Here is a 72,089-nt window from a genome sequence, read left to right on the forward strand (position 1 = left end):
TTTATTTATTTAGTTAGTTAGCTATATTTTTGAGTGCTCTATTTGTATGTATGCCTGTGTGCTGAAGAGTTATCTTAAGAGAACATCGGATCTCATTGTAGATGGTTGTGAGCCACCATGTGGGTGCTGGTAATTGAACTCAGGATCTCTGGAAGAGCAGCCAGTGCTCTGAAATAATGAGCCATCTCTCCAGCCTTCTATAAGTGGATCTTAACTCTATGTCTATATCATAATATCCATGGAAATTGTGGAACATGTGTATGCTCAAATCAGACTTTGTGGGTTAGTTACATAGTAGTTTCATGGTAAAGACCAAGTCACTCACAATATAAAGTACTAATATCTGGGCTTTAATGTAACCAAGGCTCAATGTCAAAATAACTATTATAGTGCCAATTTACTGAAAAAGCATAAATTAATAGTGGGTATGTTCTTGATATTACAGTCTATTCCTTTTCAAATATTTCATGGAATCACAAAACTCAGAAAGTTAAAGTTTATCCAATGTAAAATTATATTTTAATTATCTGTAATAGCTATTTATTCAAGCTACTTATTGAGTTGACACATTCTAAGATAGTGGTGATAAAGTGTTTTATAATTATATGCTATATCAACTATGCTTATGGTTCATTGGATAGTAGGAGATGCCATACAGACTCACAGAGTTTGGATAACAACTTTACATGATGAGATATGCAAAAGGAGAGACTAACAAGCAGCCTCTTAAGAACAAGATAACAGCACACTAGGTCTGGAGTCAGTTGCTCATGTGTGGCAAGAGTAGTTCATTTAGTTATTTAGTGGTTCATTAGCAGTTATTTAGGCTTCCTGAATTTTATAAGGGTTGAGTGCTTTTACTGATGCCACTTTCCAGGAAATAAAAAGCCTTACATATAAGGTATGTGGGGTTTTGCACACATGAATGAATATTTTGTAACTCAGAAGTATCAGACCTCATAAAAGAGTTATACGAAATAGAGGATTGGTTTAGAAACTTACTTCAGGAGAGTTGGGAGTTATTAGCCAGGTTTACCAAACCAAATCTGGACAGCACATATGAAATATATTATACCATTTTAAATTTCTCTTAAGTGATCTATCAAAGCAACAATAGTGTCATTGTCTGATTTTTCAGTTGATTTTTAGTTATCTCCCAAAGCAGATATTGCCATATTGGATGCTCCTTTTGTGGGCAGTTTCAGGAAAAGAAAATCTAGCCTTTTTTATTCAAAAAGCAAAGTCCAGCCGGGCAGTGGTGGCACATGCCTTTAATCCCAGCACTAGGGAGGCAGAGGCAGGAGGATCTCTGTGAGTTCGATGCCAGCCTGGGCTACAGAGTGAGTTCCAGGACAGGCTCCAAAGCTACACAGAGGAAACCCTGTCTCGAAAAACAAAAACAAAAACAAAAACAAAAATCAAAAACAAAAACAAACAAACAAAAAAAAAGCAAAATTCAGGTCCTCATTTTTGTCTGCTCTTTGACATCAGAGACATGGGCACATAGCTGAATCTGGATCAAAAGATTTGTCATAGAAATTTAAATCTGGCTATCATACACAAAAAGTCTCAACAAAAAAGAGCGTTGTACAGTGACAATCGATAATCAGCTTCCCGAGTGAGAATGTCAAGTTCCCAGCGAGCTTCCAGCAGTGTCAGCAGCTGATGGCTCCCACAGTGGAGATTTGGTTATGGTTGCTGTGGCCACTGAACCTTTAGTTCGTATCTAGTCTCTTGGTTCAGTTATCCTAGCTTTCTATAACTCTGAATTAATAACTGTCTTTCGTAATTTCCCTTTCTACTTGAATCCACCAGAATTGATTTTTATTGCTCACAAGTAAGAAATCTGACAGATAAAACCCCATTAAAATATGAAAAATGGAATGATCAGTAAATTCAATTAATTTACCAGGACCGTATACCCTGTCAGTGGCTAGCTGTTAGAAGCCAGTGCAATTAAAACTTGGTCTCAGAATATTTAATGCCAAAGACTGTCTCCACTCACTATATTCTGCTGTCAAAAGTGAGTAACTATTTCTAAATGAGAAGTTATTATGATCAAAGTAACCTATTTCTATTTATAAAATGAGGAAAAATAAACCTTAATTCTACATCATAGCCCCTGTATCTACCAACCAATGTCATAAAGAGTACTTCACGTAATTTACATGACAGTCAACCAATCATCTTGAGTTAACACATCTTGTGTCAAATCCTTATGTGAATCATATGTTTCAGAAGGAACAATTAAATGCTATTTGGGAAACCTGTACAAACAAGCAATGAAAAGTACCTACTTATTCACAGGTTATAAATATAATGAACTAACAATGTAATGTGCTATGAATTCAATCAGCCAATATGGGAAAGCTCAATGGGAAATATTACAACTTTATGTACACTTGTGAGATTATCAAACAAATTCTTTATATAAGTTACATGAAAAGTCACCAAAAGGCTTCTTATTTCATCCTCTTTTAGAGTCACTCAGCAAACATATGGATTGAGTTTTGGCCAATGAAATAAGAGCAGAAATGTTATAATCTACATTCAGTCCTGGTTCATTAAAATATGTGTTCTTCCATTTCACTTCTACAATAGTGAGTAAGGCTGTGTCTCAAGATGGCAGACACCAGAAACTCAAAGGACTTGTGTGCGGAAAAACCTTGGCTGAGAATCATCTCATATGAACTAAATCTTTTGTGTGAAATGAATAAACCTTTGTGAAGTTGAGCCTTCAAGACTTAGGAGCTGTATTACTGGAGCTGGATGTAAACAAAGTTTTTTTTTATATACATTTCTTTTTTTTTTTTTTTTCAAGACAGAGTTTCTCTGTGTAGCTTTGCACCTTTCCTGGAACTCGCTTTGGAGACCAGGCTGGCCTTGAACTCACAGAGATCCACCTGCCTCTGCCTCCCGAGTGCTGAGATTAAAGGCGTGCGCCACCACCGCCCAGCTTTATATACATTTCTATCCTCTCTTCCTCTCTCTCTCTCCCTCTCTCTCTCTCTCTCTCTCTCTCATATGATTGTGTTTGTGTGTGTGTGTGTGTGTGTGCGTGTGCGTGTGCGTGTGTGCGTGCGTGCGTGTGCGTGTGCGTGTGTGTGTGTGTGTGTGTGTGGTGAGAATACACAAGCACATGCCGGTGTTTATTTTATACTTGGAGAAAGTTAGAGAAAATTCCATGAATAAGATAACCCTTGTAGTTTCAAGTACCCAGGAGAGACTGCTATTGTCAGGATAGTCAAAGTATTTAGATTCTGTACTGGGTTTGTCAAAGTTGCAAATGCGTAGATTTGAATTTTTATAAATTAGGAGTTAAATAAATTAAAGTTAGTAGAGAAAAACCACTGCCTTATTCAAATTATAGTGTTGCTAGAATTTATACTATGTTAGAACCCCAAGTTTCAGAGACACCATCTAGATACCAGAGGTTATGAGGTTATAAACATCATAAATTGAAGACACAGTGATAAGGTGAATATAGTCATCGCATAAGACACACATAGTAAGTCAAAATGTCCTATATTTTTTCACACAAAAATGTGTGGTTATGGTACCTATAATCCAGATTTCTTTGATTAATATCATCAACCTTTAAAATAATAAATCTATTTTCTTTGCTGAGATTTTGACACCAATTTTCTGCAAATGAAAGAGCATATGATCAAGCCATTCATTTATGGTCATTTTGTTTACTTAAATAAACATTAGTTTCAAAGCATAGCACAAATTATCCATTTAATATTAAACAATATTCTATATCCTAATTATCTTACCCTTTTCTTATAGTTGATATAATATATAAGAGAAATAGAAAAAAAAAACTACTGTTTTAATTTTTCTAGTTTTCATTAATAGGAAAATCCATTTAACAATTATTATTTTAGATCACATCTACTGATTTTTGCATTAGTCTATTGTATAGAAGTTTCCAGATTGTATTTTCAATACAATCTGAGAAATAACACTGTCATAGCTATTAGCTTGTTAGTTTTTAAGCAACATAATTCACATATTAAGAACATTGATACTGATGTATCTTTTTATTTTTTCATTCACCACTCCTCATTCTGTTTTATTCAGTTTGCAACTGTGCTTTTGCAGCCTGAGACATTGCTATCTGTTACTGATGCATCTGTATATAAGCCTTCCAGGAACTGGAAACACTGCATGAAAACTTAGAGAGTGGGTGCTTTAGAGCAGAGCTTATTCAAGTTGAAATATAGATTTTTATCTATTGTATTTTTTGTATAAGCAAAGACATTTGTGTGGTATTGATACCATGTCAAGAATGTAGCCTTTCTTTCCCTAAAAGTCAGAGTGATACAACAGAATTTAAAACATCTTTTATTCAATGAAAAATATTCATAGGTAGAAATATTACCTAGAAACTGAAATCTCTCTCTAGTCATGTGTTTGGTGCTGCAGCTTAATTTTAACCATCGTGGCATCTGTATAGGTGTAGAATATTGCCCTGTAACTAGAGATCCAAAATACTGGCAATGTATTTAACCTGAATGTTGCAATTCTTTTTAAACAATCAACGTTAATGTACAATATATAATTTAACACAAAGATATAATTGTACATTTAATAAGTAATATATAGCCAGGTGGTGGTGGCACACGTCTTTAATCCCAGCACTTGGGAGGCAGAGCCAGGCAGATCTCTGTGAGTTCGAGGCCAATCTGGTCTACAGAGCGAGATCCAGAACAGGTACCAAAACTACACAGAGAAACTCTGTCTTGGAAAACCAAAATAAATGAATAAATAAATAAATAAAATATAGATAAGGGTATATACATACATATATATATATATATATGAATATTCTCATATATACATATACATAACACATTTGTAATATACATCTACATTATAAATGTATGAATTATGTATCTTCTGATTGGTACCACAGCATGACACTGTGTAGGAATAATGCTCAAAAATATTTCCTCCTCAAGGGATATGAAAGGCTCACCAAGATTCAAGAAATAAAACTCACAATTCTCTGGATTTCCTGAAACTTACAAGATTCATCTGGCCTCTCTTCATAGATTTATAAGCAATAATAGCTGCTATGAAGAAGCAAATGTCACTGATCTAGCTGCAAGTTGGTAAGCCCGCTTTATAGAGAGAGTTCTTATATCAGCATCAGTTCTAGGATGGGCATTTGGTTATAGAGCTAGCTGCACGTCAGTGATCCTTGTTCTTGCAACTAACAACAGTCAGGGAAATCACCCTACTAAACTCACTGGTTCACTAACCTAGACTTGAATCGGATCATTCCCTTCTGCTGTCATCAAGGTACTATCTAGGGTTAAAAAGACATTTATTTCTGTCTTCCCAGACATGTCTTACAACACAGGAACCCAAACAATACTAAGAATACAGACAATATAGAAAAACTCCTAGAATATTAGAGTAGTTTCAAAATGCAAATATTACAGTGAGAAAAACCCCTTGAATCAAATAGCTAGCAAAAGTTTAAGCAAAGGTCCTGTTCTCACACTCATGGCACTGATGGTAGAGGACTAAACACCGCAGGAAAGCCAGGGCAGTATCAGGAAAGGGCAGCATGAATAAGGAAATCTCCTTCAACCCAGGGACAGGGATGAACAGCAAGCAATACTACTCACAGATGAGAAAAACTCTTTCCAAAATGTCTATCCTTTACCTTTATGATTTTGTCAGCAATAATTAAGACAACATGCTGCAACACTACACTTGAAGTGTCAGTGGATACTTTCTTTCTTGTGTCTGACTTTAACCTGTGCCATGAGATAAGGAACAACTAGGAGAAAGTAGCATGTATGTTCCATTTTGGAAATTCCCTAGTTTTCCAGTCAGTCAGTCTTAGAGTTAAGCTCCTTGTTGCAGCCTATGTGGATGGAAGGATTTTAATAACGTCCAGAAAATGGAGCCAGTTCACATTAGGAGGTTTTCACAGACTTGGTCCATGAATTCCAAACTGTGGACCTTGGAAAACTATAACTTGGCACCACAGAACTGAAGCCCTGGGCTCTAGAACAAATCCTTTGACTAAAGGCCTTTGTCCAGGACTGAACTTGGACCAACTAGGACTTCCCTTATTTGCATGATCCATAGCCCCTATTTGCATGACTGCAATTTACATGGCAGAGATTTCCAACCAGGCAATTTTGTGTACAGTAACTCCTGCTAACCTCCCAGAACTTTTCACTGGCCTTTCAAACCTATCTACCTTGTTCTGGCACCAGGTACGTGACAGGTGACAGGAAGGTGAACATGCACACAGGTAAATTCACCCTAACAAGACAAGGATTTCTTCCTAATGGCGACACCCTTCCACCATGAACCCTTGGTTCCCCTGTAACATACTTAATGAGCTGTGCTTCACTGAGCTCAGTAGAACAATGCATTCATCCTCAGCATACATTTCTGTTCCTCAAAATAGCAGTGACCAGTCTACTGCACCCTAACATATCCTTTGCATTTCACTCTTATAAGTCATTGTTTTTAATAAGCATTGCATAGAGCTCATGATGTTACTTTAGCCCACACTGTGATTTGAGTCCTGTTTCCAGTAACCGGAACAATAATATCACTTCTAGACTTTTACTCTGCATTTAAGGTACAAAGTAAAAGTTATTCTTCCCTCTGTTAATGCAATGTGGGGAAGTATCTTGCCTTTTCCTAATTTCTTCTCCTTTTGATTCAATAATAAGATATATCTTTGGAGAATCAAAGTCAAACCTTTGAATTATGCATTGATTACTTATTTCACGAAAGTCTATTCAAATAGTTAACTTATTCATTTTCATTTGACTATGGTGGCCAATCTCATTGGACAACTGGATTGTCTCTGGAATCAGGGAGATAACATACTAAGCACACATACAAGGACTGTTTTTTTTTTTTAATTTGATTATTTAAAGTGGGAAGATACAATCTAAATATGAATGGTATATTACACTGAGCAAGAAGAAAGGTCAGAATGAAAACATTTTGCTTTTTGCTTGCTTGCCTTCATTCAGCCTTTCTGTCATCTTGGAAAGTTCACCCTCCCTAGATGCAGCCACCACTGCTTCTGACAGATTTTTCTAACACCAGAACCTAGCTTCTTAAGGTCTCCAAGGTGGACTGCAGTCCAGATGTTCTCCAGGACTCCTTGGGCCTTCAGCACCAGACTGGGACTGCTAAGAGATCCAGACTTGTGGAATGAGCAGTCACTCTGTCCTCATCCTCTCTAGTGTGAAGACAGCTAGTGCTGGACAGCACAAATGTGTTAGGGAAACAAATCTAATAAAAACCCTTTACCATACCAATTCTATAGTTTCTACTCCTCCCAAGAGCTCCTACTAATACACCTACATGTATATCATCATGATAAAATATAAATTGCAAATTGAATGGACTTGATGAAATATGTTATAAACTAACATGCAAATGGTGGTCTACACATACTTTCCCACCTGTTCACTCTCTTTCCCTCTTCCCTGAGTCCTTCCCCACCAATGTACCTCACTCCTCGGTACCTACACATGCATCATGAGCTCTTATGCTTGATGATAGGACATGACTTTATGCCTTAAACTTGGCAGAGAATTCCAAACCTACTGTAATGTTTACTAAATATGTGATATAAGCTGGTCATTTTTCCCTTTCACCTTAGTTAATGTATGTATCTAAGACAAAATAATAAAAATGAATATATGACTTTAAAGCATGCTTTTCACTTAATGTGTTGCTGTCCCTTTGTTTCATAATGCTAATTATCACTGTGATGAGTGCTTATTATTTCATCAAGCTGATGTTCCATACTTTTATGACCTCTCAAATATTATTGAATACTCAGGCTGCATCTTATTTTTCACTATTAAAATGACAGCATAATGAGGCTCTTCACACACTCATTCCTTTGTCTTCAAAATATTATTCATACTGTGTGCCATCAAGATATGCTGATGTGTGAAAGGAGGTGTGGCCATTCTTTTGGCTCTTAAAAGTTTATAAATGACTTTCAAAAAAATTTCCTCAGGCTTGCATTCCCCAGCGAGGAATGTGCATGTCCATTTTTTAAGTATCTAGTGAAACAGATATTCAATATTACAGTAGATACCTACCATTTTCACTGCCCAGAGTTTCTTTATTCTGAAGAAAGCCTTCTTCCTATACCCCAGCCACTATAGCTGCTGTCATCTTATTTCTCTTGCTTACTATAGCTCTATTTTCTTCAACCTAGAGTTGATTACTGTTAGCACAAGTAACATAGCTTTTTGTAAGTTTTCAAAATGGCAGGGAGCTAGGATGTCTATCGCTTTCTTACATGAAGAAGTAAAGGCTATCAATTTAAAGACTATAGCTCTCTTCTGGATAATTGCTGAATAGTGTTGGCTTCTCCCTGTGTCCTTTAATATATCACTTTTTAAGAGAGGTCTTGGTCTCCATTCATTAATACCCCATGCTTTCTTATTATTCTCTGTCTTATTAACATGTTTTATATAGATATACAGCATGTCTACATAGATAGAGCATGTATGAAAACAATCATTGATAAATTACATACCTTTTCTTTCCCCATGCTTTCATCACCGTTTTTGTGATATACTAACAAGTACATCACCAGGTATCCTTATGATATCTCTACAAGGACATATCATATTTGTATCACCTACTATTGGTGGAAGTATTAAGGCAACTCCACATAGTTAAAAGGGAGGTTTATTTGGGGGTTTTACTTACAACAAGTAAAGGGATAGGTTACAGGATCCGGGAGACGTGAAGTGCAGGCCAGCGGTGTTCTCTGGAGAACTCTGCTCTGTCTACCATGCAACATCCAGGATTACCAAGAACCAAGAGAAGCTGCACATCTGGATCTCAGGTCTTAAGGGCTCCCATCTTGACCCTGCCTCAGAGGCAGGCCATAGGTAGGGGTGACAGTTACCGGAAGCCTCACTGTGGGTAGTACTTCCAGGTCAAAGCTGGAATAGCTACCCACTACAACTTACTGTTACAGTATTAAAACTAAACAAGCACTTGCTGTAAGCCTGGACTAAAGTATCGTGTATAAAGGGATATTTAGTAAATATGAGACACATTAGTCTTTGAAATAAATATGAGCTGTGGTTAATTTCCACAAAGTATTCAGACTTGACTAACAGTGTCCTAAAATGAGTTTTGAATGGTGATGCATACTTCTCATCCTAGCACAGGCATCACTTCAAGTTTGAGGTCAGTTCTGTGCAACTCACTACAGAGTGAGTTCAATGCTAGCCTAGACAACATGGTGCAATTACTTAAAAAAAAAACATGAAGACTGGAATAAAAATTATTTCTTGTTGGGTGGTGGTGTCACATGGCTTTTTTTTTTTAAAAAAAAAACAGCATTTGGGAGGCAGAGGCAGGTGGATCACTGTGAGTTCAAGGCAATCCTGTCCTCCAGAGCAAGTTCCAGGACATGTATGGTTATATTCAGAGAAACCCTGTTCCCCAAAACAAAATCAAAAACAAAGAAAAAATATTTCTTTGTTCAAAGATTATATAAGCCTTAACTTTCCATGACTTTAAGAAGACAACTCAGGTAGTTTAAGAAGAGAGCTTCTTCGATTGAAGAATACGTAGAAAATTTTACATGAATAACAAACTCTCTGGTAATTCAGGCCACTCAACAGATTCTACTACCATCTGTCACAATTAAGTCTCTACTCAATTTCATAGGGAGTTAGAAGAATCTGTCTCTTTCTCTCTCTGTCTCTCTGTCTCTCTTTCTCTCTCTGCTTTGTTCTTATAAGTACTCATTTTAGAAATTAAAACTCAAACTGCTGTCCCCTGTTCATTTGCCTCATGACACAGGCTTCTGGTGACATTCAGCTAATGAATTTTCTTCATGATTAACTACCCGTTATATGTGGCCATTATTATAGATACATGCTCTGCCCATGCAATCCCCCTTACAAGCAAGGTGGCTATGCTAAGGCTCATTAATAAAAGTGAGCCAGGACAGTATCCTTTTATGAAGTCAGAGAAAAGTAGAGCATGAAAATATTATTCACAATCAAACAAATTGCTGAAACAAAAAGCATGCTCTGCTGGACTGTGATGGCTATTCTTTTACTAGAAATAGAAGTTATGAAAATTAGATAATGAATTCAGTATGGGCATTATTCACTTTTTGTATTCTTCTGAGATGATGGAGAGAAGGCAGAAAGAAACAAGGACAAAAATCAAAAGCATCCCACTTATTATTATTTTTAAAATTAATATTCTCATTCATTTGCTTAGCTTGTCAGAAGCCTCTGTAGAATTTACACACTGGGAAGTCTTTCACCATTGCTTAATCTTTAGTGACACCTGGTGGCCTAAATTACTTAAGTAGTTGCTGGAATGCTACAAACTCATTATAAACATGTTTTATGCTGTTTAGTGGATACCTGTTGTTACTTGACCACCATTGGGAAACAAATCAATTTTTTCTTGTATTTCAGTGTTAAGTGTGCATATATAACATGGGGTATAAGTTTATAAAAAAAGTATTAATATCTTATATTGGGACTCAAATGGTTTATAACTTTGCCCCCTTTAAAATAAGAATTGGTGTTATATGCACTATCATTAAGAATATTAAAGTAAATTATTTTTAATACTTGTTAATCATATGCTATGAGAATTTTATTTTCTTGAATATCAAAATTCATTCAAAAAATACCCTATAAATATGTATGCTATGTCAACATAATGTGAGGGCTTCATGTCACCAAGGATATTCCCAGCCGCCATGACACCTCAAGGGCACAAGGATAAGAAGGTCTCTCTCTCTCTCTCTATTTTCTCTCACTTTTTGGCTCTGAGGTGAGTGGTTTTCTTTGCCTCATGCTCACATCACAGTTCTTTTTCATCGAACGATGGACAGAAATCTCCAAATCCACAAGTCAACTTTTTTTCTCTTTGCAAGTAATTTCAAATATTGAAGGAAATCTGTCATAGCTTTGTAACTATCAGTGTCTTTTCTAAAGAAAATCTTACTAGGTCTCACACTAGATTCCTATCACTGTTAGGAAAAGAACAAATCCTTTCACCATACATAATCTTTACAAGATGTATACTCTTAGCCTTAGCCTACACATGAAGTTTCTTTGAACTCTTCAAATAAATCACAGTTTTCCAATCCCTTCACCTTCCCACGTGCCCTTTTCTCTCCTGAAGCACGTCTTCTAACTTTCTTAACCTAGAAACCTGTTTTCTTTTCACAATTCAGTGTGCATGTTACTTCTCCAGTAAAACCTAAACCGAGCACAGAGTTCATGGTAAATTTCTATAATACAACAGCAGGCAAATTTCATGTCGTACTTTGCAATAATGATCACATTTTTCCTTGATAATTTGCCATTACTTTCCTTTGGCTGACAGTGTAGTTTTGTAGAAAAGTATTTGTTTGGAGAACTCAAATACTTGTAAGGATAATTTGTACCTTGACAATTCATAATTATAAAACAGTGGATTTTCATATGAAAATAGAGATAATATTGATATCAGTCAGCTATCAAATGGGTTAGTGCCTGCAACATCCCTTAGTGAAGCCAGCCATATAAGCAAAGTTATTATAGCTGCTAATGTGGATACCAGTAGCATACCTCTTATTATGAGTACATATCTAAAATGACTTTCAATTGTCGTTGTTGTTTTAGAGAGTGTAAACAAGGCCCTCACTGAACTTTCTTGAAAACCAATTTCAGACAGCAATGTGATCCTAGAGACAGAAAACAATGGAAGAAAGGTGCTGGAGGAACAGAATTAGTGCTAGAAATTATAAAAGGTAAAATGGAAAAGCAGGAAAATACAATACCCACTGTACTATCATTTTCTCCATTCATCATCCTCTTTCTCCTTGATATGCCAAGAAGGCTTTAAGAGATATCAACTCTGGAAATGTAATTTTCTAAGGAACACAGATGTGCCCTTGCAAGACAGAAGCAGAATTCAGAAGGTCACTGGCAGAAGCGTTATAAGAGTATAAGCTGGGCTGACCCACTAAGGAAGAAATGAGAGAGCTTTACTAAAGAGAGGGATGTGTGACAAAGGACCAGGATGTACTTTCAGGTTTGAATTGTGAGTTATGGACTTGGCTCAAGGAAATCCTATCTGCTTCCATATGTGCATATACAAAGGAATGCATTATTTAGATGTAAACTCCCCTAAGACTTTGTTTTCTTTCCTTCTGTGTTATGTGATAACCATCATAAAGATCTATGCAATTTTACTACTTAGAAATATATTGCAAGGATACAAAGTCCATAAGTTAAATATTTCTAAAGGAAACAGTGTTTTAGAGTTTAAGTGCCACAGATATCTAAGCTCAATGCATTTGTTTCTAATCCTACACCCTTGTTTCTATCTTTTATCTTTTGATTTCTCCTAATGTATTCAAGCGTGCACTATAAAAACAGAGATGAGGGAACAAAGCTTAAGACATCTATGAAGGTATACCAGGGAGAAAACACAAAACACACTGGACAATGGACAAACTGTTATGTCTTTAGGGCAAGAGGGTACAACAAAAATCCATGTCAAAACCCCAACCTTATGGATGGAAATAAAATTCCAACTCAGGGGTATATCTGGGTGTGTGGATTTTCCTGAAGTTCTGTAGCAGTTATTGAAAACTTATTTTGTTTAAGAACATGGGCAGTATAAACCAGAGCTTTGAGTATAGGGGTTATTATTTCCCTACTGATATATTCTAAACTTCCCAAACAAATTGTAGGCATTCATTTCTATGTTGTTTATGCTTAAAGATCCCTCTGTACACAAACTAGTCTTCTTTACTTTTACCAAGGATTTTTAAAATACTCTTTGATACTCCTTTCTTATATTTCCCAGTCACAGTGAATTCTATATTCTCATACATTATTACTGATGATTTATTTATGTACTTTAAGATATGGTCTGATGTAGCCAAGGCAGACCTAAATCTTGCTGTGGAACTGAAGATGATTTTGAAATTCTGGTCTTCTTGCCTCTACCTTCAAGGTATAAGATTACAGGTATGTGACAACACACTATCAACTTGTGGTTCCATTATAACAATCACTTCACTTTGACCCACAATATGTACTAGTGAATATGACATTTGACTGTATTACTTTTCAGGTAAAGGGATTATTTAGCCCTACATACCAGTAGACCATTTTCTCAGTTTATGGGGCCCACAGAATGCACAATTAATACTGATTGCAAAGGAGAGATGGTGAACATGAGAATGAGTGGGGCTCTTGACTCCACACTATGCTTCATGAAAATGCAGCAACATCAAGAATAGCATTACTCTACACAGCATAGATAGTATATAATTTAGGTAGCAAGGTCAGATAAAGTGGAGGTTTGATCCCAGCTTGTGTGTCTATTTCATGCCTTAACAACTCAATTTCCTCATTTAGAAAATAAAAAATACAGACTTTTCTTATATAGAGCTGTCATAATATTAAATGTTATCATAGGTGAAATGTTTTTATATGGGCTCTTGTCATACAAAAAGCATTCTGTAAATGGTTGCTGTGGAATGTCATTCTGCATGCTGTGAATATGTGTTGCTCTGATTGGTTGATAAACAAAACACTGATTGGCCAGTAGCCAGGCAGGTAGTATAGGTGGGGCAAGCAGAAGAAGAGAATTCTGGGAAGATGAAGGGCTGAGTCAGGAGTCACCAGACAGACACAGAGGAAGCACGATGACAAAGCAGAACTGAGAAAAGATACTAAGCCATGTGGCTAAACATAGATAAGAATTATGCATTAATTTAAGTGTAAGACCTAGTCAGTAATAAACCTGAGCTAATGGCTGAGCAGTTACAAGTAATATAAGCCTCTCTGTGTTTACTTGGGGGACGTGAGTGGGAGAGATTTGTCCTGACCGCCAGCTGGCTGGGAATCAGAAAAACTTCCAACTACAATTTGATATACCAATGTGGGGCTCTCAAATTTCCATAAGGCCTAAAAGAGTTTTAAAATGGCTTCTAAACACACAATAATGGAGCCAAAAACAGCTTTCTACTTCATGTTTCATGCAGGTTGAGATGTAGAGATGCCAAGGTACAAAGACACCTTGGCATGTGGACTTGAGCTACACTATGGTGGGCTCATAGCGTATGTATGGACTTCAGTGCAGCATGGTGGATTCCTGCCACTGTACACAGTGGCATCTGCAAGCTGTGCAACATGGTGCATGGTGGATATAGCTTCTGCTAATACAGACAAAAACAACAACAACAAAAACAAAAACAAAAACAAAAAACACAACTTTTTTTGAGCTACATGCTGCTGGATAGAGACATGGACCCACTGCTTCCCAGAATAGATGGTGAGCATGGTTCCCCCAAAGCTGGCAGTAAATGTAGTTCTGCCATGTTGGAAAGCTGAGGTGGGTAGAGCCATCAGCGAAAGCTTCCATTTCAGTCCTAGTAATGCTGCAGTTTAAAGCAATAGATTCACAATAAGACAGATTCAGATGGATAAACCCTAAACAGTTTAAAGTGTGTGTAAAAATGTACATAGGCTTGGAAGAGAGAAGAAAATGAATATAGACAGTTACAGAAAGAAATAATTTTAAAAAATAAAGTCTTTAAAGAGAAAGTAAAAGTAATATAAAAATAAACCACGCAAAGATGGAAATCACACAGAAAATCTGGATTATATTGTCTTTAGGATTTTTAACTGCAGAGAGACATTTGATTATAAAAACTGCTGAGTTAAATCAATATGTATATTTTAAAGATATCTTGGTTTCAAAATTCATGTCTAAGGATACATTGCTTTGGAAAAGAGGTTCTGCTTTTGTTTCTACAGAAGATGAGAACCTATGGATTGCTTCCAGACTAATATGGTTTGATAAAGGAAGACCCCCCTCCCCGAGAGGTCTCCAGATGATCTAACATCCAGAACAGCTTCAAAGCAACTGGCCCAGAGAATATGGTGTCACAGACTATTCCAGCCAAGACTTGACCATAATTCTTGATTTTCTCAGGATCCCCATAAGAATAAAGCACCCCTATCAGCAGGAAGTAGCCTAGAAAATTATGTCCACATTCCCAAAAAATGGATTATGGATATTTGTCTTTGTTTAGAGATTGAGTACATATTGTTATTGGTCATAGCCAATATCTTTCTAAAGCAAAAATGGGGATAAGATATAGATATAATGGGATGAAAGTGTAGATTATTGAATCTACTTTTAAAGGGCAACAACTTGAGTAAAAGGTTTTACATTGCTATAGATTTTAGTTTATTACAAATTTAAAGTTAATTTTGTTATACTTTATATATATTTCTACTCTTGTTTAAGGTATTATGTTTAAGTGACTCATTTAAAATTGTAATGTATAGTTAAAAAATACAGATAATAGTTAGTCATCTATGATAAGCAAACTTATAGTCATGTTAGTTAAGTTTTCTAGGTATACATAAATATATTTCAATTAGGTAGGTGATCTTCAAACATTACAAAGACCTACAGAACATTACATTTAAAATGTTATAAAATTTAGACATTCCTAGACAATGACATATGGCTGCTCCTGGCAGCACCGATTTATTTCAAAGAGAAAGATGGGCATCGAAGATGCTTTAAATGAAGTTTATCTTCTTCTTGGCACAAAATGGTCATTTGGGCAAGAAATTGCTCTTGCCTAGACTGCTTGACAGGATGTTATATAAACTAGACATGCAAGACTCAGAGGAAGGTGACCACTAAATTTGCCAAAACAAGGTAAAAAGGTCCTTCAGGTTCCTGCTTTGTAGAGGAAGACTGCCAGACATTCTGCAGGACACAGGAAGAAGAGACTGAGAGACTTTAGGCCTATAGTCTGAAGAAGGATGCCCCCAAACTGCAAAGGAACTTTGGGTCTGAGCAGCTGCAGGACTGGGCAGGACACAGGAAAACTTCAGCTACAAATGGTAGTTTCATTGATTGGACTTCCAATCAGTGGAAACATTGTTCTTTTCTCTATCATAGTCAAAATGATTAAACATCATTTACTGTGTCTTCCTCACTTAAAATTACATTATAATAAAGTAAAATTCATTGAATTGATACAGACTCCTCTTAAGCAATTTAAGCACTTTCTAGAACTACATTCATTTAATAAATTCTGTGAAGCATCTTCATAATTAATATTTATTAAGCACCCAGCATGGAATAGACAGTATTCAAAAGAAAAGGAGAGAGCTTGAATCTGAGGAGACCTGCCTAATTTGATCCTTCATCTGCACTGTAATTTTAATCAGGAATTCTAACTGCTGTCTAGTGAGGATTTTAGCAATTCTAGAGGGTCTGTAAATGACAATAGACTCTTCCATGCACCTCAGATGATTTGAAATGAGGCTAAATATAGGGGAAAACTAAAGCCTAGGTTATGTAAACATCTTCCTGAGTTTAAAATCAAGATACAATGTTGGCTTTAACCAATGGGTACAATGGCACTCATCTACAATTTCTGTACTTAAGAGATAAGGTACCGGGGATGAGAAGTTTGAGATCATAATAAGCCTTGTAGTCTGACCTTATCTTAGCAAAAAGCAAAGGAAACATAAGGTTGCATATATGACTTTGGGAAAACTATTCAAGCAGTTGGGTCTTCAGTTATTTTCCCTTTCAAATTGAAATTATAGTATCTATGCAGCAGAGATATTAACTTACACAGATCATTATTGGTATTTATTTTAGCCATTTAAAGTGATTTTGAAGTATTATTATATTTCTAAGCTCATTCTAGTGTACCTACATTATTTGAATATTTTTATGGAAATTAATGTTTTGTGGAACCACAAATTTTCATATTGGTCTTAGCAAGAGTTGGTGCCCACACAGAAAAGTAATTCAAAGTGCTTTGAATTTGTAGCATAGAGCCTAGCTATGGGGTGAGGCTGATGTGTCCCCATCCATAATAAATGACCCACAGGACAAAGAAGAATAATCATCTTTGCAGTAACTGGCTTTGTAAGGTGATTCACCTTTCTGCTTGAGAGATTTCTTTGCCAATGCATATTTAGGGGAAAGAGAATGTACAGAGATGAAAGCACATCAAACATTTATCTCAAGAGTTTCATTTTCTAAGGAGGAGCAGGTGTGCCATACGATTTCTCAGAGGGGCAAATGCTTCACTAAAGCCTCTGTTGGTGCTTCTGGAGATGGAATGTGTGGAGGCGGTAGCCTTAGATGGATAGCTGAAGAAAAATATTCCATTTTTTTAAAAAAAAAACTGGGTCAGACAATATATTTCTTGCAAGACTAAATGCCACAGAATCAATCAGATTATTATGAACAAAATAAAAATCCTATAGGAAATAGTACTGAAAAATGACACAGACTCATTCTAAAATATCTTTAAATTATATTGTTAAAAATAACTGATTATTACTTATATCTTTGAATCACAGGTCTCTCATTTCCAAGCATGTACCACTGATATGTTCACACTATCTGTTTATAAACTCCAGAAACAGCTGCTGCTATAGTTTAGTTTTTGTTTTTTGTTATACCTGTATAGTACCCAAATAGCTAACAAAGATAATCGATAGGTACATAAAACCTCAAGTGCAAAGTGGGTGCTTTTCAATTATTATCTAACAAGGAAAACATCATTCCCCATATGAAGATAGTAATTTTCAAATTTATATTATGTGTGGATTTCCTTAAGAAAAACATGAGTTTAATAGGAATTCACTGTTCACAGAACCCCAATCTGGGGTATACTAACTGCTTTCCATGCATTAATTTATGACATCACTAGAATCATCACCAAGTTAGAATATTAGTAGATGTGTTAAAAAGTATAGATGAGCCGGGCGGTGGTGGCGCACGCCTTTAATCCCAGCACTCGGGAGGCAGAGCCAGGCGGATCTCTGTGAGTTCGAGGCCAACCTGGGCTACCAAGTGAGTTCCAGGAAAGGCTCAAAGCTACACAGAGAAACCCTGTCTCGAAAAACCAAAAAAAAAAAAAAAAGTATAGATGAAAACGAGGATCTGAATGTTTCAATAAACAAATTCAGTTACTATCAGACACTGGAGTTAAGAGTTAAACAAAGCCGATCTGTTTCAAGATCCTTTAGTACTAACATTCCCCATAATATTTGCAATATGAAAAGGTAACTTTTCAATACCCAACATTACTCAACATATTTTTAAAAGTAAAAGCCGACATGCTCATGGATATTTATTCATCCAATAATACTTAGTTACTACTAAAAGTCATGAGATGAGCTAATCACAAGGAATAGAGTGGAGGGTATGTCCTGTTCTTAGAAGGTTTACATTACAGTAGAAAACAAATGAAGAAACAATGAAGAATCTTAAAACAGATTCTTGGGCATTTTGATCATTGGCTCTGAATACTGTTTCAGACATACTATTTCCACATCCTGGTAGCCCCTAACACAACATATAATTCTAGAAGTCACTAAATTAGCTATTTAATCTTCAATTGGTGGGATTGCCTGTGACTCAAAAGTTTGAACTACTCTTGTTTTACGTCTCTACTTACATATTTCCAATGTGACACCCTGTCAGGACCTCTAGAACACCATCTCTTATGTAGATTATTCCCCCACCCACCCACACACTGCTTATTTTTAAATTTCTGCTTCCATTCCACTACCATTTCTCTCCACTGCAAATGGAACTTGAGCTTTTCTTAGTCTGTCCTTTGATGCACATGTTGTGCCTCCTCATTGCTCCTATAGTTGTGTCTTCAGCACCATGAGTTTTCCCAAGATGTGTCTCTCATGATAAACTGTCTGAAACTCTCCAACTATGAATACAACCAAGTACGAATAGGGAAAATGCATTCAATAATGTTCTTTCTTGAGAAACTATGGACCCTTGATTTAGACCTATTGACCATTAGACCTCAGTTTTAGGTTCTCAAACAGTATATATTTTCATCACTCCCAGCACCAACTCAGATATACAGGTTGGATCATATCAAGATGGTCTTTTTACTACTTAAGCATCAGAATTATTTAGGCTGTTTTGTTAAGTGATTTGATTTGATCTCTTACACTAGACTGTCATTCTTAGATGTTGCTACATTTGATCACTGTGGCTTTTTATATATAACATTAATCCTCATGAATACACATTTTGGTTATGTTTTGGTTGTCACATAAGTTTGTTATTTATCTTTCTGACACAAAATTTCAAGACAAGCTCAACTGATACTTCTGAGGAGTCTTTCCCCATCCTCCTTTGCGGAATCAATCAATCATCATATCAGACATGCTTATATAGTAATACTAAGAAAGTAGACTTTGAATTTGAAGTCATCTCTTCCATACCTTGAGTGAATGAGCTTTAAAATTGTAAAACATCACCAGATCCTAGCATATGTTCTGCTAAAATTGACAAGTTAATATTTGCTAGATAGAGAATGCCTGTATCTGTTATTTAAATTCAAAATGACAAAGTATATAAATTATAAAGTTTTAAGTATCTTGCTTGCATAATTTGAAAGCAAATAATATTTGTGAGCATTTTAACATCTTGAACTGTATTCATACTTAATAGGATAAACAGGTTCCTGTTTGGACTTGCTCTATGTTCAACGTTCTTCAATTTACTCTTTACAGAAGGTGATTGTACACTATGAAGTCACATTATTCCCTCTATTGCTTAAGACCTTCTAAGGACTATCCATGTTCTAAGTGATGTTGTTGGAACACCTTCCCACAGCTCACTAATACCTTGTTCTGGCCCCTACTAATAACATCACAATTTTATCTTGCTCCCCTATCAATTCTCTCCATGAAAATTCCACCAAAAACCTCTTTTACATTTAAGTCTCATTATAATTATTTGTCCTTATTGTCATATGGCATTTTGAAAACTGCCTATTTTATATTTGTTTAAAGATATATTTCCCTATCATACCATTTCAAATGTTTTATGCCTTTTAGGTTAAGGAGTGACTTAAGTGTCAAGAGCTTTTCTGACCAAGCCCATACTTCCCACTCTTGAAAAGCTATGTTGCTGTCCTTATTTTGGCTGCTATAATTCCCTGTTCTTGTCATTGTCATAAACTTTCTGGGTTTATTTTTTCTATTGTGCTTTCTTGCTTGTATACCTCACCAAACTTAATATGCTTAAGTTTTTCTTCTATTTTATTTAGAATAGTGTTTCCAAAACTTAACTTTGTCTATGGCACAAGGCACATATTAATTGATCAGTTGCTGAATAGATAGAATGAATTAGTGTTTAGATCTTGGATTCAGGCAAAAGATTAAGAGCAGCATGGAATCTAAGAACAATTAATCTCAAAGGGTTATCAAAATTTAAACAAGGAAGACAAGACAGAGGCAATTTTATGTACTTCACAGAGGGTGAATAAAACAGAAGAGAGAGAGAGACAGAGAGACAGATAGAGAGACAGAGAGATTTAAATCTGTGGTGAGAATGAGAAGCTCCTGGTGAAATAGACCTTGGTTTAGTAAGTCCCTATCATTTTAGAGACTTGCTGCTTCCCAAAATAACTGAGCAAACATATGTTGGCATTCATAAAGATGAAGACAGAATTGCTGAAAAAAATAAGACATATATGAATTGGGAGTCTAAACTTGAATGAGTGTTTATCCTCTTTTACATTGGTTTCATCAACAAAAATGAGAAGAAGTTAGATTTGTCTCCAAGAACTCTAATGAGTTACTTCTGTTTATAGATTCAAGAGGACTATCTTCCTATACTATTGACAAAACTCTATTGAACTTACCATTGTTTCTTCTGACACATTCCTTATACTACCAAATGTTCATTCATCAGTTAATAAAAAAAAAAAAACCAGTGACTATGTTTATAAACTCTACAATGTTATCTGTTTCTCCAACTCAAACACAGACCAACACCTAATTAATTAGATAATCACCCTCACTCCATAAAATTAGGCTTGGTTCATAACCACCAGCACAGAACTTTGGCTAGAATGATTAGAAGAGAGATATATACTTCCACTAGAAAAAAACTTGCTGGTAATATGTAAGTTTTAAAAACAGGCTAGTACAAATCATAAAATAACAACAATGTATGCTTAATGTATAAATTAAAAAGCTCATTTGAAAAGGAAAGTTTACTGTGTGGCTTAATTTGTTAGGACTTTATATCCTGCTAATTTGGAAAATTTATCTTGCTTAATGCATTTTTATTGATAATCATATTTACTCATCATAAGTATCCCATGACTCTCTCCACCAGCATAAGTATCTGCTCCAGTTTCTCTGAAATTCCATCCTTCTTTGGTATCATGGATCTGTATCTTTCTGATCTTTGCCCCTGCCATTTCTTCACTCTGACTCTTCTCTCTCATTACTATGGAGTACTATCATGACATTGGTATCACTAAAATAGTCCAGTATCATTGTCCCTATCTGAAGACCAACTGTTTGACCACATTTTCATACATTGCAATATTTTCATAGTTGCCCAGGTTTAGAATGTGGATCTCCTGCTTAGGAGGCATTATCCGCCCTACTATGTAACCTAACTGTTACAGAATAAAGTTATGATTACTATGAAGGTTATGTTTCACTTCCAGCAAAGTACACACTTATGCATTATGGTTCTCAACAGCAGACTCTTATCTATTGTCTGGGATATGGAGACATTGCTTTATAGCACACTCTACAAGGACATAAAAATACAGGAAAATTTAATGGGATATAGTCTATTGTCAGTCTTGTCTCACAAACAGTTTGGTCTCGCCTGCAGTCTTTCTCTCAGCTGTAAGCTGTAGAGAAGCGAATTGTTTCCTGGAAAAGTGTGTCTGTGTGCTTTCTCCAGGCACAGGAGATATTCATGTCCTTATGATTTACATTGTAGACAGATCTTGGCACCCAGTTAGTTTCCTGCTGGCAAAATGCTACTATAAGGTATACATCATTCTTATCTTAAATGTTTGTGAAAGTCAGTCAGTCAACAAGCTTTATCGAGAGCCTAAAAACGTGGTTCACATAACTCAATGTACTATAAGTGAGTAAGATAATCATTCAAATGTCACTAATAATGATAATAAAACAACTGTACTTCTTTAAGGAAAGTTTCCACAAATGTACAAATTGTGAAAGTATACACACACACACACACACACACACACACACACACACACACATGTGACTGCATGTCAAAATTACCACAAGGGATCTGGAACCTTAGAAATGACATTGGGTTGGTGACTCCGTGTCTATTTCCCTATCTGAATGTTCATTCTTTATCTATCCTCTTCCTGTCTTTCCCATTAAGACACATAAACATTTGCATAGATGTATAGAATATTTTCAATGAACCAACTTTTGATTTTTATATCACACACGGCAAAATGGTACAGACACAGTGAGCAAAAACAGCCTAACTAATTAGTACCTATAAAGAACTAGACTTCAAGGTAAGATGTCTCATTGTCTCATAATAGATATCTAAATATTCAAATGTATTTTTGAATGTCTTTCTCTTTATAAGAGCCCCTTGGCACAATATCCCATCTAACTAGCATGTTTCCAAACACTTTACTCAGTTAACTCATAACAGATGAAGATGGAGTCTGACAGAGTTTTCTGGTCTAAAGTTACTATTGACTCTTTTGAACTGATCCAAATCTTATGGGGTAATACTTGGAGACTACAGAAATATCTTGTTCCTTAGACTCTAAGGGAACACAAACTGAAGGAGGCTGAATCTATTACAGTTCTGGGCAGCTGAACTCACTTTTAATTAGATTAGATATTACTGGTTAAGGAAATTTGGAGTTTAACTACTTTGGTTTGTGTTTTGTGGAGTGTTTGTGCATGTGGAGGGAGTATTTAGTATCTAACCGCCAATTGTGGAAATGTAGAAACATGGGAAGTTTTATAAAGATGTTATCTTTATAACATGGACTATATAAGATGTAATTTTTCCCAGTGTAGGATTAGGTAGAAAAACTTAGGGTTAAGAAGAAAATACAAAAAGAAGAAGAAGAAGAAGAAGAAGAAGAAGAAGAAGAAGAAGAAGAAGAAGAAGAAGAATCCAATGTGCTACCAATACTAGGGAAAAAAAGAGAACAAATGTTGGAGCATAAAATGCAAGCAGAACTAATAGTTGTAGAATATTGAAAGATAGATGAAGTGGGGTGGGGGCTGCACACTGACAATGAGCTGCCTTTAATGATTTGTAGAAGAGTAAAATTTCATAGGAAATGACAGAGGAGTTTTTTTTTTTGAAAATGCTTTTTATAAAGTTGTTTTATAGTAGGACTCAATGTTGATTGTTGATTCTTCATATGTTCTAAAGTCTAGCTGTCTGATCTTGTTTCAGATATGGCCATTGCTATTTCTCATTAGAATGTATGGACACTCTTATAACTATGTAAAATTCCTTTAAGGAAATTTAAGAGTAACTTCATGAGAAAATCCCAAATTCTCTATTTATGATTTTGAAATCTTTCCATTTCAATTTTCTGTGACTTTCACTTTATATTGGATTCAAATTTGTGAAGCTGCTACAGGGACGATAGAGACCTGGGAGGCCCATGCTACCACCCATGGCCAAGGTATTGTCCAGTCCTCAAATGTGGCTGTGGGCCAAGTCTGGGTCTGTGGTCCTATTGCAACAGTGTTGGTGCTGATGTCAGTAGCTCCTGTTACCATTGCAGGGTGAGCAGATACCTGGGGGTGGGGGTGTGGTGGTGGTGCGGGCATGCTGGTAATTGGGAGCCATGCTGCTACTGGGGCCATGCTGCTGTAGGTGATCTGCAATGCTAATTAGGGCCACAGTGGCATCCAGGTCCAAGCTGTTGCCACCAAAGGCCACATTGATGCCCAGGATCTGGGCCTCCACTCGTGTGGCCTTCTTGGTGTCCAAGGCCTGTGCTGCTGCCACCCGGGGCCAGAGAATTATACGGGCCTGAGTTGTGGCCCTGCCACAGCCAGGGTCTGTGCTAATGTCCAAGTCTCCTGTTGTCATTAAAGGCTGTGTGGATGTCGTGGATCCAGGCCCACACCTGGGGTCGTGTGGGAATCTGAGGGCCATGCTGCCATTGGGTACACACTGATCTGAGTGACCTGCACTGTCAGCCAGGGCCATGATGACATCTGGGCCCAGACTGCTGCCAAGGAGCAGGTCTGGGATGATGGTCCCACCACAGCTGGGGTCTGTTTTGATTTCCATCACCCATAGTGTCACTAAGGGACACACATGGACATCAGGGGCCTGGGATGCTACCTAGGGCCAGGTTAGTGTCCAAGGGTTAAGCCTCTGCCAGTGCCATGCATATTTGAGTATCCTGCACTGCTACCCATGGCCATGGAGTTGTCTGAACCTGGGCTGCTGCCAGGGGCAATATCTGTGTCTACGGCCCTGCCAGTGAGGTCTATGTTAAAGTCCATGGTTCCTGTTACGACCCAAACCAGTAAGAATGTGGCTGTCCAGAGTTGGCCTGGCCTCTCATTGGCTGCAGCACTAAAGAGAACTGGCCTTGCCCCTCACCAACTGCATCACTCAGGAGAATGGGCTTTGCACCTCCCTAGGGCAGCCCAGTAGAGCTGTTCCTGCTAGCAGGGGTGCGGGTGAGCCAACCATGAAGATGCAAGAATGGGAGAGCTAGCCCCACTGTGTGTTACAGGGTGACATGGGCAAGGAGAGACACCCCATGCCCCTTTTCTTCACCCCTTGCCACCTACGGCAGGCAGGAAAAGTGGGTCCCAAAGTCATGAGAGTGGGAGAGCTGATCTTTTCCCTCACTGGCTGCTGTACTCGGGAGAGTGGGTCCTGCACCTAGCTTGGGTACAATAGAGCTGACCCTATTAGTTGGGATGCAGGTGAACTGGCCCAAATGGCATGAGAGCAGGGATATCTGTCACGTGCGAGCATGGATGTAGAAAATAATGCCCTCCCTCTCCTCACCCCTTACCACCTGTGGCAGGTGAGCGAGCTGGCCCTGCCCCTCAACAGCTACAGCACGTGGGACAACAGACATGGCACCTCACCGGAACAGCACAGTAGAGCTGACCCTGTTGGCGAGGTGCAGGTGAGACGGGCCTATGGGCATGAGAACAGGAGAGCTGCCCCTGCCCCGTTCTTAGTATACCATGGAGTGGCAATAGTAAGGGAAATATGCCCTCCTCCCTCTACCCTCGAGGACATGCGAACGGAAAAACTGGCCCTGGCCCTCACCAAGTGCAGAAATTCAGAGAGCAGGCTCTGCACCTATCCTAGGAATAAATACAGCTAACCCTGGCGTTAAGAATGCAAGTGAGCCAGACCCGAGGGTGTGAGAGCAGGAGAACTGGCCCCACTTCTCGTTGTCTGCTACATTTGGTGAGCTAGCCAGAGCAGTGCTGGTGACATCATCCAGGTGGTGATGATGAGGGGAAGCGGGCAGGCTGAAAAACCCAGCTACCACCCAGGCACAGAACAAGGATTATGAGGTAGTCCACCCCACCTTATCTATGAACTATAGGAGTGTGGTGATGGGGCTGGACCTGCATATCCAAAGCTACATGATCTTTATGACACAAGGCAACAACAGAATATTCAAGAGGAGTCCCAGTGAAGCCCAGTGTAGATAATGTAGCAGAAGCCAGAGACCTCAAACCAGACTAGTGACTCATAGCCATGAACACTTACAAGTAAAGATGTATGGACTAAGGTTAAATTGTGTGACTCACTGGGCTACACTACAGATTCCACACTGAAATTTGTTTTTTTTTTATTTGTTTGTTGGTTTTTTTTTTCAAATTTTGTTACTTTTAAATTTTGTTTGGAGGGGAGGTTGCAAGGGCAGAGGGCAGAAGTGAGAGGGTGGGAAGATGTGTGGGATCAGGATGTTAAATCCACAAAGAATCGATAAAAAGTTTTAAAAATTGTATATGTTACTATTTGTACATGGAAGACATTTCTAATGCCACACAACAATGATTCTTAATGACCACATGATGCTTATAGACATCTGTGGCCAGACCTTCTTTAAGCACATTGCAAGAATTCACCAATTTGGTACTTGGAGAAGATGCAATGTGACATAGCATTTCAAGTTCATATACCTATGGGAACTAGAATTTTCAATTAGAAATTATGGACCCAGTATCTTTGTTCCTTGCAACCAAGAAGAGGCTTGTGCATGTGATGAGTTCACAGTAATGATATCATGACATTGTTATTCACTAAGCATTATCATGTTTTAATTGTTTGGGAAATAGCTGCATACACATGGAAGTAAATGTGTTCTTTCATCCACTGACATGCAGTTCTGGAATCAAGTATGTCAACCTGTTTCTGATGTGCCTGCCCACAGAGTAATATCATATAAATTCTCTTATATTAACTTAAATTAAATACGGGAATAATAATACAAAAATTGTGAGTAGAGATTCAGAACCCAATTTCAAGACTGTTTTGTAGAACCAACTAAACATTAAATATCAATGTTTGTTCTTCCTTCCTATTATAGCTAATAAATGACTGGATTATACAAGATTATTATTCTTTAACTTTTAAAATTTTTCAAGATAAAATATAGTTAGAACTTTTCTCCCTTCCCTTCCCTCCCTCCCAAACCTCCTACATCTACTTCTCCACTCTCCTTCAAATTCATAGCTTCTTATTTCTTTACATGTCATTGCATGCATGTGTGTGTGTGTGTGTGTGTGTGTGTGTGTGTGTGTATTCCTGAATATATAACCTGTTCAGTCCACATAATATTATTTGTCCATGTGTTTTTATGGCTCACTATTTGGCACTGGAGAACCTGGTTGATGTGCTCTTCCTGGGAAAAGACCACCTCCCCAGCTCCCAGCTTTTCTTAGCTGACCATAGTTCTTTATGTTGGGTTGAGGCCTTATGGGCTTTCTCAGATCTACTTTGGCAAGTCCATCGGTGTTGTCCTTGGTCAGCTCTTGTTTGGGCAGTAATATTAGTAACATCTTACAGAATTAGCTTCAGACATTACTGGGAGATACAACCTCACAGAAAAATCCCTGATCCTTTGGTTCTTAGAAACTTTCCTCATCCTTTTTTGCAATGACCCTTAATGCTTTAATTTGGAAGTGTTTTATAGATATATCCATTGGTACTGGCCTTAAGAATAATTTTAAAGAGTCCTTTATGTCCTTCTGCAATATCATACATTGTAGTTCTTTATAATATGACTGCTAATTGAAAATGTCCAATTAAGGAAAAGAACACATATACCATACCAAGTTTACTAGGTAAAGATCATGGAACATGTCTTGTAGATTTTAAAGAAAATAATCATAAAATAGATGAAAGTATATTAAACTAGATGTTCTCAATTCCCACTTTACAAAGTGCTTTTTTAGGAACATGCCCCTGCTTGTACACACTGAATTGCTAGTCCAATATTTTTATAATCATTAATTTCATTCCATCATGTCCACTTTCCTTAATTCCAAAATTTCAAAATTTTCACAGACTATTTACAAAGCTCACAAACCATTTCTTTCAGCCTCTTCTCAACTGAATCTTATACTATGTAGTTTGGAATAGCTCAGAGTTATCATATTTACTTGGGGTCCTATCATATACTGTTCTTTCACAACTGAAGGTATAGGAGGAGTAATAAGGGAAAAAAGAAATACCATAGAATGGTAACAATCAGAGAAAGTGGGATGTAATCTGCTTTCCTCAACTAGCCCTAGAAGCAGTTCCTCTTTCACTACATGAAGTATCTTTAAATACATATTTTTCAAATGTTTTTCTAAAGAAAACAAATGGAAGAATTAATATACATAACCTTTTCTTAATCACCATGTTAAAAATACATAATCGCCCCTTCAATGACACTTCACATGCAGCATGTCAAAGATATCTTGCATTTAATAAACACTTCACCACTCAAAGCAGAGGCATGAACACCAAAAATGCCTCTTGTACAAACTACCTGGTACAATTCACTAAGTACAGAGTGAGATCTTTGTACTGTACACACTTGTAGCCCTGTTATTCAGATCCACAGGACCTTCCACGAAAGATCTAAATCATTCCTTAGGAAAGAAAGTCAATAACTCTTAACTTATGATAAATCTTTTGACTTTGCAATAATATATATTTCCACTTTCATAACTCATGAATAACAGAAAATACATGCTTCCCTTAACTTATTACATTAATTTCCCCAAATTCTGTATGCTTTTCAAATTAACTGTTAGACAAAATGAACAAGTTGTGGTAAAGTTACTTAAATATGTTTTTTTCATCATTTTTCAGAGTGGAAGGTTTAATTTTTTAAATATTATTTAGCTAACCTATAGGTGTGAAAAAGAGCAAAATATATCTTGGTTCCTTCACTTGATGATCATGTTGCTAGAATAACTGTAGAATATACATTGAAAAAAATATGAGCCAAACTGAGAAATGCAGTCACTTACCAGTCAGTGTTTATCTTAGCATTCATTTTCACGTAAAATTGACCCTAAAACAATAAAAATAAATAATTAATATATAAAAATAAAAACACAAAACATGAATCTCATATTAGAGTTCTGTTCATTTATTTAACTCATGGGTATCTGTCCTACCCTCCCTTAATTCTCATCACAGAATGGCAGCAGCTGAGTTCTGGCTCATGATAGCTGAATGATAGTTAATTTAGCTGCATATCTCCCAGGGACACTGATGGCTGGAGGTTAGAGAGAACACATGCTTTGGGTGAGGAAGGAGTAACTGACTGAGGTGGAAGGTTGAATGGGAAGGTTTATTTTAGATAGTAGTTTTCTATTTTAACATAAACTATACATGGGTCTGGAAAACAAAATTGAAATCTATGTGGTCAGAAGTCATACATCAGCCTTCTGGCACATTCCTAGCTCTTGGCTCAATTCCAGGGGCCAGATGTTGGAACTCCCATTAGCCATGAAACTGTCAGAGGGGAAGGCTGCTTCAGGAGATCTTGACAGTATGCTCATCATTTTAAAGAAAAAAATGTGTCTCTCCAACATTAATATGCTCCAAGACCCAAAGGAAGTGATTTGCAGATACTGAACTCATCACAAACTCACAATTGATATACCTAGGTTCACACTTTTCCCACCACTGAAATTATAGTGATGTAGAAAATTCATTGCTTTGCACCAAATGTTTAGTGGATGTGATTCAGGTTTATCTTTTGTTATTATTTTTTGTAATTACAATCACCATAAACTAAGCTGCTTGAATGAGATTAAATTGTATAAATGGGTGATGAACACCCATTCTGTATCTTGTAAGGTGTGGTGGTATTGTGTTCCCCAAAATATTGTGTACCCTAATAAACTTATCTGGTGTCAGAGAACAGAAAAGCCACTAGATATTTAGGATAGGCAGTGGTAGCACACGCCTTTAATCCTAGCATTCCCGAGGCAGAAATCCATCTGTTCAAGGATACAGCCAAGCATGGTGACTCATGCCTTTAATCCCAGGGAGTGATGGTAGAAAGGAGAAAGGTATATAAGGCATGAAGACCAGAAACTAGAAGCTTTTGGCTGGTTAAGCATTCAGGCTTTTGAGAAGCAGTTCAGCTGAGATTCATCCTGAATGAGGACTCAGAGGCCTCCAGTTTGAGGAAACAAGATCAGCTGAGAAGTTGGCCAGGTGATGTTAGCTGTGGCTTGTTCTGCTTCTCTGATCTTCCAGTTCACCCCAATACCTGAATCAGCTTTGATTTTATTAATAAGAACTTTTAAGATTCCTGCTACAGTAAGGTTCAAGTACTATTCAGATTTTTTTTATTTTTTCTTTTATTATTTATTTTATTTTTTGAGATCATCATATAATTAAATATTTCCCCTATTCCCTTTTCTTTCTCCAAACCCTTGCATATACTTCTTGCTCTCTCTCAAATTCATGACCTCTATTTCATTAATTTTTGTTATATACATATATATATGTATATCTAAATATGTGAAAACAATCCTGCTTAGTCTGAATAATGTTACTTATATGTTCCTTTTTAGGGTTAACCTTTTTGTACCAATAACCAATTGGTGTGGTATTCCTTATGGAAGGAATTTCTCTTGCTCTCAGCATTCCTTAGCTGCCTATAAGTCTTTGTATAGGCTTGAGATGTCCTGGACTCCCCACTCCCACAATACCCTATTCACTTTAGCATGTCTATTGTTATTTCTTTTGTTCAGTTCATGTTTAGGCAGCCATATGTGTGAGACTTTCTTAATGTGATTTCTGACAGCCATAGGTGACACAATCTTATAGCAAATCCTCTGTTCTTCTGTTTTTTTTTTTTTTTTTTTTACAATTTCCACCACGACCAGTATTGTATATGGATCTATTGGGACTAGGCTCTACAACTCTGGTTTTCTATAATGTTCTCCTAACCAACTTCCAGGGTTAGTAAGGTCATGAATCTCGGAGGATAACAAACACCACTTAACCAAACAAGCATAATCCATAACTACAGTCCAGATATTTGTCCTTATAACCACAGGTAAGTGCAGTCCTCACCCCTCATCAAAGAAACTCCTCTTTGCAATAGACAAAAATGATGTTTAAAAGGTAGAATGAAGAGATTGAGAGATGGTGTTAGAAGCTCAAGATGAGTGAATGGAAAAGAGTTTGCAATTTAGTTGAGTGTTTAAGGTAGACCCATTAATATATAATAATTTAGATAATGCTAGCAGACTGTTAGAAGAAATGAGAGAGGTGATTTTCATTGACTAAGTTTATAAGGAAGAGTATAAAGAGAGAATTCTGGAGCAATGACAAGGCCATAGCTTTCAAGGTAAGACTTTTATGATTATCTTAAAAAACAAAGGAAAAATTCTGCTGCAAATTGAATTGAATATATAATTGAATTTATAATTCTTCAATGCCAAAAAGATGTTCAGGGCTAAAGCACAAGTCTAATTTTTTAGCATGATTCACCACATTTTATAAAGTAATCTATGAGACATTTAACACCCCTGTCTTCAGTTACAAAATGTCCTTAAAGGTTTGGAAAATGATAGAAGGCTTCATATTGGGTTACAATCCCATATTAATAAGTGAAAATAATTGTTAGAGTTTGCTTTCTATTGTTGTGATTACCACCACGTGATAAACTCTACCCAGAGGAGAAACGGGTTGATTTCAGCTTACTCCCTCCAGTCCATCATAGAGGGAAGTCATGGAAGGAGCTCAAGCAGGACCTTGGAGGTGGGAACTGAAACAGAGGCAGTAGAGGAATGCTGCTTACTGACTTGTTCACCATGAGTTGCTCAGCCTGCTTTCCTTTACTTTTTCATTTTTCAGTTTTCTTTTGTATATAATCCAGGACCATCTGCTTAGAGGTGTTACTATCCACTGGGATTGGGCCCTCCCACATCACTCATTAATCAAGAAAATGCCCACATGCTTGACTACAGGCTAATGTGAGGGAGGCATTTGCTCAGTTGAGGTTACCTCTTCCCAAATGACCTTAGCTTGTATTGAAGGAAAAGAAGGAGGAGGAGGAACAAGAAGAAGAGGAGGAGGAACAGGAACAGAAGGAGGAGAAGGAGGAGGAGGAGGAGGAGGAGAAGACTATCACAATGATTACTTGACTATATGTATAAAGTTTTAATATAAATAAAATGAAATAAACTTGTTTTAGCAATTTTTCACATAAAATACATATAACTAGAGACAAAATATTCAATAGTTGAGACACTGAATTTCTGTCACTGAAGCTAGTTCTACTATGAAAATACTTAAAGTGAGATGCACACATTTTCACATAAATGTGTGTGTGCATGAGTGATCACAAGCTCACCTATATTTATATATTAGACTTATTCTTTAATGACACCATGTGTTTAAATTTGCATGCATATTGGCTAAAATTTAGTTGTAATCTCTAAGAATTCAATGTCTGTGGCATATTTATTTATCATCATCTATCATGTGTTTAGAGTGCTATGTGTGTGTGTGTGCGTGTGTGCGTGTGTGCGTGTGTGCGTGTGTGTGTGTGTGTGTGTGTGTGTGTGTTCCCAAATATCCATGCTTAGGATATGTGATGTGTGTCCCCAAATGGTTATTCTCAGAGTGTCTGGTGTCTGTGTCCTCACTATAGTGATGCTCAGCGTGCCTGGTTGCTCAGAATGTGTGGTATGTGTCCCCACAATAGTGATGCTTAGAGTGCCTAGTATGTGTGTCTCCACTATAGTGATGTTCAGACTGAATGCATCCTTATTCTAGTGATGCTCAGAGTGCCTAGTGTGTGTGCCCTCTATGGTGATGCTCTGTTGCAAGTTTTGATTCTCACTTCAGTATCATTTCAGTATTTATATAAATTATTTTTCATGTTTGATGTTGATTTTGTCTTTAAAATTTTCTGGGGGAATTTTGGTTCTGGGGTTTAGGCTAGTATTCCTGAACCCACAAAAAGCCTGTGATATGCTTTATAAGAAATATCCACATCAATATAAGTTTTATACAAGTATAGTGCTGCTTACTGTGGGTCAGAGTGAATAAATCTATAATACATATTAAATAGGTATTATACCTTAAACAGAATTTGTCATGATCCTTGACCCTGGGATGGCAAGAAAATAATCCAATGTTTTCTAGAGAAGTAGAAGCAATGGGCTTAGTATTTGTTAAATTATTGTTTGCAATATATTTAAGAAATATCCTACAGCAAACACGGTTACTTATTTGTGGGTACGTTTGCCTCTGTGCTTCTGTGTTTATTCGTGTGTGTGTGTGTGTGTGTGTGTGTGTGAGTGTGTGTGTGTTTGTGCACATGTATCATGTACATCTTAAATCTCCACTAGGTATGCCAACAGTTCCAATTGGCACTCAGTTCTTTGTCAAAAGTAGTCATTATTTTTTTTTAAGAAAACACTAGTTTCTCCCATGAGAAAATAAAGATGGACAATACATTAAATACTGTGTTATTTACAAATACTGGACATTACTAGCCATTTCATCTGTTCAATTTTATGGTTTTACTTTAATTTTTAAATAATTGGATTATTACATTGAGATTCAGTCTGAGACAAAATATGAAGGAGTGGCTTTTCAAGATTTACTTGCAGAATAGCTTTATCAAAAAAAGCAATTCTATCCCTGTAAAATGCTCAATTAAAATGAAGAGTATGGAAGGATTTAAAATGAAGTAGAGGAGTTTGGACCAAAATGCTGTTTATTCTCTGAATCCCTCTTCTTATTTTGAACTCACATCATCTTCCATATACCTAGTTACTATGTTTAAGTTCCATCAGGATGATATTTATGCAGTATATTTCTCTTACCTTTTAGCTCTTCATAGCCTTAGTATCTGACAAAACATCCCATTACACTTATCAAATGATAGTTAAAGAATGTATCATGCTACATTGTGGTGTCGTATGACTTTGAGATAGGTGTATAAATGTTTTTGTAACTTGTGATATTTACAGGATAACATTTTTCAATAAAACCTACCAAAAACTTCCTCAGAATTGCTTTTGAAAATTTCCAAATTTTACCTCAGTCTGCTCTGAGCTCAGTGGAGTATAACAATATGTAAACTTGGGTAAACAGGGTTTTTATATGCTGACTCTACCACCTACTAATTACAAAGCATCCAAAAAATTATGAAAATAATTCTAACTTTTAGCTTCTTTGAATATGAAGTATTAACTAGAATAGCATCCATGTAAAAGTTAAGCCCACAGAGCATGCATTTATACATGCCAATTTTCATTCTTTGGAGATAATATCTACGCACATGTCTTGAAATAGTTCCAATGATATGAAGTTCCCTATGAAGTTATCATTGTCTTAATTTAATAGTGTAGGAATCTAGATGCAGCTGGAGGGCTGTGAGTTATCAAAAATGTCTCTGCTATAGGCAATAATTTTAATGTTAATTAACTCCATCTGGAAGGAATAGCAGGTGTTGAAATTGATCACTTAAGTACAGAAAGCAAAAGCTGTTTACTAAACTCTCCCTAAATTAATTTGAGCTTGTGGTTAAATTGCTTTCAAGTCACTTTTCTATGAATGCCTTATACCAAATGCTAAAATTGGAAAAAGAAGTAGACCAAGCAGATTCTAATGAAATGTAACAAATTGTTCAGAAAGGTCACCTAAAAATAAAATTACATTTTAAAAATGGAAAAAAAATGCAATATTCATTTTTGCTTCAATAGCAGGTAGAATTTGGGCAAAAAATTATCTTCCTCATGTGGTGCACAAATCATTCACCTGCATCAAATTAATGTGAGTGCACTAGAAAGGGTAGAAATCTGGGCTTTCAGCCAAACATATGGAATTAGATTCAGCAGCAAGGCCTAGGAATCTGTATTTTTACAAATACCTAGGGAGCTTTTCATCTTGCTCAAATGCAACTGTTTTCCTCAGACCAGAGATGTAGCCAATCTCATTGACATGACTCAAGGGCCTGAAAGAGGATGAATGAAGATAGTGATTTTCTCTGAGAGAAAAACCAAGACAATTAGGATGTATCATGGTGACTAAGATGCCAGAATCAAAACTACCTGTACTGTTTTAAAAAATAAACTGTTACAGTGGTAGCAGAGAGTTAGTTCATTTGCCCCCTGTCACTATCTAGTTCCTGTACAGAAAGCTGGGATATCTTCATCTTCTATTCAGGTCCTTCCTTAGGGGTCTGATTTGGTTGTCTTTTTGTCTTTCAAAGTGAGGCTCCATAACACTGGTATTGCCCCATCGCACACAAACAGAGGCTTGGGGGCATGAAGTCTAGAAATCTGCCTTTTAGCAATGTCTCCAGGTATAAGGAGACATATAAGTCTATGCACCATTGTGTGTCCTTTATGAATCAATAATTTTTTAACTAGTCAACTGCTCTGGACACATCATGTGGGAGAGAGAGTAACAAATGAAATCCAATACCACGTCTCTGTTCCCCTTCTAGACAGAAAATTGACTGCTGCAATCACTAAGGTCTCAAACACAGAGAATCAGATTACTCTTCTGAGAGCTTTATGTTTATGACCAAACTTATCTTCACACTAAATAATGATATGGGTTTGGATATTATCACCATTCTTCCTAGTAAAACACAAGGCATGAAAGTCAAATGGCAAAGTTAGTTACTCAACATCTGCTGCAGAAACCAAGATTCAAACTGTGAGCATCTGGCACAACACTAAGCTCAGGTTACTTTCCACTCACCCCATTGTCTTCAGAAATGTTTTCGCCTCTCAGGCACCATACTAGGAAGTTTTGAACTTCAACAAGTCAGACCATGCCCAGATTAAAGACTGGGAGGATAAATTGGCTTATTTTCTTTCCAAGACCAAGATAAAGACACATTGGCATTTAGAAGGCTGTGTTTCTAACATTCTTGTTTGATGTATTCAAAGTCTGTTTATGCCCCTGCTTCCATGATGGCATCCTTTATTAGCAAAGCCTCCTGTTGAATGAATGTGGAAATGTCCACAGCAAAACCTGCTAGGCTTCTTTACTATAGATTAAATATAGCACTGTTGTTTGTTAAAGTGAACAAAATATCATGAAATGAGAAGATATCTGTGAAAGTGTGTTTAAGTTCAAACTATTATATGCTCGTAATATGTTAAAAGTATTTTTTCATGTAGAGGTTATTGAGTAATTATCAATACATGAAAGTCTTTTATATTTTATACCAGAATCAATACTATCTTCATACACTATCTATGTAAAGTTTTTTTTTGGGGTGTTTATTGTAAAGATTTATTTTGTTTTGAATTATGAGTATGTGTATGTATGTGTACAGGACTGTGCACATATGTGAATTGGCCCTCAGAGTTCAGAAGGTAGTGTTGGATCTCCTGGAGCTGGAGTTAGAGCTGCCTTATGTGAGCACTGGGAAGAGAACTTGGGTCCTCGTAGGAGCAATATGTGTTCTTAACCATTGACTCACCTCTCCAGCCTATGTGCAATGTGGCTGTGTATGTACATCAGTATGTGTATGTATGTATGTGTGTGTGTGTGTGTGTGTGTGTTTATGTTAGCTATATATTTAACAAATTTCAAACATAAGCCTATATTGTTGCAAGAGGAAGGATGATTTTCAAACTTTCCTGATTATATAATTACCCTCAGATGATTTATAGGAAGTTATAACTTTTTAGTGTCTCCCTGGAAACTTTATTTACTGAGGTGTAGGTAGAAATTGCAAGGATATTATGTATGTTAAGTGATATGATAAGATTATAGAATTATATGGGAGATAAATAAAGGAAATACTATTGAAAATTAACATTGTTTAAGATATTTAAACAACAAGATATAAGCCCAAACCAAGCAATTCTCATATTTTGTCTAATAAATCATAATAACAATGTGGGAGATGGGTTTGTTCATTTTATTATGTATTTGTCAAAACATTATGTTTCAATACATACCAGTTGTTATTTCTTCATCATACCACTTTAAAATAAATGGTAGAACAAGTATTTTCGAAAAACAATGAATTTTTAAAAGATCTCAGATTATGATGTAGTAGTATTCAATTTGATTCTGAATACCAGTATCTTAATACAATGACTATGTCTTGCCCATTCACAGTGAGGGTCCTGGGAGGATTAGCTGACATTGGGAGAATGAGAATGAAAGATCTACACTGTGTGATTACTGAGGGAACCTGTTATCATCTCGGGGCTACCCACCAGGGCTTGAAGCCTATTCTATGATGAAGGAAACAGAAAGGGCAGGCTGAGGATGTCTCTCCATCTCAAGCAGGATGTGACACATAGCATTGTATTCCATAGTTACCACCCAAGGTATACAACCAGTCTAGTATAAATGAAAATGAGTTTGAAAGTATAGAGTCACATGTGTGGAATATTATAAGCCTACTGTCATGGTCTAGGTCTACTTTAGACCTAATAACTGTCTTACATAGTCACCTATCTGTAAACAATGTCATCACAGAGGAATCTCAGAGGGAAAAAAAGAGAAGCTAACATAGACGAGGACTCTGCCTCAAGAATCTTAAATTCACTGAAGATGTCAGCGGAGGCCTCACTAAGTTATTGGGACTATACCTTGAAGAGACACAATGTTCAATACAGGCTTAATTGCAGAAATTGTGTGCACTTGGCAAACCAGGTATATGTGAGATAAATTAGATAAATTGGGATTATGAATTCTTTAAAAATCTAGAAATATTAAGACAGTGTAACAGTATTTAAAGGCATAACCACAAAAAACGACTTGCCACATTTGGCTAATGAAAATAATCATGGAATTTAGTATGCAGTTCAGGAAAATACAAAATTAAATTTTAAAAATTTTGATTATCCTTCCATAGCAAAACCTCCTGCCAATGATTTATGTACATTTTTTATTGGAAAAAAATGCTTTACATACAAACATTGTTCTCCATTTACAGATAAAATTAGAAACATGAAACAAATAGAGTTCTATCACATAATTACTAAATGTCACAACTGAACAACAACAATAGTTTCTGAGCTCTGACTGGCTCCCTGTGTTGAGGAATAGCATCATATATATTTATCTGATATGAAGAAGGGATGCTCTGCCAATCTAGTCTCCTTCACAATATTCCCACCTTTACAGAAGAGGGAGAACAGCTCTCCTGAGGAACTACATGGAGATCTCTTAATCAAGTCATAATTTGACGTCAGACTCAATAAGCCTGTTCTACTTCGATCTAACATTTCTGTACTACAGGATCATGGACATGTAAAATAAATAAGCAGGATCACGGAGGCTTTAAACAGGCCTTCTCTGCCTTTTCCTTCCAATTTCACAAGAATTGGCAGATAATTAGCAGCTCATTAGCAACACTGATAAACCATGTGACAAAAACAAATGCTGTGGGAACAGAAGGGACAGAGCTTTAGATGAATATGAAATGGAATGTGTAGCTAAAATCAAATCACTGAACTAGCTTCTAAGGATTCTGTTTTGATCTGATGTGTTCTTAGTCTTTGACTCACTCAGATATTTATTAGTCACCTTGCTCAAGGTGTAGTTTTTTCGGGATGAAAAAACAAAACAAAACAAAACAAAACTATAAAACCCAATACTTTCGTCTAAGTGCTCATGAGAGAGAAAGTGATAATGAAGTCCACATTCTGTTTGTAAATGAACTTCGTGGAGCAGGAACACAATATTTCATAGGGAAGTACTATGTTAAGGAACACACACACACACACACACACACACACACACACACACACACACACCATCACATATTTGCTAGTTAGATTACTATTAAAGTAGATGTAATATCTACAGCTAACTCAGTATTCACAAAGCTTTGGAATATATAAGAAAATTAAGTGAAAAATATTAGTCTTACTTCAAATGACTGTACTTGTAATGGAAATTTTAACTTATGTTTCAATTAAAACCATCCAGTTTTTCTTTCAACAACATTCTGGTTCCTTATAGTACACAAGCTCATTATGTGTATTTCTGTTGTCTTGGTAAACATATACAGTATCACTCAATTCTACTCACCTTACATATTCCTTCTATAAGTTCCTCCTCACACTTCAAGACACGGTAACATCATTAAATATTAAATAAGAGAAAGTTTCCTTTTACTCTGGCTAAATTTTTCCCTGCCCCCTTTGCCTATACTAAGCTCGTTATATCACATAATACAGACTTAATTCTTAAAATACCTCTTTTCTCTGCTTTTGGTTTCAAATTTTTATTTTTATTTGTAGACTTGGTCTCATCAAGTAGTCCTAGTTAGCCTAGAATTGCCTACATAGAATAGGCTGGCCTCTAACTCACAGAGATCTGTCTTTCTCTGACTCCTAAGTGCTGCAGTGAAAGACTTTCTCTATCATGTCTGGTCTACTGTGAGCTCCTTAAAAGCAGAAATTACATCCTTATTTCTGTATCATTGACAGCTAGTAATGCATAAGGATATAGCATGAATTTAACAAATCATTAAATGAACTAAAAAATGTAAAAACAGGTCTGTTATTCAAACTCAAATCTATCATGAGAACATATGGATGATTTGCTAGTGTTTATACACCACTAGATATTTTATATAAACTATTAGTACTCTACATATTAAAATACACCTTCTTGATTGGGAAGAAATGTCCTCCCCCTCTTTGTCGAAAGTTAAAGTGCTATTTTACAGTTGATTGGATCACAAAGGTTCTGACCTCACCAATTACTTGGTCCCAGGATTATTTAGTTGCTGATGGGCTCTTAGTTTGTCTGGTCAGAGGAAATAGGTCACTGAGGCTATGCAGTTGAAGCTGTATCTAGTCACTAACACCTCTCCCCTTCCTGTCCTTGTTTCTTTGTCTCCATTTCCTTTTTCCTCCTTTCATCTCTCCATTACTGCTTCTTGGCTGGTATGAAGTGGGTAGCTTTTATTCTGCCACACCCTCTGCTCAAGATGGTGTTTTTTTTTTTTTTTTTTTTTTTTTTTAACTATGAGCCCACAGCAATGAATTCAGAGATCCAAAGACAGAAACTTCTAAACCCTGGAGACAAGACCATCTCTGCACATTTAAGTGGCATTCTGGCTATTTTGTCACATGAAGGTGTGTGAGTTTTCCTTATACTGTGCTTTTGCAAAGATATAAAACTTAACCATGGTATACATTTTAAAAATTCTGAACCTTCTTAAGAACAGATTAAAATAATAAACACTAGGTCTTGACCAGTAGAAGGAGAAATCAACTTATCAATGAAGCCTAATGCATTGGTACCAAGTAAGAAAATTGAGCCATGAAAAAAAAGTCAAACTTCCATATACTCAACTCATGAGTAAAACAAAATGAGAATATGGGTCTCTTACCTCCTATTTAATTGTTCTGCTAACTATGTCTCCATTCCAGTTTACCAGATTCAGTTCTGGAGCTAGTTTCTTCCCATAACTGGGGAGATATCCCTAGCTAAAGAGTCCAGGCAAAATGATATGAAGGATTGATTTCATCAGATTTAAAACAACATCTAACTAGCAAAATTTGACACATATTTCACCTCTCTGCTGATTTTATGATGGCATAAAAAAGGAGAAATATAAAAAAAGATTGGTAATTTCCAAAATGAGGAATCAGGTGGTATTACTCTGGTAGAATGTGGTTATCAATTAGATAACCCTTCAGAAAAATGGAAGAGATTTTTAAATTAATATTTCATTAATTTAATGATTAATGAAATCATTAATTTCATCATCAGAAATGATGAAAATCATAAATCCTAGTGGTAGTAGTATTACTACTCTTTGACAGTTTTATACATGAATGAAATGAATTAGTCATTTTCATTTCCATTACCTTGTCTCATGTTCCCTCACTCTCTTGATGATATACTTCTTCTCAAGGCCCCTCCTACTTTCATATCTTAATTTTGTGTGCCACCCACCAAGTTTAATTAGAATTATTTGCATAAGCATAATTGGAGATTTATCTATCAGTGCAGGGGAGACTTATCAATGGCTATACTACTGGAGAAAATGAAACCCTTCCTGAGGAACCATCAACTACCAATGATATTAGAGGGCTCATATATCCCTCTCCATGCTGACATGCTGACATGTCCATACAGCATATATATCTTGTGCAGATAATCATAGCTCAGAATTCACAAGTGCAACAGCTATGCTATTTGCAGAAGATGGCTTTTTGCTCTATAATCTCTGTAACTTTGGTCTCTTATTTCTGGGCCCTCTTCCATGGTGTTCCTTGGACAATGGAGGGGCCTATCCAGATATCTCCTTCATGACTAAGAATGCTCTAGTTGTTATTTTTGCATGTTAGAGTGTAAGAAATAGGTTGTGAGAGATTATTTCATTTGAATCCTGCACGTCCCATAGATTTTCAAGCTGCTTGCTAGCAGTCAGTTGTTTTTCCAATATATGTTTCTATAACAGTGACAATGTTAAAGTACAGTATGTAAGGGCAGTCAGAAGATGCTAACTATTGCAACAGTTTTAGTTTATGTAGCTCTACTGAAGTCCTTAGTTGAGATAAAAATAAACCCTTTCATAACTGATTATAAACAAAAGCATTTTCTAATAAACCCAAAAAATTCTAACAATAGCAAGCACTTACACTACAAGATACAATTATGTTTCCTCTCTGAAACAGGATGTAAAAACTAAACATTAGGACTCCACATCCCACCACAGAGACACCTGGTCAATCATGGTCATTGTTATTCTATTAATAATAGATAGAAATTGGAAAAATATTACATGCATGTGAATGGATGAATGGATTAATAAAATATTGTGCATTTATACAATGAACTATTACTCAGCTGTAAAAAAAATGAAATCACTGAATTTGCAGGTAAATAGGAAAACTGATTCTGAGTGAAGTAATCCATACAACAAAAGACAAATAAGGTGTGTATTCATTTATATGTGGATGTTAGCTGTTAAGTCTTTGATAAGCAGGTTATAACCCATATAAGCACAGAGGCTAAGTATAAAGCAAGTTTCTGAGGTGTGAGGGAGGATTGAATCACCCGAGGAGGGTGAAATAGAATAGATAGTTAGATGGATAGGACTGGGGCTGGAACAGGAGGATCAAATGGAGAGGAGGAGGGATGAGGGGTATGAGGGAGGGAATATACAGAAGCTCAGCGAAAACTAAAGGCTATTTGAATGACTGTCCAGAAATCTAAAATAGCAGAAGGTGGTCAAAATGGAATTGCCAAATAATAAGGAAGATGGATTCCTAACTAGACACTTCTCATCATCAAATGAAGCCTCTAGTTCTGGGAATGGCTTACATCTAATCTAACTACTGGCTAAAGGAGCCACATAGGAACCTCAAAACCCTCAGGCTTTTGCCAAGACTCTATTTTTGTTTTTGCTCTCCAAAAACTGATGGTAAGGTCCTATTGCTAAAGACAACAACTTCACAACAAATAGAACATGGAGAAGTCAAGCTGGTGCTTACTTAGAACCTTCACTCCTACTGACTGGTGTTCGTGGTACTGGAAGATAGTCTGCACACTACCAAAGGAGAAAGGTAAACACCAACCCAGCTAAAAACCCTTTGATATACAATGGTGACCTTCATGCAAGATGTGCTATTGCAATCATGGCACAAAACTGGTAGGACTAACCTACCAATATATTAATGGGTTTAAGATCCACTCCATGAGATGAAAGCCATCTCTGACATGGTTCAGATGGCTAAGAATCTGAGAAGAAATTGGTCAGGAACTTAGGAGAAAACTAAATAGTAATGTTTTACTAAAGGGACACAGCAGTAAAAAGCCTCCAATGACATTTAGCTATACTCATAGATCAGTGTCTTTCTAAGCCATCATCAGAGAAGCTTTATTCTGTAGTAATTGGAAATAAATACAGGGAAGTCCATGGGTCTGACTAGGTCCTCTGCATATATGTTATGATTGTGTACCTCGGTGTTCTTGTAGGACTCCTAACAGTGAGAGTGTGGGTTGTCTGTGACTCTTTTGCCTGGTCTTGGGACCCTTTTCCTCCTACTAGGTTGTCTAGTAGACCCTTGATATGAGTGTTTGTGCCTAGTCTTATTGTAAATTATTATGCTGTGTTCATTTAATATGCCTAGAGGGCATGCTGTTTTCAGAAGGGAAACAGGAGGAGTGGACCTGGAGGAGAGGGGAGGTGGTGGGGATGGACAGGGAGTAGAGGAGAGCGAGGAAATTGTAGTGAAGGAATGAACTTGCCAGTGAGGGTGAATACAAGCAGGCAAAGAACAGGTTTCCTTTTATATGAAAAGTTAATTTAAGATATTTCTGTTGAATTTGAATGCCAAGGAAAGTGATGGAAAATATGATATTAAAGGCCAAATAGAAAAGATATACAGTGGCATGGACATCAGAATAAATCTAAATTTTGCTATATAGGAAACTGTGTTTATAAAACAAATTTTGTCTTTCAAATACTTGACAATTACTTATGTAATAACTTTTAAAACCTAAAGGATTGACAGTTTTCAGAAACTACAAATTTGCCAGGCAGAAGTGGTGCACACCTTTAATGCCAGCACTGAGAAGGCAGACCCAGGCGGATCTCTATGAGTTCGAGACCAGCCTGGTCTACAGAGCAAGATCAAGGACAGGCACCAAAACTGCATGGAGAAACTCTGTCTCTGAAAAAGAAGAGAAAAGAAAAGAAAAGAAAAGAAAAGAAAAGAAAAGAAACTATGAATTCATTCCAATAAGGGCACTGAAAATTCAATCAGAGACCATGGAGGAGCTTGCTTTCCCTGGCTGTTGTTCAGCCCATGTACTTATACAGATCAGGACTATACATACACAAAGGTTACTCCCTACAGAGGACTAGGCCTGCCTACATTAATTAGCAATCCAGAAAATGTCCCACAGATGTGTCTAAAGGAAATCTGATTGAGGCAATTCATTAGATGAAGTTCTACCTTTCTATGCAGTTCTAGGTTTGTGTCAAGTGAACAGCTAAAGATAATTGTGACAGTGGCAATCCTCATTTGGTCAACTCACTAATTCTAATGGGTGATAAACAGTTTACTACAAAAGATGAAATTCCAGCTATTATCTAAAGGTTTATTAAAAAGTTATACAAGGAAGTATTGCAAGTTTAATCATAAAAGAAACTTTCAAATTTATTAATATTTATAGACCCCTTCTCTTTCAATGTCCCTAAACTATGTTGCATCAACCTTTCAACACATATTTCACACTCAATAGTTTCTTGGCATTTCCAGGGCCTCCCCTCTCCCACAGTCTAACATGTCCTACACATGTGTCCTACAGAGTTTCAAAGATAAATATTCATCTTTGCATAACTTAACACAGTCTCTCTGTTGTTATACAATGTGTGTATGCATGCATATAGGAAGGTCAAGTAAGAAAATTTGAAATTCCTAAAAATAAGCTTTTCTCTCTCTCTTTTTTCAAACAACAATGTATATGGAACTTGTTGGTAACACTAAAACCTTTTCAACTTCCACATGAATAGAATTGTAGTGTTTTATATGTCTGTTTCAGTATTTGTTTTAATCTTCAAGTAAGACTCACAGGTATTCATGTGTGCACAAGTACAAAGTGAAGCTTAAGAGGGCTGAACAACTGGTCCAGAGCACATGTGACACAGTGGGATTTGAACCACTAGAGTTAATTTCAAAGTCTTAATTACCTGATCCTTTTTTAAAACATTTCTTCTTAAGAATCCAATTCAGAGATTGCTTATATTACTTTCAAAGAAGAGGGATCCTAACTCTGTGATTGCTATTTCTAAAAATTCAAAATCTATCTCCCATGTAGTGGACAAGCTTTGCATCCAAGGATTGGGTCTAACTTTGGACTTTGCATAAAAGCAGCTGTGTAACTGGCCTAGTTATATAATCTCTCTAAGTTTCTGGAAAGTTACATCTCCTGGATGATGTAAGCTCCAGGAGTTTTTGTGAGGCAAGAAATGTTAAACTGTTGCCTTGCAATCAGGTAGAAGGTAAGCATCCAATACTGTTGCTTTTTCTCCCTACTTCTGGGAAATTAAGGCATTAAAAACTCTACGGTAAAATCATCTAATCCTCTGCTCTCTTTGTGGCAATGTGATGTTAATAAATCTCAATGACTTAGAAGTTATTCCAAGGTCAAACATTTAACAACAAGTCATTAATTACATTCTTCTTTTAGTAAATCATTATCAGAACAAATCATTATGTGACCTTTTTTTTGGCTACATTGATCCAATAAAACTTAAATTAGCCAGAGTTTCAGGAACATTAGTCTAATGTGCTTTCGGAGATCACCTTATCTGAGTGGTGTAATAAGTTTGTGTGAAAAGCATAAAGCATGTAATATATAATAAAATTTGGACTTTAATGAGCCATCTTGGCATAGTGACTAGTACTATAATTCAACGTTGAGCATCTCTTAATTAATGAATTAAAAAAAGCTTAGCATACTTTCAAAAAGCGACATGTGACTGCAGTAGCTCTTATTTTCTATTTTCTTATGCTGACAAATTTGAAATGTATGTGAAATGATCTTGATTATAAAAGTAATACAAAAATTAAGTATAACATAAAAAGATATTAGTAGCTTGTTTAGTTTCTAGAAGATTCTTTTACTATTAATAATTTTTTTATGTTTTGTTATACGTAGATATACCCACTTTTAAAAGTTCCCCATAACACATGTTCTATAACAAGAATACGAATGAGCCACTGATGATCTGTATTGAAAGGTTTTACTAACATCAGACCACGAGAACATTTCAAGGAGTGGTCTCTTCTTACTTTTACCTATATCTTTCAAGACTGCATTGTCCTACCTTTCTTATTCCTATAGCTTTTTGACTCTCTCTCTCTCATTTGTATTTTATACCTGTCATAGCACTGAATCACCAAGAAGTGAAACTTCTCAGACATGTGCCTATTTTCCAGATGTTCTACTGAAGGTTTTCAATATTTAGTTGCTGAAGAGATACTGAGAGAAAAGTAGGGAGAATAGAATTTCTTAATCTGTGCTAATGTATTTCTCTAAAATATGATATGGTTTTCTGGAGTTTTATCAGAAGTAACAGAGTATGAGGACTTATGATGTTATATTAAAAATAAAAAGTCCTCTTCATCTAATTTGCCAAGTATTCATTTTTAAGATCCATGTTGGTGAAAATGCTTCTTAAAGACAATACTGCTGTTCTCATTGTGAAACCATAATGTCATAAGAGTCATCCTCCGCCAGGCGGTGGTGGTGCACGCCTTTAATCCCAGCACTCGGGAGGCAGAGCCAGGTGGATCTCTATGAGTTCGAGGCCAGCCTGGTCTCCAAAGCGAGTTCCAGGAAAGGCGCAAAGCTACACAGAGAAACCCTGTCTCGAAAAAAAAAAAAAAGAGTCATCCTCCGCCTAGAAAAAAAAAAAATGCTTACTACCCCTTAACAAGGTGACATTTCTTAGAAGGAGGGAGGCCACTGAGAGGTTTACTAGTAAATATTTATCTTTGGAGTGTTTGCCCTGTTAAATTTCCAGAAAACTAAATACATAGAATCTAGATATTTTAGAACTCTTTTATAATAAATTAAACTATCAGACTCCCAAAAATCAGAGTCATTGATTATTAGACTCTTCTCCTGTACATTTGGTGGAAGGGGCTCCAATTTGGCAACAACTCTAATAACTTCAAAGCATCTATACTTCATTTGTTATAGAAAGGACTTTGATCTTGAAGGAAAAAGACTGTTTTAGATCTATTCATGTTCACTTACATTGAATGTCACTAAGAATAGCTGTAACGTGTGACTATTGTTTTTTAAACTACACATTTCATGACTTTTTATTGCAAAGAAAATCCACAAATATAAATACTTCATACCTACTATTTTAATTTATATCATACATTAAATAAATATCTATGTACATTTGCAAGGACAATTACCTTTATAAATCTCCACTGTCAGAAAAGCCGTTTATAATAAACTCTGAGAAAAAGAATATGCTTCAGAAAATTCAACTTTCCTTGTGACTTTAGACTTTACAATATCTAATGCCCAATAAAAATAGATATATACATTTGACTCCCAAGATACATGAAATAGTATTTAACTGAATTACATGTAGACGAATATCTAAGTCACTGACTCAATTTTTCTAGACAGTTTTTTAAAGAGATTTGTCATGAAGAAAGGAGTTTATTATACTTCAATATTCTTTCATAGTATCTTTTACAATCAGGCCCTGAGCTAATATGATCCAGCCTTTTCTTCCTCTGGTATAAAAAATACCTCTCTACCCCCAGGTACTATGCTTAAATGAAATGAAGTAGTAAGGCTTCTCCAAAGCATACTGCTTCCTCTCTATATATTCCTGCTAGATTATCTTACTGGCTAATATTATGCAACTGAACTATGCCATACACTTCCCTCCAAGAGGAACACACTAAATTTTTTAATGTGCAAACCATAGCTTTCCATGAAAATATAATATATAGTCTTTAAATTTGCACCCTCATAGTCACTTGGAAAATTTTCTTTCTGCCTTTTAACATGCTAATTCACATTTGTGTAATCACCATGAAGAAAAAAGGCTCCTGTTCTTATTGTTCAGATATTGGAGTGTTAATGGGTGAACTTTTATTAATGGAGCTATTTGTGTTACTAACAAGGACTTGTAAGTGCTATTCCCCACTCACTGTGTACTAAGAGACAACAGGCATACTTAATTATTTCACTTTTGATAAACACAGCTAAGATATAGAACTTGTCCTTATTCTGACTTATAGTGTTTCTATAAAGATAGTGTATGTGAATAAGTCCTAGTTGATTGTGATAGTATTAACTGTTTGACAACACCATTATAACTGTTTAGTAGACTCAACTACACTGCATCTTTGATCTTTTAGTTTATAGAGAATAGAATGGGAAAGTAACAGGGAACCTTCCAAACAGAAGCTTCATGTATTGACTGACACAGTGTGCATACATAATAGCTTAATAACTAAAAATTAATATAGTACATAATGAAGTTCAACCTTATGGTCTGTGTTATACTAAGGGTATAGGCACCTGTCTCTTCCACATACATGAATCTAATTTGTATCCTGTAATTGCACAACTTGAACAGAAAAATGTTCTGAAAACTCATAGATGGCTTCAATCCCCCTTTATGTGTTATATCCACAGTGTCACTAAAATAAATTGTATCGGTGTATTATAAAAAATGTCATAATGACCATGCCAGAAGAATAAGGGAACTTTAGCCATGTGTATTTCAGAATAGTTAATTGCAGGTCAAAGCTGTCGGAAACTAAGGTAGAAATTTGAAGTTGTTCATTTTCTAACAAGAATGTTAAATAAAAAAAAAAGAATGTTAAATAAAAGGAACCACTTCAACCATATACAACAGCCAGGAGCCCTGAAACTTGAAGTCCCCGCACAGCTGTGGTAAAAGCCTACTGCTGGGAATGTGTCGAGGCTGCAGGGATGAGAATAAAAGGAATGGGTAAAGGAAAGATTGCAGATGTTGTCCTAAAACTGATAAATCCTTTTCTATGGACAACTTTTCCAATTAACTTTGGAAATGGAGGTAATTTTAGCAATGATGGGTTAAAAGAAGTCCCCCTTTAGTCTGTTTTTAATGATTATCTCATTTGGTCTTCATAAAATATAGTGCTATGATTTCCAATTTTAATTAATCAAACCAACTTCTGGAAGTTTTAATGATTTTCATCATAGTGAATAAAGATTGGGATCTAAATATGTATGTCTGATGCTGAAGTCCACATTCTGTCTACCTCTCCACTCTCTCTGGGGAGAGTATTCTGAAGAATTAAAAGAAGGGTATACACACACACACACACACACACACACACACACACACACATCTACACACCCCCACATACACACTATATACACACACCCCACACACATGTAGAAGACATTGTCCAAATTACACAATTTGACCATAAAAATGACAATTTTATGTAGTTCAACTTTGTACAAGACAAATTATTCAGCCTGTATGCTCCAAACTGAAAAAGATCCTTCATACTTTTACCAATGAACATTTTTGTCTCTCAACTTACCATTTGCCAAATGTTCCCAATGCTACAGAATTTATCCAGGGCTCATTTCTTCCTTTCAGCTATTCTTCAGTCTCCTTTATTAGAAAACCATCTCCATGACCATAATGTTGCAGTCTGTCGGCCTCCCTTAAGTTTCCTCATCTAACCCTTTCTTAGATAATTTTTCTCTCCTGATTTTGAACTACAAGCACTTGAATTAGTAGTTAATTACAAAAGTATTATTTTCCTTGAGGAGAAAGACAAAATATTTATTATATTTCAATTTCTTAATACTGGTGGCTCAGTTTTTAATTAAGTATACTGATCATCAATGAAAACAAGTTTGGATTCTGCATACCTGGGTCCTTTCACATTTCACACAACACAGAAATTGTCTAGAAATTCCAGATAATGCCAAAACCCTAAGAGTAGGTGGATTTTCCTGGTATATCTTTGAAGCATCTCACTCTACTTGTCTTAGTGTTTCTAAGATAAAACACCATGGCCCAAAGCAACTTGTGAGAAAAGGTTTATTTCAGTTTCCAACTCTGTCCTACTCCATCAGCAAGGGAAACCAAGGCAAGAACTCAAGGCAGGAACCTGAAAGCAGAAACTAAAGAAGAGTTGGATGAAAGCTGTTTATTGGCTAGCTTCCCATGGCTTGCTCAGCATGTATATGTGCATGCGTGCATGCGTGCGGGCATGCATGTGTTTTATGACTATCTTCCTGGAGGTGACATGACTCCCAGTGACCTGGGCCTGCTAGCATTAACAACTAATCAAGAAAATGACCTGCTGACTTGCATATATGAATCTGATGGAGACATTTTATCAATGGAGGATCCCACTTCCCAAATAACTCTAGAACACATCAAGTTGGCAAAAAAATTAATAACCTCACTTCCCCAGGGTAGGCATGTCATTGGTGTTTTTAATGTATATTTAATATACAATGTGCCACCCTGACCAATCACAACTGTACTTATAACAACTTGTGTAGTTTTTTGTTTCTCTTTGCCAGTTTTGCATAATCTTTCACTCCACATTAAGCCTTTATATTTTACCCACTATCAGTTAGTTAGACTACCAGATCATTCTTTATTAAGGAATCTTGTACAAATATGGAAATGACTTTATTTAATAGGATACTTTTGGAGGCATTAGTTTCAAATAATGTTCAAGTACTTGCTTGTCTCTAGATATTTCTAGATGTTTCCCTAGATATTTCTGTTTGAATAATGACTCAATACCTTCACTTAGTTATTTCAAAAGGATCAATAAAAGTGACAGTATGCTAACATTTCAGGCGAGATTTTTTTTTTGATAGGAGGTGATGATGCTGTTCCTGTTCTATACAAGTAACTGTTATTTTATGTTCAAATTCACATATTTTAAATAGTTCCATCTGAACCACCATATTATACCATGTTAACTATGATAGAAATCTTGAGAGAGTAAGTGATGCTGTCAACTTCACATAGCAGTTTACACAGATAGAATTTTTACCCATTATCTCTGACCCCAAAGTTCACGTTTGATTTACTCGACATTATTTTCTGAGATATACAGATTAAGAGAAAAATCTTGATGAAAAATAATGGATTTTTTTTTGAGACAGGGTGTCTCTGTGTAGCTTTTGGAGCCTGTCCTGGAACTCACTCTATAGACCAGGCTGGCCTCGAACTCACAGAGATACACCTGGCTGTTTTTTAACCACATTGTAAACACTTTCAATCGTGCTCAAAAAAAAATAGCTGGTGATTAGATTTAATTAAGAAATTACTTTGACATCAGACTCAGAACTAACAGTTTCTCTTTCCGTGTGGTATATTAATCAAAGTAAGCAAAGAGGAGTTCAGAAGTCACTCTGTTGAGGCAACAGACACAAGTAAGGGGGGGTGGAAGCAGATCCAGGTTTAGGTGACGTCATGCTCTTGCCAAGGAGGCCAGACTTCACATATCATGAGATTCTTCTTACTACCAAATGCTATTATAATTTTTTTTGCTACATAGTAATACACTGAAACCTTTGTTGCCAAATCTGGACCTTGACACACCAGGGAATTCTTTAATTTACTTTGTTTTATTTATCTTTTATTTTCTTTAATTGAGCCATTTATTTTTATATGTCATAGTCAAATTGCATAGAAAATTGTATTGATATTGAAGGGAAGTTAAAAAATCTCAGAGTTGAAAATGAAGAACATTTTAATTCATATATTTTTATATTTGTTTCTTACAATGCCTATGTATTGAGGGGAAATGCTATAAACTAAGCACAGGAATAGATTGCTTTATTATAGTATGAATTCTCAAGGTTGTTAATCTTTGTGGCACTGAATTCCTAAATTGTCTTTGGTGTAAGAATTAATAGGATTATTTTTTAAAATACAGCTTTTCAGATTTTATCATTGATTTATAATGTCTGGAATACAATGAAAATACAATAGTGGCTTTAAAATGGATTTCAACACTAAATATGACAACAAGGATTTGTATTGCATAATCTCAGCTAAGCATGAATTGAATTGCTCAGAATTGTTTTTATTTGTGTGGCTCTGCTTAGCTAGGCTGCATTTTCGTGGTAGCTCCTCTTGACCATATATTTTTCATAGAAGTTGGAAGGAAGGAATCAAGTTGCAAGAGTTTTATTTTTGCCTTCAGAGGGCCACTGTTTGGCTCTAGGTTGTCTGTATCTCCTGGACCTGTGACTAGTCTGCTAGCAGATTTTACCTTCGTGTGGTAAATTATCAGTTAGTTCTACAAAATTTCAATTGTCTATTGAAATTCTTCCTTAAATTTCTGCTTTGTAGGTCAGCCATATAATTTGTTTTATGTTGAAGGGTACCAATATCTTTTTTTTGTATAATAACCTCAACATTTAAAGTTGAAATTTAAATTGTTAATAGATATGAAGAAAAAGTGATCTTGAAGCTTTCAGATTTTCTAGATTCTGACACATCCTGTATATATTTTCCTGTCAGTTGTCTGCTCGATTGACATTATGGCTCCAAATTGAAGTCCAAGAAATCAATATTTTAGGCACTGTGTGATGAGTCTCCACAGTGTAACATATTAAAATCTTACAATTAATCTTTGTATGCATCCATATGTGTATGCATACATATATATACGTATGTCCATAGATAATGGCATGGTCATAGATATGTATACATACATGGATGCAGCACACACAGACACAGGGACATACATACATACACATACACCCCCTCGATATAATCATCACCCACGTATCTTAAAATTTCCTAGCAGATCTAATTTTCTAATTTATACATGGATGATATAGAATTTCATACAATATAATGGGCATAGAATTTTAATGATGAATTTCCTAAATTAGATGCATGTTTCTGCAAGCTGATCTTCTAATCTATTATCACTACAGATAGTTCTATGTGCACACATGTGTACATACATATATATGCAAATATTAATTTTAGAGATTTCATGTTATAAACAGGTAGAAAATGAGAATATAATACTCCTCTTCAGCATCAAGTATACATATGATGTATAGGCATATATACAGACAAGATACCACATACATTTTTTTAATAAAAAGTAATCAAACTATAAAAGCAATAGCTTATTCTCATGGGCATCACATTTTTACTGTCACTTTGAAATTCTTGGTAGGACAGAATGGTAGAAGGACTTTTGGAAGACTTGTTATAGACATGGATGGCACCATTTTAAAAGTCAAGAGTACAATCTTCCAGGATGTGGAGTACATCCCATATCAGTCACAGACTCTCTCTCTTGTTGCAAACATAAATAAAAATTCAATTAATTAATTTGATTCCAGACCTTCCAGAAAAACACTAATTTAGGTTTGATGTATGTCCCGATTCAAATTGCCAAACAGGAGATTACTTGATCTCAAGTCAGATGATGTAAATTATCATGTTTTTAGATCTAATAGTCCCTACTCCTAAAATATAAGGCAAGATTTCTATATTGAATCATTTTCTTATTTAATTCTACTTGAAAGAAAATAATGCTTGCAAGAAAAAATGAGTATAACCTGTAAAACTGAAAAGAAAACAGAATGGGATCATATTATGACTGATGACAAAAATGTTTGCAAATATATTTGAGATGAAAATAAATAGCCAAACTAGTGGAAACACATGAACTGTGAACCAATAGCTGAGGAGCCCCCATCTGGATCAGGCCCTCTGGATAAGTGAGATAGTTGATTAGCTTGAACTGTTTGGGAGGCACCCAGGCAGTGGGACCAGGTCCTGTACTCAGTGCATGAGCTGGCTGTTTGGAACCTGGGGCCTATGCAGGGACACTTTGCTCAGCCTGGGAGGAGGGGACTGGACCTGCCTGGACTGAGTCTACCAGGTTGAGTCCTTGCCCTGGAGGAGATGGGAATGGGGGGTGGGCTGGGGGGAGGGCGGGGGGGGGGGCAGCAGGAGGATGGAAGACAGGGGAATCCGTGGCTGATATGTAAAATTAAATCAAATTATAAAATTAAAAAAAAGTAAAAGACGAAAGCATTTTAATATACTTAAAAAAATAAAACAAAATAAGGTAATTCCCAAAGATTCACATGAATTTGAAAATTGAAATAAGCAGATAGATGATGAGCATGCTAGTCTCTCAAAGAAGTCCAAACACCTACTAATTGTGTCCATCACATCCTGTAGATCAATACTTAAAATGAGAAGATCTGATGGACGAGCTATCTGCAAGCGAAGAGGAACCCAGATTAAAAATGACTTCCATTCCTCTCATGACTCTTCAGTCCTGAATAAAAAAAAAAAAAAAAAAAAAAAAAAAATGCAGCCAAGACCTTATCTATAACTTGGATTCAGCAACTTGAAACCTGGCATCTTGTGTCTCTATCAGTTTTTTTGATCCATTTTATGACAAAAATAGTATGTCAATTTATCTCTCACATTATATTTATGAGAACCAGGTGCCAAAATACAGTAAATTCCCGACTCTAAAATACTGGTTGGTGTAGACTGAGAATTCAATAAACAAAAAAGTAGCTATAATTATTCTATAAGAAAACCAAATTTACATGTTAGGAACTTCCGTGATCCAGTGTATTTTGAACAAGAGGCAAAAATTATAAATCAGCATTCTTGTTGAAAAGAAAACAGAAGTGAAAAGAAGCCAACTACAGATAAGGTTCACAAATTCTTCAGTGGAGTGATGGCGATTCTCTTCATTTCCGGCTTGAAAAGTCAGGTACTGTGTTTTACCACCTCCTCCATATCCGGTCTTTAACAACGCCTTATTTACTTGCTTTCTAGTGAATTCCTGCTGCTTTATTCATGAAATTGTCACCTCTGAAGCAGAACACATGTAGTGGGTAGCCATTCCGGCTTTGACCTGGAAGGTCACCCACATTGAGGCTCTGGTAACTGTCTCGCCTACAAGGCAGAGCCTAGAGAAGACCCCTGAAGACCCCAAGATCCGGATGGGCAGGCTTTCTTGGTTCCTGGATCCTGAATGCTGGAGATAGATCGAGCAACACCATTGGACCACACCTCACCTTTCTCAGACCCTGTTAGCTATCCCTTCACTTATAAGTTACCCCACAAAATAAACCTCCCTTTTAACTACGCGGAGTTGCCTTAATATTTAAACCAATAAACACGTGTACTGTAAACCCTAATTAAAGCTTCCTCCTCCGGTTCAGTTTAATCCAATGTGGCAGCATTTAAGGATATGACCCTGCAGTGGCAGGATGACCTCAGCTTTAGCTGCCTGTCAGAAGTGGGACAAGGGACCCATGTAGAGTAGGAAACAAGAATGATATCAGATGAAAAGTAAAAATTATGGAATCTCACACATGAAATGATCCCTCTTCCAACTACATCTTAATGGCAAAGGGACACTTTGAGTAAGCCACAGAAAATGCACTCGATGAGAGGAATTGGAAAAAACAAAGTTCTTTGAAAGCAGGAACCATGAACCTTCCTGTTACATAATTTCCCCGTCTCAGCCCTCTGTACATGTCTGAAATTAAATCAAACTCGAAGAGAGATTATTTAATTCTCATTGATTTATGCCCTATTTCAGTACAAAATGAATTAAAATGGTCAATTAATGTATCATTTCCGCCTCTTTGGTTAAGCTCTAAGTCTTACTTTGAGCCATTGCATAGACTCACTGGAGTGTTTTCTTCCTTGATTAATGAGGACAAACCGCATAACTGAACACCCTCAGAACTAATATTATTACTAAGATGGAGGAACTGACTTGGTCTCTGCCCGTTAGCTCTCCTCAGCAATTGATCATCATGAGCCCATCTTTCTCTGTAATAGCCCCACCTCGGGCTTGTTTGCTGCCAGTGGGCAGGGCATCTGCTGAGATTCCACAGGGACCTACTCTACCTCTCCCTAGGCATGTATCTTCATACCTTTCCACTGGTTTCTTTTTCCTTAGCATGTATCCACTCTCACCCGTGAAATGAGAAGTATTCCTGGGGTTAAGATAATAAGGATATTGGGCCAGAAGTTCACATAATTTGTTTTGTAGTGAGAGGATGAGGGATACTGAACAGAGACAGCCCTTGTTTCCCTTACTTGTGTCCATGTAGTCATGGGAAAATGGCAATTTATAAGTTTCTGTGCTCTATGTGCTTTTTTGCTTTAAGACAATATTGTATAAATCTTGAGATGACTGGATGTTGCATGATAAAATATAAGATCTACAAAACCTGCTGTCTATGACTGACATTTAGCAAAATATTTTCTGGATTTGTTTAAAAATACATTTAGTTTTGAGATGTAGATGACTCATTCATATATTTACCAATTTACTAGCAATTACAGCCACATAAATTGCAAAGGACATGTTACTAATTTCTGTCTAGCTATCTGCAACTTTAAGAAATTTCAGTACTACTGATCCACCACAGGCTGGGTAATTACTGCTGTTATAAGCACACCCTTCCTGGTATCAGATCAAATATCCCCTGGCCTAGCCACACTTTTTTCAGCTTATTTCTATGGTGATATATTGTGTGCCCTAATAAAATTTGCTTAAAGATCAGAGGACAGAACAAGCCACTAGATTAAACATAGATGTCGGGCAGTAGTGGCACACACGTTTAATCCCAGTACTTGGGAATCACATGCCTTTAATCCCAGCACTTGAGATCTCATGCTTTTGCTTGGGAAGTCACAGGCCTTTAATTCCAGCACTAAGAAGGAAGTGATATGGCTGGACAAAGAAAGGTATATAAGGTGTGAGGAGACAGGAAGCTTTTCGCCTGAGGAACCCCTTTCTGCTAGAGGCTTTTTGGCTGAGGATTCAGAGGTGTCAGTCAGAGGATTCGTGGAGCTGGCAAAGAGAGACATGGCAGTGGCTTGTTCCTTTGTCTCTCTGATCTTTCAGCATTTACTCCAATATCAGGCTCTGGGATTTTTATTCAAAGACCATTTAGCATTTCGTGTTACACATTTCCACCACTCAGCATTTGCCTGTGTGCTTGTGTATGCTTCTCTTATGTAGGTCTTCCTTGCAGCTCTCTTACTTCTCTTGGCTCTTAAAAAATTCCCACCCTGGAAACACATGCTTAGTCCTTTCAGGCTCTGTATGCTAAAAATCAGGACTTCTAGCCTACAATGACAGAGAGTTGTCACTCAACTGTTTTGTTTTTAATCCCTTCCTTTAAGGAGAAATGAATTAAAATTACATCAAATATTATCATGGAAACTCAGTCTTTTCATCATTAGAAACAAATAGAACAATGGAGCAGTTCTAAAGGAGCACTAAACATGTCATAAACTCGGCCAAACTTATGTATTCAACACACTATGAAGATCTCTGCATTCCTTCTACATACAGCTGTACTCATACACAGGAAAATGATCAGGCCATATAAGATGGTGCTCAATAAACTGGGTCATCTTTATAAGAAAATTAATACATTAATTTTACTAACAACAATATTAAGTAACAGGAAAATATTCTGAGATGTATATGTAATAATTTATGCAGTTATTATTAAAACCATCTGTGTTTTTCCCTGACTGCTCAGTTTCTGGTACTGAGAGAAGGGCCTCCCAGACCTCCACCTCTCAGCCTAATCTTTTCCCTTGTAACTCCCTGCTATGCAAAACTCTAAGTGGCAACAGGTGAGGAGCTTCCTAGGCCCCAAACAATGGGCCCAGATTTCACCACCTGCCCAGTTCCAAAGCACTGACTGGTATGGGCTCCACAGGCCCTAACCACTTGACCTAAACATCCCATACTGGCCAGCTCCCACATCCAGAAAAGAGAAAAAAGGCAAAAATATAAGATGTGTCTCTGTAAAAATTGCTAACCCCATAAAAATGGATCCCAATGAGAATGACAACTGAATTTCAACATGCAAAACCAAATTAAAATAGACCCTCAATGCTCACTGTGCACAGCATTCAACTGCCATTAGATCAAGGTTTTCAACATCATTCCCAATACCCTAAAATTTCTACAGGAAAAGTAGCAAGCATGTTTGTATGCACAGGCTCAGGTAAGGACTTACTGAATAAGATTCCAGTAGAACTGGAAATAAGACCAACAATCCTCAAATAATATCTCACAAAACTAAAAGACTTCCTCATAGCAAAGAAAAGTGGAGTAAACAGACAATTTCACAGAACAGGAAAAAAATTTTGCCAACTATTTATCTGACAGGAACTGGTGTTTATAATATACAAAGAATTAAAAATATATATAGTAAGGAGATTAACAACCTAATTAAAATGGAATGTGAAATTTTACAGGAAATAATTCCAAAAAGAAGAAATTCAATTGGTTAGCAAACACTTTAAAATGTGTTAAACATCCTTACTCATTAGATAAATGTACATTAAAACCACTTTAATATTCCATTTCATGCCACTCAGAACGGCTACCATCAGAATTGACAAAAAATGTTGACATGAATGTGTGAAATGAGAACTCTTATACACAGTTTCTGGGAGTATTAACTAGTGAAACCACTTTGATAACCATCCCAGAGAGTTCTCCAGATAGATAGATAGATAGATAGATAGATAGATAGATAGATAGATGCATGGATAGACAGATAGACATAGAAATGCCAAAATGCTATAAGATACATCTTAACCCCTCTTGGGCATATACTCAATTGATTTTTACATTCCACTGAAGAGAAACTCTCACATCAATGTTCATCCATTCAGCCATTCACAATAGGTAGGAAATTACATCAACCTAGAAATCCATTGACAGATGAATGAAGATAAAAAAAAATAGTATAGTAAAAATACAGAAATGAGTCACACTCAGCATTTTCAGTTCTTTGAATATTGTATTATACTTAATATTGTTGTTAGTAAAATTAAGTTAATGATTTTAATATAAAGATAGCCCTGTCAATTTATATGTCACTTTGTACTACCTGGCATTTTCTGTTTGTACACACACACACACACACACACACACACACACACACACACACATATATACATAATGTATATGTATATGTTTATGTATGTATAATATTCTTCATATATATTATATATGAAGAATGTGAAGATCTATATATACAGTTATCTTCAAAATCTGTTCAATAAATAAGCCCTGTCTTCTGCACAGTTTGTGACACATTTAGAGCTACATTAGAAGATTGTCTTATGCTTGACTCATTTCCAGTGGATGAAAAGAAATAGTTGCCAGAATAATACTTGGATGTAACTGTCGTCGTTTAAGGAAATACACACACACACACACACACACACACACACACACACACACACACATCTGTTGAGTGACATCTCTCAGACAGGTACCATTGTCAGCTAGAGTAAGACTTGACTTTGAGACTATAGCAACAGAAAAGAGATAAAAGGATTGTTAAAGCTGGAAAACTCAGAGAGCTGTGAAATGCTGTCTTCTGAAATGACATAGGCAATGCAGCCATGAAATCACAGAAGCTCTCATAACCAGCTCAAGACCAACCCAGACAAAATTTGGACATAGATAAGATAGATGAGTGTCAGGCAGCAAGCACCCTTAAGTAATTGATATCATCATTACTGGGAAAGGAGGAGTCATAGTCATTCTCTCTCTCTCTCTCTCTCTCTCTCTCTCTCTCTCTCTCTCTCTCTCTCTCTCTCTCTCTCTCTCTCTCTCTCTCTCATTGTGGCTACTGGGAGGCATCCCACACTCCAGTGGATTGCCCACACTTGTGAACATATTGTAGCATTCACTAGATTTAGTAGACTATCTAGAAAAAAAGGAAGGCATGAAATTGGAAATGGGGTTGTTTACCATAAACATAGGGGAGGTGGAAGGGGAGATATTGTAGCATGAATTTTATAAGGTCTTATTAAATAAAAAGCACGGGAGCCAGGTATTGGGGTAAATGCTGAAAGGTCAGAGGAGCATAACAAGCCACATTAACCTCACCTTGCCAACTTCTCAGCTGATCCTGTTTCCACAAATTCTCAAACTGGAAGCCTCTGAGTCCTCTCCTCATCTGAATGGATCTTAGCTGAACTGCTGCTAAAATCTAAAAGCTTAACTAGGCTCTAGTTCCTGGTCCTCATGCCTTATATACCTTTCTGCTTCCTGCTATCACTTCCTGGGATTAAAGGCATGTCAACTTGCCTGGCTGTTTTTAGTGTGTCTTTGAACTCACAGAGATCCAGATGGATCTCTGCCTCTCAAGTGATAGAATTAAAGGTGTGTGTGCCACCATTTTCTGGCCTCTATGTCTATCTAGTAGCTGTTATGTTCTCTGATCCCAGATAAGTTTACTAGGGTGCACAATATATTGGGCGACACAATATCACAACAAGATAGAGGTGAGATGTAATTATATTCTTTGTAAATGTGTAAGAAATTCTCTAAAATAAAACAATGTAAAATTCTTATGTCATTATAATTAAAATTCTATGAATTAACTATAATTACACTCAACAGTAAGGAAAATGATTTTTAGAGATTGTGTTGGTTTGTTTAATATTAAAAGTTCACTAAGTAATGGAGTTGAGGGAAAACTCAGATCTGTATGAAACTGAAGTTCAACTTGTCTGAGATCTGCTGCCACTATGACCATAGTTCTTGTGGATAATGATCTTCCAGACTGTCACTAATGCACTGGAAATATCAGTACCCTCAAAGGGGATTTTAGTGCCTTAGAAAAATGTAGCTAGTACATGATTAAAATGGATTCTCAGGGAAAACTTCAAACTTTTGTGGAGTTTGAGCAGCATGCTAAACATCTGGTGCAATGTATACAGACACAGTATGACCAGGGGTGCATCATGCTTGCGCACATATTGTGCACAATGAGAATGCTGTGTGCAATGCTGGGTGCTTTGAGCATGGGAGGACAAGGCATATGTACGATATTTGATCACACCTGCAGCTGTGATGAAAGCCGTTACATTTCAATGATTAATAAATTTGCTTTTTCACAGCAAGTTTATTTTTTTTTTCTTGGAACTTGAATGGTCATATTCTTATAGGAGTAGTTATTTCTTCTAAATTTGTGTTTTTGTTCTAACTAGTTATCTTATCAGAAGAGTAATGGAATGTATACTGGTATCTTTCTGCTTGGTAGACATATCTAAGAAAATATTCTATAATCCCACATGTTCTAGTATTAGCTGGGATTCATATGGAAGATGACAATTTGATGGCAGGGATAGCCATCATGTTGATTAGGGAATCCTTGCTACACCATGATCTTGGAGCACAAGGTGTTCATTCTTACACAGATTCTTTAGCATCATTTGTCCATAGCACCACAGGGAGTTGAAACTATAAGGCCAACTGAATCTGTTTAAGATTTTTCTATACTCAGACACAGAGGAGAGCAACATATCTAGCTTGTGAGAGTTAAACAACAGTTTCACAAGTCCAGTGAATGTAAGAGTCCAATTTGTCACAGTCACGAATTTATAAACATTCAATGCTTTTTTCATATATAAATGAAGCTGTAAGACTACAGAACTTTTATATGAAGTTTGGGGTGGAATTTTGATTTTCCACTATTATTTAAGGAGAATTTGGAGGCTATCCTAGAATATAGAAATACATACCCAAATGAATCAAGAATCTAAGAAAGATTAACTTACTAATTTTTGCAACTTGAGTGGTTTGATAAATATCTATCTTTATTACACATTGATTTAACAGTCTTACACTAACAGCCAAAATGTTCTGGAAATCTTTCAAGGCATGAGGTATAAAACCATGATTTGTGTGTAAATCCAGATTTTAAATGGTCCATTATACCAAGGAGACCAAAAGTGTAAAGGATATAGATAAAATAATATAGAACAATAAAGAATACAGTGTTGAAGGTGATAAATATAAAGTGTCATGAAATAATCATAATTGATTTGAGTTTTCATAATCTGGGAAGGCTCCCTGATTGGTGAAAGATAAAAGTACAGGGGAGGTCTCAAGTACAGTAAGAAGCTGGGTGTGTTAGAGAATTTTTGAAGTTTGGGCTGACAATGATTAAGAAATGTATACTTTTAGAACTTGGCAAAGGTACAATTCAAAGTTCCTGCTATTTCTGCTAGTGCGTACATTCACAAGAAAGCCTTGGCAAAATGGCATTGTGGATGGTTCATCCAGATACCACCTAAAAGGAAAGCAAATCTCAGCTACCAAGACTTGATACAGAACTCTGTGTGGAGGCCCCATATGAAGTCTAATCTCCAAAAACAGATGAACAGGCCAGATGTGCACAGTTAGGCAGCTACCTCACTGGCTCACTAATTCTCATTATAGTGATTGCAATGTAATGTTGGTAAAAAATGAGGCTCAGAGAACCCCTCTTTTCCCCCTTTAATTTCACCACATGGGACAGAGCTGCCATCGAATCCCCAGAACAGAAGAGATGGTGCCTCCTCTCTAGATAAACTCCTGCAGGAACCATTGACAGTTAAGGAAGTGTTTGGGAGTCCCTAGGCTAACTGTATGTATTATACCAAGCACACAGGCATTCCTTAAACAAGAGGCTGAGACATGCTGTGAAGCAGCAGCAACAGCAAGAGCAGCAGCCGTAGACAGCTGCGGCACAGGCAGCGTGAATTTGCATGAGATGTAATTTTATTAGATAGATGACCCTATTTGATTAATCACAGCAACTAGTGGGAGATGCTATTTGCATAGTGCATCTATTTTCTGCCCTAGTGTTCATTTGTATGTGAGACACATTCAGCGAAAAACAGTTAGGAAATGGGCATCAGGCACATAAAAGGTTTATGTTGTTTTTACGAACGAAATTGCTGTTTACAAATACCACACAGCAGGTTCTCTGTTTTATGGACAGGAATAATTCACTCACAAGCTATAAAGGTCCTGCAGAAATGGGTTTGCTTATCTCCATCCCATTTTAAATTATGAGAAGCCCCTGCCACCAAGCTCAAAGTTTGTGCTTTTCCTGGTCATGCCTTGCATATTCACGCACACCAGCCAAATGATGAATACTACTTGGGGACGCTTGTGGGCCACAGTCCATTTATAGCACATAAGCTAAATATCATTTTTGTGAGTACATGCAAACACAGAGGTTTTTCTATAGTGTAAAAGAGGAAGAAAAAAATAGCTACAATCTTTTTTCTTTCCCCCAAAGTACGAATTACATGCCATTTCAAAGAGACAAGAGAACAACTATAGTCAAGTCAAAAGCAATTCCTGTTGTAAAAACTGTAGAAACAATCTTTACACACAACTGTTTTTTCCTTCTAAAATACATTGAATAGGTAATGTCATTTTGAGCCTCATGCTCTTTACTTTCTATTACCTCAAATAACCAAGAACCTAGTTTGGAAGAATTGGATATAAAACTTACAATTAATGTAGTCTATGAGAGTGAGAGGAGAAAGAGAGAGAGAGAGAGACTCCTTTGACACTTGTTAAAGTGATTGATGGGACTTCTGGATTCATGTGACAATTAAAATATACTTTGTCTATCTGCAGTGGCATCATACCTAATACAGAATCACACACACACACACACACACACACACCACACAAAAACAGAAACAAAAAACCCCCCAAAAGACTGCACAACCAAAGAACAATAAAGTTCTAATAAGTTTGAAAATGAAAGATATAAATAATGAAAATATTGTAGATATTTCACAATTAACTAATATCTAGGCAAGGAAAACAAAACAAACAAAAATTGAAGATAAATGTTATCATGACATTTTAACTGTGTTGAAAGTAAAAAAAAAACAGTGGAAAAGATTCAATATTAACTTTAAATCAAATCATCAAAACTATATTATATAGATTATTAAGTCAAACCTGAATACAGGAAATTGACAGAATATTTTATATTATATGTACTTACATTGATTTAAAGATTTTTTCCCATGCATAACTTCCACTTTAAGTTAAAAATATAAGCCACCTAGCTAGATAACTTTTGTCAAACATATAAAATTACACACTTTACCAGCGTTTTAACATTATTCATTTGTTTATTTATAGAGAGCTGTCCAAAATATATTGAGCCATGAAACCAGGGCTTGAAACAGTATGTAATTTTCCAACTATGTTAAAATAAATCTAGTTAGTATGTTTAGTGTAGTCATGAACTGAGGCAGTATCTAAGATGAAAGAAGGAACTGATGGGATAAGGAGAGGGGTGGTGTATAGGTTAATTTATATTTCTTCTTTTTAGTAAGTGTTTCCAACAGGTATCATTGCAGAAGGGGCAGAGAGATTTAAGGGTCAGATGTGGAAGATGATTACAAGAAAACAATTCCTTCCTGACACAGCAGGACAGCTGCATAAGTGAACTTGCATAGGATAGGACAGCAGACACAAGCATTGAAAGCTCAAAGCAGACCAAATCCCGATATGGGCAGAGGAAGGGAATACAAGGTCCCATGTCTAGCAGAAAATCTTTTGGCAAATGATAGCTTCTCAGAGAGGGAGAGTTGGTTTTCTTTAAGAGTGTTGTCCCTGATAAGATAAACACACAAACACACCTGGAGTGCATGGCCATACAACCAAGAATATACTGGACTTTATAGGTTACACACACACACACACACACACACACACACACACACACACACACACACACACACACACACATACACAAAAGAGGTCCCACAATTGGATGGGTAGGGAAGTGGATGGATCTGGGAAGAGCTGCAACTGAGGGAGAGGAATAAGATTGTATGTCCTTAGACTGAGGATATCCAGACCCAGAAGGCCGAAGTCTTCACTGTTCTCTCATTTGTGGATCATAGCTACAAATCATTAGGTGTGAGTATATAACCTGGAGTAACAACAGATACCTGGGGAGGAACGGTGCCAATGGTGCCAAGGAGGGAAGGAACCACTCTAAAGAGGGGAGGAGCCACTCTAAAGAGAGGAGGAGCCACTCTAAAGAGGGAAGGAGCCACTCTAAAGAGGGGAGGAGCCACTCTAAAGAGGGAAGGAGACATTCTAAAGAGGGAAGGAGCCACTCTAAAGAGGGGAGGAGCCACTCTAAAGAGGGAAGGAGACATTCTAAAGAGGGGAGGAGACACTAAAGAGGGGCCGAGTAGAACACAGCTGCTATGGTGTGGGAAATGGGACAAAAACAGTTGGAAGGAGATGCTTGCCTGTGGAATGGGGAGGGAAGGCAGTGCAGAGGGAGGAGGGATAAAGAACACTAAGGATGTTTGAAAGAACCATAGGAAATCATGTTATTTCGTAATTACTTAAAATTACTCATGTGTAAATATAGGTGTGTGCATATAGTTTAAATGAATTAAGAACCATCCTCCTAAAAGTCATAGGCTACCTCAGAAAATCCTCAGTACAGTGCATGTGAAACCCCCATTTGAGTTCCTGATTAGTAGAGTCCAAGAGACTTCCAAACAATATTGACCGTTGTGATTGCCCCTGCTTACTTGGCATAGTTTGCTGAAGATAACATAGAGTTTAGTGTGAGGACTTCGGGAAATAAAGCAGGAACTGACCCATAATCCTTTCCCCTGAGAGCTAGCTCTCATCTTACCAGAACAGGCTATGAAAGCTGTCAAAAGAGAAAAGCAATCAACAGCCCCACCCAGCTGTAAGCCTATGAACCACAGCAATGACCAGAAGGGCAAGATAAACCTAAAGGTCCAGTAGTTAAACTTACATCCAAGAGGTAACTGTCAGGTAGCTGATTGGATTTAAGTCAGGCTTAATGAAAGAGACTTCATGTCTAGTACTGTAAACCAGCACTATTCATGGCGGGTGATGTCATGGATTCTGGAGGAGGACCTACAACTGGCACTTCCCTAAGTCAATACAATTTCTAACTACATTCTAAATACTGATATTTATACCCACAGATAGGTGTAGCTCTCACCTCTCAAAGAATATTGTTTTTGAAGCATGGGAGATCTTTACAAAAATCTGTAAGTGGTCAAGATGTGAACAATTGACCATGGGGTACCCAGGCCCAATCGATGTACATAATATTATACCTAACAAAGGCTCAGGAGCCGTTCCTGAAGACCACAAAATCTACAGGACTAGAACTTTTGCTGAAAGATAGTGTCTTACATATAGGACAGGAAGGGTGTACCCATGAAATCTAAATATGTTTGCATAAATAGGAATTGGAAAATGACAATACCAACTGACACGTCAATGTGGGTAGGGGAAATATCACAAGGTCCCATGGCCCAGATGAAGATCCATAAGGAATTAATGGCTGCTGAGAGATGAAGAATCAATCTTTTCTAGGGATGAATCCCCCAATAGGTTATTCAATCCCAAGCAATCAGCTCAGAAAAAAAAAAAAACCTAAATAAACTCAGCAGGTGGTATTTACAAATAAATAAATAATATGTACACACACACACACACACACACACACACACACACACACACAAATGCATACACCCACTTAAAGAACAAGAAGCCATGAATTTGGGGAGTAGAAAGACATTGAAAGAGTTGATTGGAAGAGAGAGAGGGGAAAATGAGGTAAATATAGTACTTACATATGGAATTCTCAAAACAATTAAAAATACTTATTTTTTAATTTCAATAAATAATATATTGTATGAAATTCTCAAATAGCTAATAATAATAATAATAATAATAATAATAATAATCTCTAAAGGTCATATGAGCTCCTAATTCTTCAGAGGATTTGGATACCCAGGAAAGCAATTTTTCTTGACAAATTTCCCCCAATGGGATTCTTTTGCAGATTTGACAGTCAGTCAGCTAGCTAATAGCTGGCATATCTAGATGAGAACACTGTGCGCTTCTGTGAAAACTGAGCAAAAGCCACCAACCGTTCCTCATAATAATCTACCGATGTGTGTGAAACAGGTGCATAATCCATTTGGCAACAGATGGTTGTCAAAAGCCCTTTGGTTTTTTCCTCCTCACAGACACCTTTACACCTTTTCTGTTATACACTATTCTTTTCTCCTAAGGTTCATAGTTATTTCTTTTACATTAAATACTTACTCCATTAAAATATCATTTTAGCTGTTGCACCTTATTCCACATAAGGATCTTGTTTTGAATAAAAACTCTATTTTTCTTCAGAGGAGTATTCAACATTTTTTTTTGGTAACATTTCTTTGAACACTCATGGTCTTATATCTGCATATGCCTCCAATTATCTGCTAATGATAACATTTAAAATTTTATTATTGCATTTTACTTATTTAGGTATGTATGTGATATTTCTGTATTTAGGTTGGAAAGTTAGCCTGTTTTATATAGTGGAAAACAACATTTTCAACCAAAGATCCTGTCTCACATAAGGTAAAGGTCAACGACTGAGAAGTGAAATTGTCTTATGATCCTCAGATGTGGATCATGGCTTTCACAAATTCTAAAGCATACAATGAACAAGCATAGGTATGAATGTGCACAAACTTACATACACATTCACATATACAGGATGCAACTATATAAAAAGTTTATAAAAAGCAACAAAAAATACATTAAGATGATTTTCTTTGTCTAATGTCAACGTATCTGGTATAGTCAAAAGTGGTGGCCAGTGATGGGCAAATAAAAGAGGACTTGTAAAATGAAAGAAAATGACACATGTATTTATATATTTTGAAATATGTGTATATATATATATGTATATGTATATATATATGTATCTTTGTGTGTGTAAGAACAATGAAAGACAAACTGGTCATAAATTTGAGAGAGAGAGAGCAAGGGAGGGTCCACGTAGGGGCTGGAAGGGGAAAAAGTAAGGCAAGAAATGAGCTAATTATATTATTTTAAATTGAAGCAATTACTACTAAAACTACATTTACTACCTAAAATTTATTTAGTAGTAATTTAATAGTTATATTTAATTTTTAATATTTGATTTAGTATCATTGTCTAGCACATCAAGTACATGTATATGCAAAACTATTAAAAATGGATAACTCCATGGAAATGATCATGACTGAATTTCATAAGAGCCTGCAATTAAATTATCACTGCTTTCAGGAATTCCTTAAAAGTGTTGATGCTGAGTTTAGAGTTGACATGTAGCTTTGAGAGGTAAGACAGCTAAGTTGAGGCCAAATTCTTGGACTATTTTAATGCTACCACATTTTATTTTGTAGTATTTAAAACAAAACTTGTACCTGAACTTGATTTAAAAAACTGGCTATAGATTTTGCAGTTTCAGTAGACTTTACAACTTTTTTAAAGATTTATTTATCATGTATAGTGCTTTGCTTGCATGTATGTCTACACACCAGAAGAGGGCACCAGATCTCATTATAGGTGGTTGTGGGCCACCATGTGGTTGCTAGGAATTGAACTCAGGACCTCTGGAAGAACAGCCAGTGCTCCTAACCTCTGAGCCATCTCTCCAGCCTGACGTTACCATTTCTTTACAGGAGTTAAAACAGGTATCTTCAAGGTGAAATCCAATTTATCAAGACAATGCTTCAGCTGCCTAAATGAAACTGAAATTATGGCAAGCTCAAATTAAAAGAAAAAAAAAACCTAATTTTTATGTATTTTAATGCATTGGCTTATGACAGAACCATGAACAGTGAAAATTGTGTAGTTTTGATTTTTTTATATGATATAATAATCTGAAAACAGTGATCATCCCGTTCACTTCTCCCACCCTGATCACTCATCTTCCCATTCCCAACCACCTGCATTCCACTCACAAAATCTTTTCTATTTCTCCTTCTCAGGGAGATTTGGTCATCCCCTCTTGAGCCCTCCTAGTTACCTAGCCTCTCTGGGGCTGTGCTTTGTTGATAGGAATTCCAACCACGCCCCATGGTGGTGCATGCCCAGAGGGACACTTAGTCATCTCTGCCTAGTCATTTCTGGGTCATATGTCCTGCATGAACCATGCCCCATGGTTACAGGTCATGGCGTGATCTCTGCTCATGGGCCTGTGTGTGCAGGTGTGTCCTGGCTTTTATAAGGTGCCCCTCATCTCTCTCTCTCTCTCTCTCTCTCTCTCTCTCTCTCTCTCTCTCTCTCTCCCTTTTCCTCTTAATGAAGCTCTAAAAGTTACCACTGGGTTCTGTCGTGATCATGACCTTTCTGCTAGGTAACCAGCACCAGTCACCAGGGCCGTTATCCTTTTAGTTGTTCCATAGTTATCCTTTATTTTAGAGCTAACAACCACTTATGCATACCATGTTTGTCTTTCTTGGTCTGGGTTACCTCACTCAGGATTTTTTTTTTGTTCCATTCATTTGTCTTCAAATTTCATGATCATTGTTTTTAACATCTGAGTAACACTCCATTGTGTAAATGTACCAAATTTTCTTTATCCATTCCTCAGTTGAGAGACAACTACGTTGTTTCCAGGTTCTGGCTATTACAAATAAAGCTGCTATGAATATAGTTGAGCAAGTGTCCTTGTGGTATGATTGAGCATCCTTTGGGTATATGCCCAAGAGTGGTTACAGCTGGGCCTCAAGGTAGATTGATTCTCAGTTTTCTGAGAAACCTCCATATTGATTTCCAAAGTGGCTGTACAAGTTTGTACTTCTACCAGCAATGGAGGAGTGTTTCCTTTACTCTGCATCATTTCCATCATGAGCTGTGATTTTGGTTTTGATCTTAGCCATTCTGACAGGTGTAAAAGGGAGCCTGCATGGGACTGACCTAGGCATTCTGCATATATGCTACAGCTGTGTAGCTTGGTCTTTTTCTGGGACTCCTAACAGTGGGAGCAGGGGCTGTCTTTGGCTATTTTGCTGGCTTTTGGGACCCTTACTCCTCATACTGTGTCACCTTGCCCAGCCTTAATACAAGGGGAGGTGTCTAGTCTTACTGCAACTTGATGTCACACATGGTATTGATGTCCATGGGAGGGCTGTGCTTTCCTGAACAGAAACTGAGGAGGATTGGATTGGGGTGGGAACAGAGGAGACTTAGGTGGGAGTGACTAGGAGGAAATGAGGGAGGGGAAAGTGTGGCTTGGATGTAAAATAAATGAATAAATGAAAAAAAGTATACAAAAAATAAAAATAAAGAAAAATAAACAGTTGTAAAAAATCTGAAACAGATTTGAAGATTCCTGGGACTCTTATAACAGTGGTAGTGGGTTTATTTCTGACTCATTTGCCCGCTCTTGGAACTCCTTTCCTCCTACTGGGTTGTCTAGTCTCCATATGTGGGCTTTAGCCTTGTCTTATGTATCTTGTTTGGTCGTGTTTGGTTGTTGTCACTTGAAGCCTGATCTTCTCTGAAGGGAAACAGTGGGAGAGGATCTGGGGAAAAGGGGAGGTGGGGGGGAGCTTGCAGGAGTGGAGGGAGAGGAAACTGTATTATATGAGTTAGGAATCTATTTCCAATAAACAAAAATTACAAACAACAAGTATTTATGGAAAAATAAATAATATTTTAGTATATTTTTGATTCTATATTTAGTTGCCATAAATATCTTACCTGACAATTTTTAAGGTGGGGGTGCACAGAGCTGAAAATTTCCATTTAACTTGAACGAAAATGTGGTCATGTTTATTTACTACATTCTTTCTCCCAAGATATAAGTATCTCGTTTGTCACAGTCACATCTTACTCATGCCATCACCTTTTGGCAAAACTTACATGTGCTATCAGCCATCTTTAAGAATGAAGCACACTAAGAACAAAACCAGAACCAAAGTTTCTCATAAGCAATTTGAGAGGAAACTAAGGGAATTGAAAGTATTTCTGTGGAACCGTGTATTGCTGTGTTAATTTCTCACCCAATGTTAAATATTACACTAGTTCCATGTTGCTTTTTTTTACATTCGTAATAAAAAGGTCAAAGGCATCCATAAAGAGTTTCCTGTTACATAGTCATGTTAATTTGATTATTCCTTAAACTCAGGACTTAACTGATTTTAATTGATGTTTCTTCAAAGGGACAAATGCCTTTGTAGAGCAGACTCCATTTCTGAATGTTCTAGAATTTTAGACAAACACTTTTGGCCATTTTCTTCATGTGTACTATAGACACATTAAGCTGGAATCGTCTCCACATGAGGCCCTGTATAGTAAAGATTATTTTATGAGGACTGCTTTGCTTTGTTGTGCTGACCATAATCACCAAGATTATGCAGATTTTAGCTTGTCAGCTTTTCTTACTGTTGGTATGTGGAAAGTCTGGCCTAAGTTATCTGTCCAATGTCGCACAGAGAAGGTAAAAAGCTGGATGCTCCTCACTTAGGAGGTAGGATCCTGCTGGGGAACTAAGGATCCACTGGAGGAAGGTCTTTCTTGAGGGTTATAGTCTGGCCTCCATTTCAGCCAATCTGCCTCTCTGCTTCCCACCCATGGAAATGTGAGCAAACAGCTTCATGTAATTATGACAACTCCCTCCAGGCTTTCCACCACCACAAATTCCCTGCCATGTCTTCAAATCATTGGCCCAAGTAAACAAACCCTCACAAACTTGCTGGTCAGACATTTTGTCACAGCACTGTGAAAAATAATTATTATAACTCTGATTTGTCCCTGAGAAACCTAATAATTGGAGTTCACCGTGTGCTTTTTACTCTTTTGCTTATAGCATCATTCCAATCCTATGCTCTGCATCCATCCACACGTGCCCATGTCAGATATGTAAACCATATACTAAGCAGGTAATCACCCTGGAGTCAGTCTGCATATCCATGTTGGTGAATAAACAGGTTAATCAACAGATAACTGCCCCCCCCCTTTGCTTCATCTCTACTTATGAACTCTCCTGTGCATAAAACAAGGGGATACTTGAGTCATAGTCATAGTATTGCATAAAAAATTATAAAATATTTTTAATCCCTAAGACAAAATCAGGCAAGAAAGAGAAGCTCTAGGTACAAAACTACATAATCGAGTTCCAGAATGTTCGAGGCAACCTAATCAGAGATGCAGTCATCTACAATGACTTTAGGAAGTAGCATCGATTTTACAACTTGAGAAGACTCTTTTTGAGTGGAGATGGCTTTGGCAAGCAGAAAAACTTGAAAAGATAATGTGAAACCCAGAGCATATCAGATAAATATTGATGGATCTAAATGTCTTATCTTGTGTGGAGCTCTTCATTCTAAAAAATGATATTAGCAGAAGAGAAACTAATTGATTGCTTTTTGAGATAATCTTCCTTTGCTTAGAAACCCTAATTATTTTTTCTTAGAATTTATACCAAGGCTTCTTTTATCTCACCATCCATATTTATTACAGAATTTTTATCAATGGAACAACTTCAGTCAAACCATCATGAATGAACTCATACTACATGGATAAGACTATTTCTGATGTTGTGTACTCCCAACTGTATATTCTACTTCTATGCCATTGTTCAAGATTTTCCTCACTACCTCCTGTTGCATGAATCTTAAAGAGTCTTATTACTAAAAACAAACCTGAGGCCAGTTATTGGGGTGAGTGTTGGAAGATCAGAGAAGCAGAACAAGCCACAGCTACCTCACCTTGCCAGTTCCTCAGCTGATCCTGTTTCCTCAGACTGGAAACCTCTGAGTCCTCATCCAGAATGAATCTCAGCTGAACTGCTGTTCCAAAGCCTGAAAGCTTAACTATCTAAAAGCTTCTAGTTCCTGGTCTTCATGCCTTATATACCTTTCTGCTTTCTGCCATCACTCCCTGGGATTAAAGGCGTGAATCACCATGCCTGGCTATTTCTAGTGTGGCCTTGAACTCACAGAGATCCATGCCTTCAGAAGACTAGGATTAAAGGTGTGAGTGCCACCATTTTCTAGCCTCTGTATCTAGTGGCTGTTCTGTTCTCTGACCCCAGATAAGTTTATTAGGGTCAAATAATATTTTGGGGAACACAATACCACCACAACCTCCCATTAACATTTTTTCCCACAATTCAATAGATGGTGCCTCCATCCAAATGCCTGGCACAAAAATCTGAAAGTGATTTTGTTTTCCTTTTTATTTTTGAAATTATAATAAATTACAACACCTCTACCTTATCCTTTCTCCCTACAAACCCTTCCACATACCTTCCTTTACTCTCTTTCTTCATGGCCTCTTTCTTCACTGATTGTTATTTTATGCATAAATGTAAATATAAACTATACAACCTGTATACTGCTACTTATTTGTATGTTTTCTGAGTTGACTATTTGATTGACAACTCCTCTGTTTTCATACTCCACATACAATTAATTATTATGTACTAATAATTATTTGTCATAACTATCTCACACTTATGTGCATCTCTGTTCTCACAGATGATACTAATGAGCTTACAAATTAATGTCAATATGTCTATGAAAA

This window comes from Peromyscus eremicus, chromosome 1, assembly GCF_949786415.1.
Source record: "Peromyscus eremicus chromosome 1, PerEre_H2_v1, whole genome shotgun sequence".
In the NCBI taxonomy this organism is placed as follows: Eukaryota; Metazoa; Chordata; class Mammalia; order Rodentia; family Cricetidae; genus Peromyscus; species Peromyscus eremicus.